We start from the raw sequence: 72,089 nt of genomic DNA, 5'->3' as shown, positions 1-72,089 counted from the left end.
TCTGCAGATTTTAACAAGTTAAATTTAAGTTTTTAAAAATAAAATTATTATATATATATATATATATATTCCAATCCATTACAGTTTTATGACCTGTCAAAAACATGCATTTTCTTATCTGTCACATTTTTATATATTTGTTAGACATTTTTTGAAAAGATTCCTTGGTGTGTAAGTTTGAGAAATAAGAACAGCAATATTATAGTATTATTACAAATATTTCTACTTGCCTGTATGAGAATGTTGCCTTGTCAGACCAGATAGATATCGCACGCAGTCCTGTAACGTACTGTTCTTTTACCTGTTGAGAGAAACTAATTGTGTCATTGAGATCTCATTTACATTTTGTTTTAATTGCTTTTAATACAGCAATGAACTTGTTACGAGTTTGTGCCTGAAAATGAATTGGCATGGCAACGAGCCGGAGACGCTTGCCGCCCATTGCGTTCAAAGATAACGGTTCTTGCTTCATCTCCAAGACGGAGATTCACATGGATGAAGCTACTGATGCTAACCTCCCTCACTTAAGCCGTGAAAGGCTGTGGTCTAACGTTAGGATTTGATGACCGTACCTTCATACCGCTAGCTTATTAAAATAAAATGACTGAATTCATACAAGCACTTGCTGCTACACATCAATGTTTAACGTAATTAGTAGCGAAGTTCACCTGCCATCTGGTAACGTTAACGTTACTGCATTTTTCCAAACGTTCCTTCTTTGATGCAGACTTTGATAAGCTACTTGCTGCGAAATTTTCAGTGGATTTAAAACGACTAACGTTAACGTTAGACACTTTTAAATAAGGCTAACATTAGATAGGACACACACAGGCAGTCAGCACGTTAATGTTACGTTACATCGATTTCCTTACATAACGCATGACAGTTTGAATTTAATCACGGCCAGCTAACATTAAATTACTCTGAAGTTAACCAGACTTGGTGACTTTTTCTACAAGAACGCGGCCAACTACATTTAGTTTTGACTAACCATCAGTCTCAACTTTATAGAAGTGGATAATGGCGGCGCTTAGCTAATGTTAACCTTATTGTGATTAAAACTTACGTTCAGATAATTTTGAACCGTAACGTCTATGCAATAATCAAACCATGAAAATGAACACATAGTTGTTATCACAAATCTAAAGTAGAAAAGTCCAAACTTACCGAAGATAAGTCAGCCAAAAGTGACCGCCCAAACCAACCGTCTCTGCCACTGCCAGAAGGATCTTGTTTAAAAAAAAAAAAAAAGCGCGCGGATTCAAACGCACTTAGCTTTTCAGATTAACATTTACTTAGTATTTTTAGGTGAATGTGCTGTGATCATAAAACATTAAATAGTACTTGTAAATATATAATACAATTTACTCTTTCTTCTCAGTTATGTTATTACATGAATAAATAGTGTAATTGTTACTTAAGATATTATAGTTCCAACTTAATCTTGATTTTACAATGTATAAATTACATTAATTAATGTAATAGATTTTACCACACCACAAAGTCATTATTTTCAGTGTAGTTAGGTTTAACGAATGAATGCAAAATACGCAGCAGAATATAAATTATAAAAAAAATGATGTTTTCCCTTACGAAAATAAGTTTATTCAAGTGTGCTATTAGTATACTTCTTTTAAAGTAAAAATAGTAACTTATGCTTTTAGTTTACTTTCCTATTATGTAATTATCAGAAATTAGCTTTATATGTAGTCCTCAGAAATATACTAAAAATTACATTTAAGTAAACTTGACTTATACTTACAAAATGTCTAAATATATGTGAGCTATACTCCTAGAATCCGTGTTTTCATTGTTATATTTTAGAGGGCGCTAGTACACATCTCCTGCACAAAAAAAAAAAAAAAACACAATTGAAGAAGAAAAAAAGAAACACTAGATAATAACACATGTAATACGATCATCTGACATGAAACAGCATCAAAAATGTAATGTTATGGAATAAAAATTTTATCGATGAAGAGATAATAATTACAGTCAAGCTTTGGGGTGTTGATCGACTCCATCTACATTTTGATTGTCATTCTGAATCCAATTCATAGACTTTTTTCAGCTTTTTGTTCAAAATGTTATTTCTTTATTTTTTATTAAACTTACCCACATTAAAGTAAAAAAAAAGGAAAAAAAAGAATGCATGAAGATAAATAAATAAATAAAATGTTTTCGTTTACAAGCAGATACTCTGTTCTTTCTTTGGATGTTTTGTACGTTCAGATATTCATATAACAAAATAAACAAATTCAAACCTAAGGGACAGGCACATAGTAGTATACTTAAAGTATGATGTAAAGTTCACTTAAAGATAACTTATGAGTATACTTGCAGTATAAAACTATTAAACTAATAGTTTACTGAGAATTTACTTCAAAGTGAACAAAATATTTAATTAGTAAACTATCAGTAAAGCTAGAAGTTCACTTTTAGTATAATTGCAGTTCAAACTACAAACATAGAGATAAAACTAGTTGTGTACTCAAAGTTACTGTTATACTTGAAGCATACTTAAAAGTTTACTTTTATATACTAGAAAGTGGCCAATTTATTCCCAAGGAGTATTGAAGTACACTTGCAGTATACTACTAGAACACTGATATTTGTATACTTGCTACATGAAGTATACTTAAAAATATAATTGAACTTTGCATAAATATACTTAGTAAAATAAACTTAAAGTATACAATTTTTTGGTAAGAGTTGCACAGTAATCTCATGTTGAAACTATGATTGTGTGACAATGAAACTCATATTACTGAAAGCTCAATTGAAAGTTTGAAGTGGATTTTGAATTTTAATAACGTTTCTTTCTTTTTAACATTAAAAAGGTAATTTTTCAAAACTTACTTTACTGCCATGCTCCCAATCTGAGTAAAGCCAAAAAGGTATTTCTAAAATTTAAGTTAAAAAGTAATCAAACCAACATTGAAATTAATTTGTACTTCAATAAGAGCTTAATTGTAAGACTGAGAAACTTTCTATGTTTTTTAGTGTTTGGTGTTGATGCAGTGAAGACGGTGTCAGTGATGGAGGGAGATTCAGTCACTCTACAGACTGATACTGAACTACAGACGGATGATGTTTTAACCTGGCAGTTTGGAGATGAAAAGACTCCCATCGCTACAATCAACAGTGGGACAGGAAGCTTCTCTACATCTGGTGGTCCTAATGGGAGATTCCGAGACAGACTGAAGCTGGATCATCAAACTGGATCTCTGACCATTACAAACATCACAACTCAACATGCTGGACGTTATCAAGTCAGGACAAAGATAATATATAGATTCAGTGTTACTGTATATGGTGAGTAAACAACTACAGTGTAAACTACATTACTACAACTACAAAATTGGTACAATAAAAAAAAATTGTGGACAACTATTCAGCCTCAAAAATTATCCATTTCTATTCTATCATAAAACACAACAGGAGATGTTTTGCACAATGTTCAAGCTGTTCTTTTTCATATAACAAAAAATGACCAGGTGCTGTCAATCCAAACATAAAAAATAAAAATTACTAGGGGTGCTCCGATCACGATCGGCCGATCGTTAATGCGCATCTCCTCAGTAAAGCCGGTTCTCTAATCAGCGGTTAATTCCATCAGGTGCGTGATTTCACATAGAGCCGCTGTTACTACACAGAGCCGTTGTTAATAGAGAAGATGCTCCAAAAAACCCTGAAAATGAAGTGGATTTGCGCATCTTCTCTATTAACAACGGCTCTGTGTAGTAACAGCTGCTCTATGTGAAATCTAGGGATGTTCCGGTACTAGTCTGGACAAATTCCAAATGGAAGTGATCATCCCTATCCCCTTAAAGTGAGGACTTTGGAGTGAGTGGGGCATGTGCGTGCCATTAAGTAGTCGTTAGGAAAGCACTTTGCTAAGGGAGCGACAAAATGTCCTCATTATCTTCAGCTGAGATGTTCCTGTGACAGCGCAGCATGTGTCCGTCAGCAGATGTCGCTGTTTTACTGTTATAAATGTTTATTTTTTTATTTTATTTTTATTGTTGTTAGCATAACCGTTGCAAATAAGCATACATTTAATATTTAAATACGTTTTAAAAATATGCTACACTGTAAAACCCGACCAGTAAACTTAACTCAAACCGTTGGAGTAAACAGATTGCCTTGATTTAAACCATGTAAGTTTTAAAACTTTGCATTCAAGTAATTAAGTGATTAACTAAGTGCTGATTGAGAATTAGTGAAGAACAGCTGCTGTTAACAAACAGAATCACTGAAGAAAAGAGAAACACAAGAACTACTACAACTGACTTCAGACACAGACTTAGATGAAATCAACTGAAATAAAATACATGAAATCTCTCAAGATCTGATTAAACAGCCCACAAACAGCATCACCAGCTCCACTTATTAATAACCAGACTGACTTTATTTCTGTCAGACGTCTACAGAAGATCTTATTGAGAATGAACTAAGGTTTAGATGTTGATTTATTGTTTCATTTGAAGTAACCATGTTAGAGATCAGTGTTTGCTTTAGTTGGGCTCTTGACCCTTGACTTCTGTCTTTGTGTTTTCTCTGGCTGTTATAACCACATGTTTCTGAAACCTGTTTGTTGTATCTCAAAAACCCAGAAGAAATGACATTAGCATTTTTACTTACCCCATTGAAAAATAATCATCAATTATTGAAATTAGCAATTATTAAAATGATCTGAGTGTAAATTCTGTTGAAATGTGTGTTTAATTAGTTAGATAATATAGTAAAAGTGATGCTATGTAATTCTGTGACAATTCTTTAATATAAAAGACTTTCTAAACAGTGTGGTCTTCTACAGTGTCAAGCAGTCACACACAGACATCAATAATCAGAATATGAACCTCAACAATGGTGACCATAATTACAATAAAATGCAGCAGAGCATGCTGAGAGCCATATATTAGTTTTGTACTATAATAATGCCCAGCATGCATTGCTATATTTTTTTTTGTGTGTGTGTTGTGTGTCACCATTGTTGAGGTTCATATTCTGATTATTGATGTCTGTGTGTGACTAATTACTGCCATAGAAAAAAGATGAATGTGCATAAAGTGTTCAGTAATTTTTGTAAACTGATTTCGATGAAACCACGGGCTCTTTAAACATATTCCATTGTAATGAAGTAAACTAATCATGCATCGGGTACCTTGTCAGTTTTTGGGCTCTAAACAGCTCCATAATTGACAGTTGTCATCACCAGAAAGCTGCATAACAACCAATATCTGTTAATATCTTCTCTGGGCTTTTGAGTTATAACAAACATGTTTTAGAAACACAGGGTAATAACAGCCAGAGAAAAGACTAAGACGGAAGTCAAGGGTCAAGAGCCCAACTAAAGCAAACACTGATCTCTAACATGGTTACTTCAAATGAAACAATAAATCAACATCTAAACCTTAGTTCATTCTCAATAAGATCTTCTGTAGACGTCTGACAGAAATAAAGTCAGTCTGGTTATTAATAAGTGGAGCTGGTGATGCTGTTTGTGAGGTTGTTTAATCAGATCTTGAGAGATTTCATGTATTTTATTTCAGTTGATTTCATCTAAGTCTGTGTCTGAAGTCAGTTGTAGTAGTTCTTGTGTTTCTCTTTTCTTCAGTGATTCTGTTTGTTAACAGCAGCTGTTCATCACTAATTCTCAATCATCACTTAGTTAATCAATTATTTACTTAAATGCAAAGTTTTAAAACTTACATGGTTTAAATCAAGGCAATCTGTTTACTCAAACGGTTTGAGTTAAGTTATATGTCGAGTTTTACAGTGTATATAATATATAAAAACGAATATATTTAAAACTTTTTAAAACATTAAATGTATATTGTTTTTATGTCGATGTCCATCAGTGAATCTGCTGTCACGGGAACATCTCAGCTGAAGATAATGAGGAAATTATGTCGCTCCTTTTGCAAAGTGCATTCCTAACGACTACTTAATGGCACGCACATGCCCTACTCACTCCAAAGTCCCCGCTCCAAGGGGATAAGGATGATCACTTCCAAATTTCATTAGCCCGGGTACCGTTTGGTGCCTAGTGAAATCCCTAGTGAAATCACGCACCTGATGGAATTAACAGCTGATTAGAGAACCGGCTTTACTGACGAGATGCGCATAACGATCGGCCGATCGTGATCGGAGCACCCCTAAAAATTACAATAACAACATAAAATATGTTTTTACTTTACATCCTGTAATGTGATTAGTGGAATGAGGAAATTGCAAGTCTCATGTCACATCTCTTAAAATTTGAACTTACGTTAACTTGAGTGCTGCATTTTTAGAATGTCACAAGACACAATTGCAAAGGTCCACCACATGAAAACAATTGAACATAATTCATTCTGTCATGTTTTCCAGCTCGTCTGCCAGTTCCTGTCATCAGCAGAGACTGTTCTTCATCCTCACAGCAGAATTGTTCATTGTTGTGTTCAGTGGTGAATGTGGGTCATGTGAATCTCTCCTGGTACAAAGGAAACAGTTTATTGTCCAGCATCAGTGTGTCTGATCTCAGCATCAGTCTCTCTCTACCTCTGGAGGTGGAATATCAGGAGAAAAACAGCTACAGCTGTGTGATCAACAATCACATCACAAACCAGACCACACATCTGGACATCAGCAAACTCTGTCACACATGTTCAGGTACAGCAGCGTTGATATATGTGTTTTTTACTATAATCTCTCTCTCTCTCTCTCTGTATATGTATATATATATATATATATATATATATATATATATATATATATATATATATATTAAAGATTGACATTAGTGTCTCTCTTTTTTTAGACTTTACAACACAGCCTTCTTCTCATCTTCCAGTCTCTCTGATCGTGGTGATCTCTGTTGTTGGATCTCTGTTGATTGTTACTGCAGTCGTCTGCATCTCCAAAAAACACAGAAACACTGGTCAAGAAGGCAAGAGTAACCTACTGCTTTTAACTGTGTTTGTGTGTGTGTGTGTGTGTGTGTGTGTGTGTGTGTGTGTAAGAGAGAGAGATAAACTCACCTTTAGGTTACAAGTTCAAATTTCTTACCATCAGGCCACGGAATTTACTCAGCCCTTATGACACATAGTTGAAATAATCTAATAATGATACTCTGGTTAGAACTGAGTTCTCTTTTAATGCCTCTGTTTAAATTGAAACAGTTCAGGCTCGTGAAGATGAGATCATTTACGCCGATACAACATTCTACAAAAGAAAAGCACAGAAATCGGTAAAAATCATTTAATCCTATTTAATGTTTTTATGTCACTGCAGACTTATGTGAATCCACTGTGCTTGTATGTGTCAGATCACGAAACAAACAACCTCTGCTGTAGGTCATTTCTACTGGAGTATGTTTTTAAAGCAACTGAAAAAGAGTCCAGGATCAGTAAACATTACCATTAACACTATACAGACTTTTACATTTTTAAAAAAGTGAGTAAACACATATATTTTCAAGAAATTCCTGTTAAACTATGTTTTCACAAGAAAACCAACATCTACAGGAACCGAAAGTGACAAATGCACATACTGCATGAGTACATGTTTAAGAGTGAGAGAGATACAGAAAAATATTATTATTATATATTATTAAGTCTGCAACACTGTCCAACTATTTATTTTATTTGGCTGAGATTGAATCTTATGTGTCATTTCTGTTATTTTAGCTGTATGAAAACGGTCAATCACAAACTGGTATCAAACATTTTAATTCAGACGATTTTATGAAATCTTTGTTTTTTACAGAATGTTAAAGAGGAGGAGGATGTGGTGTATGCAGGTGTTGTCACTAGAAGATGACCAATCTTCACACAATTGTACCAGATTGAGCTGAAGTATTTGAGTTTTGAGATTGGTGAGATTAAATTAGCACTCTATTAGCAACAAATTCAAATCAGAATTTGGAAAAATGTTGAAAACCACAGGGAGATCTTAAACTGATCTCTTGTTGACAAGCAAGGTTGTTCCCCCAGGGTGCATTTTGTCAAGTGACCAGATATCCAGTGCTCAGTCAATAAGCAGCAGTAAACATCTGTCTGCTCAGTTCATGGCAGAGCTTGGGATGCCAGACCAGGATTAAGAACCACTGGCTAAAATGATTAGCAAACCACATGTTTTCACATTGTTTTAACCAGTTTCTCAATATATGGTAGTGATCAGAAGTTCAACATCTTTAGAGGCCCCCTGGTATTTTGTGAGCCAAAATGAAACCTGGTGGTGGTCTGAATAAATTATTTTTGTACAAAGGTCTGCAGGAGCTTGTGTCTATCACTGGACAGCTGTGGTTGATGTCAGTTTGTGCATGTTTGTCTAAATGTGTCAATAGCTTGTGGTTTAATTTAAGTATGTGTGGGTTTTTTCCATTCCCATCTGTATGATGTTCACAGTTTGACTTCTGCTTTAAACAAAATCAGTTTGATCAAATACTGAGTTAATACATTTTTATGTTTGACCAAAAAAAAAAGATCTTCACTCAAACATTGATATTGTGAAATATGAAAAGATCACATACGTTATGCAATATGAACTAACGTTTCCACCGAAATTACCCGGAACATTTGTACCAGGAACTATTTCCCCCCCAGACCTGCTGCTCTCTGTGTTTCCACCGAGGTGTAAAGTACCGGGAAGATTAGGCAAATAGACACGTGACATAGGTCTGCGTGCGTTTCTCAATACAAAAGTACGCAGATTTTGGACTTGCATCCTTGGTAGTCCTTACTTTGCGCATTCGACTCGGGAGTGTGATGTCCGCAACGACGCGAATCAGGCCAAAGTTCCTAGTTCCTGGTTAAAGTTCCTGTGGTGGAAACGCGGCTTAAAATACTTTGACCCCAGTGCTAGATCCATTGGTTATTTCTCTATGTTTATCTCTAAAACGACAGTATATGACTTCATGTTGTGGTTATTGATCATTTATTTTATTTTCATCTGTTTTCATGAGTAAATAAGAAGAAATATCATAACACGCAAACTATACTTTTTAGTAGAATAACAGTGCTACAGTACAAAAGGCACAACAACTTTTCTCAAAATAGTTTAAGACTGTTATCTGTTCTGTGAGAGATGAGTTTGGCCTAAAGTGTAAAAAATAAAATCAAGCAAAATTCAATTAAAAAGTGCAAATGTAAACACTATTTTTCTTGGATGTTACTGCATTTTGAAACTCGATTCATAATGCAATGTGATTACTCACTGTGCTCCTTCAGACCCAGGTCCAACACAAATAACCAAATATTTTATGATTTTACAAAAACAAAAAAAAAGTGATTTTCACTTTTAGAGATTTCCACAACACTGTCGTCAAGTGGAGTAAAAATAAGAGCTAAAGTTGCAAGCAATATCTTAGGGCTCTGTCAGGGGAGGATTTAGTGATTTGGGGGCCTCAGGGAAAATACAGGAATGGGACCCTATAAAATTTAACAAATCTACGACCTTAAGGTTCCTTTCATTGTTGTGATGCCCCCTGCTGCACAACCGTGTCCCATAGTTGTGTCCAATGTTTTAGATTTTACATAAACGAAATCCTTTATTAATAACATATTAATAAAGGATTTCTTTAATGTGGTAGATCCCTTGTTCATGTTTAAACTGGTTATTATAGTATTAAGAGATTTATAGACTTGAGCTATGGTTGATTGACCTGTAGGGGCAACCTATTGCTGTTTGACTTGGCTTAAATACAGCAAAGAAGATGTTAGTTGTAGATTTAATCCACCTGTGATCCTCTGACATGTGTGTGTATTGTTTGCTGCTGGTTCCTCCTGAGTAAATTTTCCTCATCTTGACCAGATCTGTTTCTCTCAAGTTATTACAGAGAAGTTTTGACACTGGGTGATGTTTTAGGGCAATATTCACTTTGCAATTGTTTACACAACACAAGGGTGTCCAATTCTAAACTGTCAAATATACATTTATTTGTTTTAATTACACATTTCAGTTAAATTGAAGGAAATTCTACATTTACATGCCTAAGAATTATTTCAAACAAACATGAAGTGTACCTGTGTGGAAAGTGACTGTGCATGGTCCTTCTTGGTTCCTCACAAAATAAATAAATAAATAAATAAATATATAGGGCCCAATTAAATTGTTATTTAAAAAAAAAAAAAAAAAAAAAAAAAGACCTTTCTTCAACTTTTTTCTTCTTTTTTATATTGGTGGTCGGCATACATGAATTTAGGTGCACTACCGCCACCAACTGAACTGGAGTGTGAAACAGCAACACAGAAGGACTAAAATAATAATAATGCTAATTATATATTCTAGATACATGAATACAAACAATTATAGCTTAACACATAAATAAAACTCCATCCATCCATCCATCATCTTCCGCTTATCCGGGGCCGGGTCGCGGGGGCAACAGTCTAAGCAGAGACGCCCAGACTTCCCTCTCCCTAGCCACTTCTTCCAGCTCTTCCGGGGGGACCCCGAGACATTCCCAGGCCAGCCGGGAGACATAGTCCCTCCAGCGTGTTCTAGGTCTTCCCCGGGGCCTCCTCCCGGTGAGACGTGCCTGGAACACCTCCCTGGGAAGGCGTCCAGGAGGCATCCGAAATAGATGCCCGAGCCAACTCAGCTGGCTCCTCTCGATGTGGAGGAGCAACGGCTCTACTCTGAGCTCCTCCCGAGTGACCGAGCTTCTCACCCTATCTCTAAGGGAGCGCCCAGCCACCCGACGGAGAAAGCTCATTTCGGCCGCCTGTATCCGGGATCTTGTCCTTTCGGTCATGACCCACAGCTCATGACCGAATAAATAATAAATTATAAAATTATAAATCATAAATAAAACTCATTTACTTAATTATATTCTAAAATATAATGGTGTTGCTTTTCTACAGTGCAACACTTCATCTTTAATACTGTTTTCTTGCCAACAGATTTTTTTATTTTTTTTATGACATGTCTTTGATTCCTTATTCCTTTAATTTTAATACTCTGAACAATATAATTCCATGCATACCCACCACATAGTTTTTTTTTTTTTTCAATGTTTTGTGCTGGAACGTCAAGAAATCAGATGTGAAGTCTCTCAGAAATTAAACCAGTAGTGGCCAACACAATTTGACCTCTAGAAGAAAGAATCATATTCCACAAATTACTTGAGAAGCTATTAATCATATTGAAATGTTGGGAAAGTTTACAAAATTTGCGGAAAAATAAAGGAAGGGGAAAAATTAATTGCCTGATATATATATATACTCTCAGTCACTGGGGCGGTACCTTTTAGGTACTAATTAGTACACTTTAGGTACTAATATATGTACCAATATGGCCTCTTTAGGTGCAAAAGTATGACTTTTGAAAAGGTACCCCCCTAATGACCACTTCTGTACCTTTATTTCTGAATGTGGAAGCAGCACAAATGTGGCTCTAGAGCGCCATCTGATGTGTGGAACACAACCTCAAGCGAGATTCGCTTTTCTTTTCGACATAAATTACAGTTGATTTGACACCGTGTTCAGGATTGAGTTGATTAAAAGAAAAGTGAAAGTTTAGTGTTTCAGAGTTTTAACAGAGTTTTGAACTCGAATGAACAGAAACGATTATTATAATAAATGGAATTTATTAGCCTAGGGTTTATGACACACTCTAAAATCATTTAATGACAAACACACAAATACCAGACATCATGAGTGAGTCAGATCTATATAAATGACATTTATTACATGATATATAAAATATATTTTAAGTTTGTTGTTTCAGAAAATAAAATATTGTTTCAAAAATTATATTGTTATTGTTTCAAAGTAAAAAAAAAACAAACAAACAAAAAAACAAGCAAGTTAGCGAAAAAGTCTAAAGATATTCTGAACAAACAAACAGACAGCAACATTATGCATATTTCAGTAATATAATGCCCATGGTAAAATCTGTGATAGGCTATACTTATATATATATATATTAGGGGTGCTCCGATCACGATGGGCCGATCGTTAATGCGCATCTCGTCAGTAAAGCCGGTTCTCTAATCAGCGGTTAATTCCATCAGGTGCGTGATTTCACATAGAGCCGCTGTTACTACACCGAGCCGTTGTTAATAGAGAAGATGCGCCAAAAAACCCTGAAAATGAAGTGGATTTGCGCATCTTCTCTATTAACAACGGCTCTGTGTAGTAACAGCTGCTCTATGTGAAATCTAGGGATGTTCCGGTACTAGTCTGGACAAATTCCAAATGGAAGTGATCATCCCTATCCCCTTGAAGTGAGGACTTTGGAGTGAGTGGGGCATGTGCGTGCCATTAAGTAGTCGTTAGGAAAGCACTTTGCTAAGGGAGCGACAAAATGTCCTCATTATCTTCAGCTGAGATGTTCCCGTGACAGCGCAGCATGTGTCCGTCAGCAGATGTCGCTGTTTTACTGTTATAAATGTTTATTTTTTTATTTTATTTTTATTGTTGTTAGCATAACCGTTGCAAATAAGCATACATTTAATATTTAAATACGTTTTAAAAATATGCTACACTGTAAAACCCGACCAGTAAACTTAACTCAAACCGTTGGAGTAAACAGATTGCCTTGATTTAAACCATGTAAGTTTTAAAACTTTGCATTCAAGTAATTAAGTGATTAACTAAGTGCTGATTGAGAATTAGTGAAGAACAGCTGCTGTTAACAAACAGAATCACTGAAGAAAAGAGAAACACAAGAACTACTACAACTGACTTCAGACACAGACTTAGATGAAATCAACTGAAATAAAATACATGAAATCTCTCAAGATCTGATTAAACAGCCCACAAACAGCATCACCAGCTGCACTTATTAATAACCAGACTGACTTTATTTCTGTCAGACGTCTACAGAAGATCTTATTGAGAATGAACTAAGGTTTAGATGTTGATTTATTGTTTCATTTGAAGTAACCATGTTAGAGATCAGTGTTTGCTCTAGTTGGGCTCTTGACCCTTGACTTCTGTCTTTGTGTTTTCTCTGGCTGTTATAACCGAGTGTTTCTGAAACCTGTTTGTTGTATCTCAAAAACCCAGAAGAAATGACATTAGCATTTTTACTTACCCCATTGATAAAACTCATCAATTATTGAAATTAGCAATTATTAAAATGATCTGAGTGTAAAATCTGTTGAAATGTGTGTTTAATTAGTTAGATAATATAGTAAAAGTGATGCTATGTAATTCTGTGACAATTCTTTAATATAAAAGACTTTCTAAACAGTGTGGTCTTCTACAGTGTCAAGCAGTCACACACAGACATCAATAATCAGAATATGAACCTCAACAATGGTGACCATAATTACAATAAAATGCAGCAGAGCATGCTGAGAGCCATATATTAGTTTTGTACTATAATAATGCCCAGCATGCATTGCTATATTTTTTTTTTGTGTGTGTGTTGTGTGTCACCATTGTTGAGGTTCATATTCTGATTATTGATGTCTGTATGTGACTAATTACTGCCATAGAAAAAAGATGAATGTGCATAAAGTGTTCAGTAATTTTTTGTAAACTGATTTCGATGAAACCACGGGCTCTTTAAACATATTCCATTATAATGAAGTAAACTAATCATGCATCGGGTACCTTGTCAGTTTTTGGACTCTAAACAGCTCCATAATTGACAGTTGTCATCACCAGAAAGCTGCATAACAACCAATATCTGTTAATATCTTCTCTGGGCTTTTGAGTTATAACAAACATGTTTTAGAAACACAGGGTAATAACAGCCAGAGAAAAGACTAAGACGGAAGTCAAGGGTCAAGAGCCCAACTAAAGCAAACACTGATCTCTTACATGGTTACTTCAAATGAAACAATAAATCAACATCTATATGTCGGGTTTTACAGTGTATATAATATATAAAAACGAATATATTTAAAACTTTTTAAAACATTAAATGTATATTGTTTTTATGTCGATGTCCATCAGTGAATCTGCTGTCACGGGAACATCTCAGCTGAAGATAATGAGGAAATTATGTCGCTCCTTTTGCAAAGTGCATTCCTAACGACTACTTAATGGCACGCACATGCCCTACTCACTCCAAAGTCCTCACTTCAAGGGGATAAGGATGATCACTTCCAAATTTCATTAGCCCGGGTACCGTTTGGTCCCTAGTGAAATCACGCACCTGATGGAATTAACCGCTGATTAGAGAACCGGCTTTACTGACGAGATGCGCATAACGATCGGCCGATCGTGATCGGAGCACCCCTAATATATATATATATATATATATATATATATATATATATATATATATATATATATATATATATATATATATATATATATATATATATATATATATATATAATTTGATATATAACTGCATTTTAGCTTTGATATTAAAATAACTTTTATGAAAACATTTGCAACAATAACTGACCGGTCACATTAATACAATGTGATGTGAATCACTTGGATTAGGAGACTTCTGCACCACTACACCATTCTCTTGGAAGACAACACAAATTCACAGAATATAATACAATTGGACACTGATATTATTTGAGGACCAGTAACTAAAGGCATTATAGCATTGTGAGAATCCTAGAATCATCCACAGAATCCTATTGATGCTTGTTTCTTCTAGATCACAAAACAGTACACAACAGGCATATATCATACTGGCTTGTAGTAAAATATCTCGCACACTAAATCTGTCGCCGTCCAACATCTGGGGCAAACTTTTATAAAGCTATCAAGTTAACACAAGTCTCCAGATGATACAGCTGGAAGTGCTGTATAAATGGTAAGCATTGCTACTCACGCACCGGTTGAAACAAATGCATTTGCTCTGGCACTCTGAATTCAGCAGATTCTGAAAGAAAATGTGATTTGTGTGACATTAAAGACTTTATTTATTTTTTAAAGATGTGATTGAGTTATGCAATGAGTGTCAAACAGATATATTTAATATAAAATTTAATAAAAAACACATTTAATATAAAATATAACAAAGTCAGTGGTGCTTTCTGTTAGGAAACTAATTTTAAATTCAAAGATCCATGAACAGGAATGAGCACTCCTTCACAGTGTTGATATAAAATAAGTTCATTATTAAACTTACAAAAAAAGATTTGATCTACTCACCAAGGACAATAACCATAAATCTCTTGAATGAGGTTTTTCCACTTCCACTGATCTTTAGTTTATAAAGTCCAGCGTGTTGAGTTGTGATATTTGAGATGGTCAGAGACCCAGTTTGTTGATCCACATCCAGTCTGTCTCTGAAACTCACATCAGGAACATCATACATAGCGATGTCGGTCTCTCCTTTACATTTCACTATAGGAGACTTTTCCTTTCCAAACTTCCATACGATTGAATCATTTGTCTGTATTTTAGTTTCAGAGTTTAGAGTGACAGAACCCCCCTCGGACACTACCACTGACTTCACTTCATCTGTATCAGCAGCACAGAGAAATACAGAAATTAGAACAAGAAAAGCAACAGTAACAGAAATGAACAAAATCAGGTAATTTGCTCCAAATCTGTGTAAGCGACTTCTAAGTTCAGAATTTGTGTAAATACGTTCTGTATATGTTCTTTCATCTAATCAGGATGCCGTTTTGTTTTTTAAGCTCTGCCTGTGCAATCACATCTTAATTTTTTTGGTTTACCCTCCTCTACACTTTAAAAAATAAAGGCTCCAAAAGGGTGTTTTTGCAGTGATTCCATGGAAGTGCCATTTCTGGTTCCCCAAAGAACCTCTAAGTGAAGCATTTTGAAGAACATAAAAAAAAAATCTAAAGAACCTTTTTCAACAATAAAGAACATTTTCTGCATTTAAAGGTTCCATGGATGTCCAAGGTTCTGTATAGAATAGGGGTGTAACGGTACGTGTATTCATACCGGACCGTTTCGGTACAGGGCTTTCAGTACGCTGCACGTGTGTACCGAATGACTGAATGCAATATTTTGTGCACGGAACATAGGTACAATTTCGTGTTTCCAAACGAACATATTAAGTGGCGGAAGTCTCCGCGTTCAGCGCAAATCCCGCCCTGCAGCTGATTCTAAGGCCGGCGACACACTGGATGTGTGGCGTGAGCGTGGCGTTTCTGCTGCATGTCAGTTGTGTGACGGCTGCCTCGCGTTTTCTGTGTATTTACACACCAGAATCGAGCCTGACGTGGTGCTGGCACGCTGCTGCTACTGTAGGTGACATAGAGGGAGACCACCGACAGACCAGGATCTTGTCTTCACGACAACAATATCTATACTTCATGTTGAGCATAAATATAAAGCCTACCGATAAAGGACACAGTCAACAGTATTGATGACAAAATAGACTATGTTTGACAGGTGCAATATGCCAGTGTGTCAACGGCCTAAGGTTTTCAAAAGCATCACACGAGTGTGAGCATCACTACAACTAGGAAAAACGATTGTAATTCAAACGCAGCTCCCGTCTGCATTTAAACAGACCTTTGCTCTTAATTCTGATCGGTCCAATGCAATAACAAAATCTGAGCAGGTCTAAAAACTGAAAATGTTGATGCCTACAAGCTGGAATTGGTCATGCTGCACTGTAATCATAGTTATTTATTTATATTTTTCATTATATTTTTTATATGATATTGGTTTGAAACTGAGAGTATTTTATTTAGTGGAGAACCTTGCAACAGTATTTTATTTGTTATTCTTTTTTAATTTTATATATACTTTATTAAAAAGTATTTTAAAAAAGTGTAAACAAATTGTTAAAAAAAGTTTATAGTAATAAAGAACCTGCAGTTTAATGTTTGCATTTCTTTCCCTTACTGTACCGAAAATGAAACGAACACTGACTTTAAAACCGAGGAACCATAATTTTTGCGTACCGTTACATCCCTAGTATAAAAACATTGCTGACAGTAAACAACCTTTATTTTTAAGATCACATGGGATCAGCTTGGCAAATCAATAATTGTTTTCCATCAGAAGTTTTTGTATTCATAATGTCTCTTTTATAGTTGTTGTAAGTCAACTTCAAGTCAGTCTGTAGCAGCGGCTGCTTAGCTTGTTGAAGCTGGTCTTCTAGCCTGACCAGCCCAAAAGTGGTCAAAACCAGACAAAAGACAACCTGACCAGACTGGAAGACTAGCTAAGACCAGGTTCAACAGGTCAGGAAAACTGTTGTGCTTTCAGAAGACCACCATCACAGTCATAAAGTACACGTATGCATACACAGAGTTTTTACACATTTAAACCTTTAAACTGTTTTTTTTTCCATTGCTTGTATTAATTGTAATATTTACATTTTAGTTTAGAGATCTTCCAGCGATAGTAAATCACAATAGCAACTGTAGTCGCAAACACCAGCAGAGCACCAACAATCCCTGCTATTTCACCTGAAGACGGACGTCGTTCTGTAATGATAAACACTAGTGTTAAAAAATTTAATCAATACATAAAATATCAGTATGAACATAAGCGAAGTCTACTTTATGTTCAACTTAACTTTTTTTTAATGTTCACATTCATTAAATAAACAATTTTAATAAAAGTGATTGTGTTAAGTATCAAATCATTATGTTAATGACAATCTTAAATTATGTAGTTATAACAATGTAAATGATAACAATACTAGCTCTGAATACAATATTACCAGATTTGATCGACTCACCATTGACAGTAACAATGAATCTCTGGTGTACAGTATGTCTGTTGCTGTCGATATTCACTTCATAAAGTCCAGAGTTTGAGGTTTTGCATTTTGTTATAGTGAGAGATCCAGTCTGGTTATTAAGCTTCAGTTTGTCTCTGAATCTTTCATCATCACCATCATATATATAGAATATTTGGGCTGTTTTATTGATTTCAGCTATGACAGTGTCTCTAAACATCCACAGTATCAGATCATTGTTCTGTACTTCAGTGTCATCAGTACGTAGAGTGACAGATTCACCTTCAATCAAGGACACAGTCTTCATTTCACCTATGATGAACACAAACACATGAAGAACAGATTAGACGTCACTCAAATGCATAGAGAAAGATTAAACAAATGTTGCAGTTTAAAACTTGTACTAATAAAGAGAAGGAAGATAAATAAAATAAATCAAAAGTAAATCAATTGGGCAGGGAATCGTGTACTTCATTCCCCAAGAACATATTAAGATAAAATAAAAAAAATAATAACTTGGTGTATGCACTCATTATCCAGAAATGAACTATAATTCAATACTTACATTTTCATTAAATAAAAAAATAAAAAGAATATTCAGACCAGATATCCAGGCTTAATGGCTTTACATTAATATATCAAATTGACAGCAAAATTTTCTTCCTTTAAAAATACCATGAAATGGATGTTTAATGCTGGAAAGCTTGTACCTCATCACACATTCAAGTTGGAAAAATAACATCCAAGTAACATAAAAACAATAATTCTCATTATATTGTGAATAAACTCAAAACTTAAAATAATTAAAATTAGGTTTATACTTATTAAAACACTCATATAAGAAATTACAAATCTCTCACCCTAAGATACAAAAACTACAAGTTAAGTACATCTTTGTGCCTTATTTACCACTAAGTGGTACAATAGATAGGTGATAAAGAGGTAAAAGCTTTCCAGCATTAAACATCAATTTCATGGTATTTTTAAACGAAGAAAATTTTTGTCCATTTTATATTCCTACTAGTACTAATTTTATATATTAATGTAAAGCCACTAAGTGTACTGCCCCAGACAGCTTTATACCTTTCATCAGAGTCAAATCAAGTCACCTTTATTTAAATAGTGCTTTAAACAAAATACATTGCGTCAAAGCAACTGAACAACATTCAGTAGGAAAGCAGTGTGTCTATAATGCAAAATGATAAAGGCAGTTCATCACTGAATTCAGTTATGTCATCTCTGTTCAGTTTAAATAGTGTCTGTGCATTTATTTGCAATCAAGTCAATGATATCGCTGTAGATGAAGTGACCCCAACTAAGCAAGCCAGAGGCGACAGCGGCAAGGAACCAAAACTCCATCGGTGACAGAATGGAGAAAAAAACCTTGGGAGAAACCAGGCTCAGTTGGGGGGGTCAGTTCTCCTCTGACCAGACGAAACCAGTAGTTCAATTCCAGGCTGCAGCAAAGTCAGATTGTGCAGAAGAATCATCTGTTTCCTGTGATCTTGTCCTGGTGGTCCTCTAAGACAAGGTCTTTACAGGGGATCTGTATCTGGGGCTCTAGTTGTCCTGGTCTCCGCTGTCTTTCAGGGCTGTAGAGGTCCTTTCTAGGTGCTGATCCACCATCTGGTTTGGATATGTACTGGATCCGGGTGACTGCAGTGACCCTCTGATCTGGATACAGACTGGATCTGGTGGCCATGGGGACCTCGGAACAAGAGAGAAACAGAGAAATATTAGTGTAGATGCCATTCTTCTAATGATGTAGCGAATACGTAGGGTGTTATGGGAAGTGTTCCCTGTTCAGGTTTGCCTAATTAATGCAGCCTAAAAATCCTTTAACGGATTTGGATATTAAAAGCATATTAGTATGTTATGTGTATGCCAGGTTAAAGAGATGGGTCTTTAATCTAGATTTAAACTGCAAGAGTGTGTCTGCCTCCCGAAAAATGTAAGGTAGGTTATTCCAGAGTTTAGGCGCCAAATAGGAAAAAGATCTGCCGCCCGCAGTTGATTTTGATATTCTAGGTATTATCAAATTGCCTGAGTTTTGAGAACGTAGCGGACGTAGAGGAGTATAATGTAAAAGGAGCTCATTCAAAAACCATTCAGGGCTTTATAAGTAATAAGCAATATTTACAAATCTATACGATGTTTGATAGGGAGCCAGTGCAGTGTTGACAGGACCAGGTTAATATGGTCATACTTCGTGGTTCTAGTAAGAACTCTTGCTGCTGCATTTTGGACTAGCTGTAGTTTGTTTACTAAGCGTGCAGAACAACCACCCAATAAAGCATTACAATAATCTAACCTTGAGGTCATAAATGCATGGATTAACATTTCTGCATTTGACATTGAGAGCATAGGCCATAATTTAGATATATTTTTGAGATGGAAAAATGCAGTTTTGCAAATGCTAGAAACGTGGCTTTCTAAGGAAAGATTGCGATCAAATAGCACACCCAGGTTCCTAACTGATGACGAAGAATTGACAGAGCAACCATCAAGTCTTCAACAGTGTTCTAGGTTATTACAAGCAGAGTTTTTAGGTCCTATAATTAACACCTCTGTTTTTTCAGAATTTAGCAGTAAGAAATTACTCGTCATCCAGTTTTTTTTATATCGACTATGCATTCCATTAGTTTTTCAAATTGGTGTGTTTCACCGGGTTGCGAGGAAATATAGAGCTGAGTATCATCAGCATAACAGTGAAAGCTAACACCATGTTTCCTGATGATATCTCCCAAGGGTAACATATAAAGCTACATATAACATTATCCAGAGAAACAAATGTTAATGATAAATCCCCTGTAATGTTCGTACTGGCTACTATATACAGGCCACGAGGCCATCATACAGACTTTATTAAAGAGTTTGGTGATTTTACATTCGAGTTAGTTCTGGCTGCAAATAAAGTTTCAATAGTTGGTGATTTTAATATCCAAGTCGATAATGAAAAAGATGCATTGGGATCAGCATTTATAGACATTCTGAACTCTATTGGTGTTAGACAACATGTTTCAGGACCTACTCATTGTCTAAATCATACTCTAGATTTAATACTGTCACATGGAATTGATGTTGATAGTGTTGAAATTATCCAAAATTGTAAATTCTACTTCTTGTTACAAGTATCGAAGAACCATCTCTTCTACCACAAAAGACTGCTTTTTAAGTTATCTTCCTGATGTATCCAAATTCCTTAGCATATCCAAAACCTCAGAACAACTTGATGATGTAACAGAAACTATGGACTCTCTCTTTTCTAGCACTTTAAATACAGTTGCTCCTTTTCGCTTAAGATTAACGAAAACAGTTTGACACCATGGTATAATGAGCATACTCGCACCCTAAAAAGAGCAGCCCGAAAAATGGAGCGCAGCTGGAGGAAAACAAAACTAGAGGTATTTCCTATTGCTTGGCGGGAAAGTAATATATCCTACCGAAAAGCATTAAAAACTGCTAGATCTGATTACTTTTCTTCTCTTTTAGAAGAAAACAAACAAAACCCCAGGTATTTATTCAATACAGTGGCTAAATGAATGAAAAATAAAGCCTCAACAAGTGTTGACATTTCCCAACAAGACAGCAGAAATGACTTATGAACTACTTTACTTCTAAAATCGATACTATTAGAGATAAAATTGCAACCATTCAGCCGTCAACTACAGTATCACATCAGACAGTGCACTATAGACCCCCTGAGGAACAGTTCCACTCATTCTCTACTATAAGGAGAGGACGAATTGTATAAACTTGTTAAATCATCTAAACCAACAACATGTATGTTAGACCCTATACCATCTAAGCTCCTAAAAGAAGTGCTTCCAGAAGTCATAGGTCCTCTTTTGACTATTATTAATTCCTCATTGCCATTAGGATATGTCCCCAAAACCTTCAAACTGCCTGTTATTAAGCCTATCATAAAAAAAACACAACTTGACCCCAAAGAACTAGTTAATTATAGACCAATCTCGAATCTCCCTTTTCTGTCCAAGATACTAGAAAAGGTGGTATCCTCACAATTATATTCCTTCTTAGAGAAAAATGGTATATGTGAGGATTTCGAGTCAGGATTTAGACCGTATCATAGAACTGAGACTGCTCTCCTTAGAGTTACAAATGATCTGCTCTTATCATCTGATTGTGGTTGTATCTCTCTATTAGTTTTATTGGATCTTAGTGCTGCGTTTGACACAATTGACCACAACATTCTTTTGCATAGACTCGAACACTTTGTTGGCATCAGTGGAAGTGCATTAGCATGGTTTAAATCATACTTATATAACCGCCATCAGTTCGTAGAAGTGAATGAAGATGTATCATATCGATCACAAGTGCTGTATGGAGTACCTCAAGGCTCAGTAATGGTATGCATAGTCGATATAAAAAATTGGATGACGAGTAATTTCTTACTGCTAAATTCAGAAAAAACAGAAGTGTTAATTATAGGACCTAAAAACTCTGCATTTAATAACCTAGAACACTGTCTAAGACTTGATGGCTGCTCTGTCAATTCTTCGTCATCAGTTAGGAACCTAGGTGTGCTACTTGATCCCAATCATTCCTTACAAAGCCACGTTTCTAGCATTTGTAAAACTGCATTTTTCCATCTCAAAAATATATCTAAATTACGGCCTATGCTCTCAATGTCAAATGCAGAAATGTTAATCCATGCATTTATGACTTCAAGGTTAGATTATTGTAATGCTTTATTGCAGTGATCCTCAAATCTGGCTTGCGAGATCCACTTTCCTGCGAAGTTTAGCTCTAACCCTAATCAAACGCGCATGAGTTTGCCAATCAGTGTCTTCAGGATCCTTAGAAAATCACAGGCAGGTGTGTTTAATTAGAGTCGGAGCTAAACTCTGCAGGAAACTGGATCTCACGAGCCAGATTTGAGGATCACTGCTTTATTGGGTGGTTGTTCTGCACGCTTAGTAAACAAACTACAGCTAGTCCAAAATGCAGCAGCAAGAGTTCTTACTAGAACCAGGAACTATGACCATATTAGCCCGGTCCTGTCCACACTGCACTGGCTCCCTATCAAACATCGTATAGATTTTAAAATATTGCTTAACACTTATAAAGCCCTGAATGGTTTAGCACCTCAGTATTTGAATGAGCTCCTTTTACATTATACTCCTCTACGTCCGCTACGTTCTCAAAACTCAGGCAATTTGATAATACCTAGAATATCAAAATCAACTGCGGGCGGCAGGTCCTTTTCCTATTTGGCGCCTAAACTCTGGAATAACCTACCTAACATTGTTCGGGAGGCAGACACACTCTTGCAGTTTAAATCTAGATTAAAGACCCATCTCTTTAACCTTGGATATTATATATCCTTTTAATATCCAAATCCGTCAAAGGATTTGTGCTTTTTTCAGTTTCTTATAAATATCTAAATGGGTAAAGTCTAATATCACTGTAATCAGCACAAACTGGGCTATAATAATATGTGAAATGCAGGCATGTACATGATTGTATTTTTGAGAAAAAAAATGTATGCATGGTTAGTGAAAAACTAAAAATGTTAAATCACTTGAATAAGGCAATAAAACACATACATAAAATTGGTTGCCGGAAAAGTTGAGAACTGGAGCTTGTAGCCTAGAATTTTTCTTTCTGAATGATGTGAAAATCATCTTGTTTACTCACTCACAGAAAACAATATATTGATTTAAATTTTCTAAAACACTTTTTGTTGGTAAAAGTCATATGCGAGTAGGCGTCAACTATCATGAATATCATTGTGATTTACACCTGAGAAGACAAAGGCCTGCATAATGAGCTGCATAATGAGCCTCTCATTCAACTGTGCCACTGTGAGGGAGGACTTACAAGAAAGAATGTGAGAACAAAATAAAAGTATATAATTTTATGTTTGTGGTTTATTAAGAATATATTTAATTATCCCACAACATAATTTAATATCCACTTGGGGGAGCAGTTAAACAGTTTATTAGGAACAATCAAAGCTTACTTTCAAACAATTTTTTTGGCATCCTTACTTCAGTCACACAATCCTTCAGAAATCCTTTTAACAATCTTATTTTCTACCAAATAAACCCCACTTATTTTCATCATCATTATTATTATTATTATTATTAATGTTGAAAAGAGCTGATAATATTTTTCAGTTTTTTTTTAGGGGGAATAAATTGAAAGAACTGCATTGTTTTTACATTTGTTAGAGTTATCTCTATTTGTCACATTTATATTATTTACATCAAGCTTTTTAATGGTATAGTATTGTATATTGTTATTGAAACTTCATAATGTTTCACTTGATTATACATTTAGTCAGGAATTATAGTTTGGAAAAAGTATTTGGAAAAATGTCTAACTAGTAAAATGTTTACACTTTATGTGAAAACTAGTACAAATAAATAAAAAGAGACTCACTCATGTTTATGATCTCTGCTGAATAAAGTGCTTCATTCTTTTTTCTGAGGAAATCCATTTCTCAAATCCTCAACCACATCACATCTTTTTGGGGTGAATTATGTCTTAGTCCTCTCATCGCGAAGCAAACAGTAAAATAAAATAAAAACTTGAAGAACAGTCTCGCTGCCTTTTCTTCTGTGTGGGCGTATTCAAGCCGCGCGCTTCAGTTTGAATCTGAATAGCGCGTTCAGCGCGGGGGCGTGGTCACATTAAATATAATGAAGGACGATATGAAAAACAGACATTGCGTTGTTTTCATATGGATTACTTTATCTCAGAATATTTGTTTTCGGCAGCACTTGTTTAGTTTAAAAGTAGACATTCCAGGCTTTTTATAGATATCTCTCATGTCTCTTCGTTGAGTATTCACAGAGTTACAGTTCATTTTAATGAAATGTTTGTACATGACGATCAGCGGAGACAAAGACTGTAGACAGCGCACCTTGTTTGTTATCTTTATTTTATAAGTGCACAAAGGTTTTTTGTTATTATGTCTGTATCCAAAAAAAAACTAGACCCTTTACAGATTCGATTGATGTATTGCTCTTATCTGTACGATTAAAACTGAGAGTGTAATTTAAGTTCTTTTCGGGTTATCAGGAGAAAATGACTCAAAACGCATATATGCGTTAATCGACTCGAAAGGGTTAAAGTATGGGAAACACTGAAACTTACCTGTTTGAACTCTTTAATTTGATCTGGGTATGTGTCTAAAGTGTTTTGTAAGTTTGGTGCGTTTCCTCCTTTTAAGCCTGCCTCATCTCAGTGCTATTATGAAGAGAGTGCATCTGCACACCTTTCAGATAGCGCATCAAGAACCGGGTTGACCAGGTACTTTGTACCACTGATACTTAAAAAACCAGATGCCATAACATTTTCAGACACCCGATAGCAAGTTACAAAACAACATTAAACTTTGTCAAGAAGATAAAGTTTTTTTTGCAAAATCACAAAAAGACACTGCAGCGGCAGTAGGGAAAGACAGAAAAGGCCCCTGTGGGAGCAGAGACTGCATCAGCAGTTGAGAGATATAGATAGAGGCTCCTGCGGAAGCGAGAACTAATGCGGCAGTAGGGAAAGACAAGGGTTTCTGCGGGAGTGGCTACAGCTGTGGCAGCAGGGAAAGACAGAAAAGGATCCTGCGGGAGCAAAGACTGCAGCGGCAGTTGAGGGATATAGATCGAGGCTACTGCGGGAGCGAGAACTGCTGCGGCAGTAGATAAATACTGAAAAGGCTCCTGCGGGAGTGGTGACTGCTGTGTTAGTGTGGGAATTAGTTAAAGCTCCTGTGGGATACTGCTGGGATGGCTGGAAAGGGGATGGGGCGATATAGATGGATTGATATAGATGATGTCAGAGGGGGTTAGCTATGGTGGGTCAGGAGTTAGGGGCCTGCGCCATTAATGGAGGCATGCTCACACTTAGGATGGCTCTTGGAGTGGAAGAAAGAGGTGGAAAGAGAGGAGAGTGGGGGGCCTGCAACATTAGCAGAGGCGTTCTCACACTAGGGTTGGACTGTGGGGCTGTAGTCCATGGGTAGGGGAGGTTGTTGGTAAGAGGGGTGTGGATGGGTCTGTGCCAATAGCGTAGGTGTGCTCATGCTAGCATCTGCTACAGGAGCTGGAGGCCACTAAAAAGGGAAAAAAGGGATAAGAAGTAAGAGGAAAGTCTGAGATGTGAGGGTGCGCTGCTAGCAGAGGCAGCCTCACACTTGCGTTTGTATGGGAGCTGGAGGCCACTGAACAGAAAAATGGTAATTTGTAGCATGAGGGAGTGGAAGAGATGTGGGCATGTTTACAAATGGAGGCAGCCTCACGTTTGCTTCAGCTGCCGTAACTGTAGGCTGTGGGAAGGGGGTGGGGTGTGTGATGTCCTGAAGAGCTTGTGTAGCCAGCACTGCTAGCAGAGGCAACCATATCCTAATGTCTGCTATGGGAGCTGGAGTACACCGAAAAAAAAAAAATAGGGGGTTACAAGTAACAGGATAGAAACACTGAGATGTGCGGGCCGGTGTTGCAAGTAGAAGCCGCTTCATGCTTGCTTCGGCTGCTGGACTTGTAGGCTGTAGATGTTCCGATACCCTTTTTCTCTTCCCTATACAGATTCCGATACCTGGGCTCAGGGTATCGGCCGATACAGAGTACTGATCCGATACCCCTGGGTGTGTATCTGTATATACAGCTGTATATACTACTAGCCCTGTATACATTGCTAGAATTATTTTATGGTGTCCTTCAGACTGATCCCTTAATAAAACATGAACAAATACATGGTGAACTACTGTATTCATTACAGTATTTTTATTATCTGACATGAATTTGACAGTATTATTTATTTTAAAAAAAAAACTTCAAATGCAGCCAAAAATCTAACACCGCAAACTAAAAAAAGGTATTTTAGGTTTACAATATAACTGTATAAAATACTGCAACAAATAAGTCTAGGAATACAAAAAAGGATATATTAATCAGATAATCTCTTTACAACAAAACAAGTAAAAAACAAGCAACCGTCTAGGCATAATTATTATTATTAAATGGAGACGTATTATTATTACTACATAGAGATATAACTAAATCTACTGTAGGCTACAACAGTAGCTTAAAGGGGGGGTGAAATGCTATTTCATGCATACTGAGTTTTTTACACTGTTAAAGAGTTGGATTCCCATGCTAAACATGGACAAAGTTTCAAAAATTAAGTTGTACATTTGAAGGAGTATTTCTGTTCCAAAAATACTCCTTCCGGTTTGTCACAAGTTTTGGAAAGTTTTTTTTCGAGCTCTGTGTGATGTTAGATGGAGCGGAATTTCCTTATATGGGTCCTAAGGGCACTTCTGCCGGAAGAGTGTGCGCTCCCGTATAGCAGCGCACTGAGAGCACAGACATTCACTGATCAGAGCGAGAGCGTCGCAAAATGTCACAAAAGGAGTGTGTTTTTGGTTGCCAGGGCAAAACAACCCTGCACAGATTACCAAAAGAGAAACAGCATTAAGGGACCAGTGGATGGAGTTTTTTTTTTACAGAGCATCAACGGAGTTGTGCAAGTGTTTGTGTTTGTTCCCCTGCATTTCGAAGATGCTTGTTTTACAAACAAGGCCCAGTTTGACGCCGGATTTGCACATCGTTTATTTCTAAAGGATAATGCAGTCCCAACGAAAAAGGGTCACGATCGTGTGTTGGAACCGCAGGCGGTGAGTAAAACTGCTTCAAATATCTCTGTTGTTAACTTAGCTATCGGCGTGTAAGCACATCAAGTAAACAACATGCGATGTTGTCATCAAACTGCACTTTCCACATGTACAGCTTAAAAAAAAAAAAAAAAAAGACGACAAAGTGGAACTTAGTCATTTTCCAAAACCGCTAAGCAAATATATACAGTTTCAGTAAATACCACATAGAGACGTCGTTGCTGATGCTGCTCTTGTTAAATTTCAGCCTCTGGATCTGACTCTGGATCATAAATATACGCTGAATCTGACTGTTAGCCAAGGTTTGTTTTGGTTGGTTTTGTCCTCATGGTAATGTCACAGCTTCCAAGGGCTCTCAACGCAAAAGCCTACTCGCGCTCGTGATTCTTTAGCTCCGCCCACACGTCACGTCTCCAGCCGGTCGTGTTTTTCTGGGAAAAATCGGTACAGACTATCTTTCTCTTATGAATATAATAAAACTAAACACTTTTTGGAGTTATGAAGGATGCAGGACTACTCTATAGGTACTCAAGATTAACAGGATATTGAGTGAAACCGAGCATTTCACCCCCCCCCCCCTTTAATATATTGTCAATTTACTCACGTTAATCTACCTAAGGTTTTATTTTCAATTATTCAATCTGATACCAATCCTTCTGTTAACACCTTGCCTGTTGCCTCTGATGCTCTCTGTGAAAGCTTCTTGAGATATTTTAGTGACAAAATTACTAGCTTAAGACTTGGTGTCTGCCCCACTTTAACTTTAACCATCTATCCTATCATGTTATCTTCATCTTCACCTAACCCATCAGTCTCCAGGAATTGAAGGAGGTGATTGACAATCTTAAGCCCTCATTCTGTTCTAGCGATATCATTCACCCTAAATTTTTAAAATTAATTATTGATTCGATTCGGCCAGGTCTGCTGTCTCTTATTAATAAGTGTCTCCAAACTGGCTCCGTTCCTGCCGACTTTAAAGTTGTTACAGTCACTCCTCTTCTCAAGAAGCCTTCACTGGACCACACTGTTCTAAAAAATTTTCGTCCAATTTCTGTTTTGCCTTTTATTTCAAAAGTTTTAGAGAAAATTGTGCTGAATCAACTTCAACACTTTTTGACCAGTAATTCTATTTAAGAGGTTTTTCAATCTGGTTTTAAGTCTGCTCACAGCACTGAGTCCGCCCTTTTGAGGGTGTTAAATGATATTTACCTCTCCACTGATTCCGGGGACTCTGTGGTTCTTATTCTTTTAGATTTATCAGCTGCTTTTGATACCATAGACCACTCCATACTATTATCTAGATTAGAGTCTTGGGTAGGTCTAAAAGCAAACGCCCTGAAATGGTTTCAGTCATACCTATCTGACAGAAGGTTTTTAGTGAAACTGGGAAATTTTTTCTCTTCCCCTGCTCCTCTGACCTGTGGCCTTCCACAAGGCTCTATTTTAGCTCCCTCTCTATTTTCTCTGTACATGCTGCCTCTGGGTTCTATCCTAAGAAAACATGGTGTGTCTTTTCATTTCTACGCAGATGACACTCAAATCTATCTTCCAGTTAAGAAAAACAACTCCACTGCGATCACTTCTCTTCTCCAATGTTTAGAGGAGGTGAAATTATGGCTAGCCCAAAATTTCCTCTTCTTAAACGAGGACAAGACAGAGGTAATTGTTTTCGGTCCTAATGACAACTCTCAGTGTATAAGCCCTGAGCTTGATAGTTTATCCGTTTTTAGATCCTCACGGGTGAAGAACCTAGGCATTACTATTGACCAACACTTAAAATTTGTTAGACATATCTCTTCTGTTATTGGATCCAGTTTCTATCAGCTTCGTTTACTGTCTAAAATTAAAAAGTTTCTCACTCCAAAAACTCTAGAAATGGCTGTTCATGCATTTGTTACATCGCGTCTAGATTACTGCAATTCTTTATATTGCGGTATATCTAAATCTCAAATTGCATGACTTCAGCTTGTCCAAAATGCTGCAGCCAGACTTCTTTTAAACTGTCGTAAACATGAACACATAACCCCAATTCTCAGATCCCTTCACTGGTTGCCAATTTCTCAGAGAATAGACTTTAAAATTCTCCTCTTCATTTATAAATCCCTTCATAACAAAGCTCCTGTCTATTTATCTGAACTTCTTCATCCTTATACTCCATCAAGAAACCTACGTTCCTGTGACCAGTCTCTGTTGGTGGTCCCTCGCGTTAGGCTAAAGCGTAGAGGGGAGCGTGCATTTGCGGTGGCTGGGCCACGACTCTGGAATACCCTGCCTTTAGAGATCAGACTGGCCCCTTCCTTGACTATTTTTAAATCCTTGCTAAAAACTTTTTTATTTTACTTAGTGTACAGACTACTGTGTTATGCTACATTTTGAAATTGGTGGTTTTAAAATTTTGTCTGGTCTATTTTTTTTTTTTTTATGTATGTGTAATATTCTTGCTCTTATGTAAAGCACTTTGGTCAGCCAGGAGGCTGTTGTAAATGCGCTATACAAATAAATTGAACTTGAACTCACGTTAAACCAAACATTTATTTTAATGGGCTGCCATGAAGATCTTTGAGTGTCTGTGTTTATGATATGATATGATACTCTAGATTTAATACTGTCACATGGAATTGATGTTGATAGTGTTGAAATTATTCAGCCAAGTGATTATATCTCAGATCATTATTTAGTTCTGTGTAAACTTCATATAGCCAAAATTGTAAATTCTACTTCTTGTTACAAGTATCGAAGAATCATCACTTCTACCACAAAAGACTGCTTTTTAAGTTATCTTCCTGATGTAACCAAATTCCTTAGCATATCCAAAACCTCAGAACAACTTGATGATGTAACAGAAACTATGGACTCTCTCTTTTCTAGCACTTTAAATACAGTTGCTCCTTTACGCTTAAGGAAGGTTAAGGAAAACAGTTTACAGCATACTCGCACCCTAAAGAGAGCAGCCCGAAAAATGGAGCGCAGCTGGAGGAAAACAAAACTAGAGGTATTTCGTATTGCTTGGCGGGAAAGTAGCATATCCTATAGAAAAGCATTAAAAACTGCTAGATCTGATTACTTTTCTTCTCTTTTAGAAGAAAACAAACATAACCCCAGGTATTTATTCAATACAGTGGCTAAATTAACGAAAAATAAAGCCTCAACAAGTGTTGACATTTCCCAACACCACAACAGTAATGACTTTATGAACTACTTTACTTCTAAAATCGATACTATTAGAGATAAAATTGCTAAAGTATCACATCAGACAGTGCACTATAGACCCCCTGAGGAACAGTTCCACTCATTGAAGAATTGTATAAACTTGTTAAATCATCTAAACCAACAACATGTATGTCAGACCCTATACCATCTAAGCTCCTAAAAGAGGTGCTTCCAGAAGTCATAGGTCCTCTTCTTACTATTATTAATTCCTCATTGTCATTAGGATATGTCCCCAAAACCTTCAAACTGGCTTTTATTAAGCCTCTCATAAAAAAACCACAACTTGACCCCAGGGAACTTGTTAATTATAGACCAATCTCGAATCTCCCTTTTCTGTCCAAGATATTAGAAAAGGTGGTATCCTCACAATTATATTCCTTCTTAGAGAAAAATGGTATATGTGAGGATTTCCAGTCAGGATTTAGACCGTATCATAGTACTGAGACTGCTCTCCTTAGAGTTACAAATGATCTGCTCTTATCATCTGATCGTGGGTGTATCTCTCTATTAGTTTTATTGGATCTTAGTGCTGCGTTTGACACAATTGACCACAACATTCTTTTGCGCATAGACTTGAACACTTTGTTGGCATCAGTGGAAGTGCTTAGCATGGTTTAAATCATACTTATATGACCGCCATCAGTTCGTAGCAGTGAATGAAGATATATCATATCGATCACAAGTGCAGTATGGAGTACCTCAAGGCTCAGTACTAGGGCCGCTACTCTTCACGCTTTATATGTTACCCTTGGGAGATATCATCAGGAAACATGGTGTTAGCTTTCACTGTTATGCTGATGATACTCAGCTCTATATTTCCTCGCAGCCCGGTGAAACACACCAATTTGAAAAACTAATGGAATGCATAGTCGATATAAAAAATAGGATGACGAGTAATTTCTAACTGCTAAATTCAGAAAAAACAGAGGTGTTAATAATAGGGCCTAAAAACTCTGCTTGTATTAGCCTAGAACACTGTCTAAGACTTGATGGTTGCTCTGTCAATTCTTCGTCATCAGTTAGGAACCTGGGTGTGCTACTTGATCGCAATCTTTCCTTAGAAAGCCACGTTTCTAGCATTTGTAAAACTGCATTTTTCCATCTCAAAAATATATCTAAATTACGGCCTATGCTCTCAATGTCAAATGCAGAAATGTTAATCCATGCATTTATGACTTCAAGGTTAGACTATTGTAATGCTTTATTGAGTGGTTGTTCTGCACGCTTGGTCAACAAACTACAGCTAGTCCAAAATGCAGCAGCAAGAGTTCTTACTAGAACCAGGAAGTAAGACCATATTAGCCCGGTCCTGTCCACACTGCACTGGCTCCCTATCAAACATCGTATAGATTTTAAAATATTGCTTATTACTTCTAAAGCCCTGAATGGTTTAGCACCTCAGTATTTGAATGAGCTCCTTTTACATTATACTCCTCTACGTCCGCTACGTTCTCAAAACTCAGGCAATTTGATAATACCTAGAATATCAAAATCAACTGCGGGCGGCAGATCTTTTTCCTATTTGGCGCCTAAACTCTGGAATAACCTACCTTACATTTTTCGGGAGGCAGACACACTCTTGCAGTTTAAATCTAGATTAAAGACCCATCTCTTTAACCTGGCATACACATAACATACTAATATGCTTTTAATATCCAAATCCGTTAAAGGATTTTTAGGCTGCATTAATTAGGTAAACCGGAACCGGAAACACTTCACATAACACCGTACTTTCTACATCATTAGAAGAATGGCATCTACACTAATATTTCTCTGTTTCTCTCTTGTTCCGAGGTCACCGTGGCCACCAGATCCAGTCTGTATCCAGATCAGAGGGTCACTACAGTCACCCGGATCCAGTACGTATCCAGACCAGATGGTGGATCAGCACCTAGAAAGGACCTCTACAGCCCTGAAAGACAGCGGAGACCAGGACAACTAGAGCCCCAGATACAGATACCCTGTAAAGACCTTGTCTTAGAGGACCACCAGGACAAGACCACAGGAAACAGATGATTCTTCTGCACAATCTGACTTTGCTGCAGCCTGGAATTGAACTACTGGTTTCGTCTGGTCAGAGGAGAACTGGCCCCCCAACTGAGCCTGGTTTCTCCCAAGGTTTTTTTCTCCATTCTGTCACCGATGGAGTTTCGGTTCCTTGCCGCTGTCGCCTCTGGCTTGCTTAGTTGGGGTCACTTCATCTACAGCGATATCATTGACTTGATTGCAAATAAATGCACAGACACTATTTAAACTGAACAGAGATGACATAACTGAATTAAATGATGAACTGCCTTTAACTATCATTTTGCATTATTGACACACTGTTTTCCAAATGAATGTTGTTCAGTGCTTTGACGCAATGTATTTTGTTTAAAGCACTATATAAATAAAGGTGATTGATTGATATGATATGACAGTTTTCTCAAATGAAACCGTAAATTCTCCTGAAGTGACGGTTTATGCGTTCGTGTCCTCATATAGTGACACACGGCAGAGACTACAAAACAGCGAGCTCCCGCGCATCTGCGCCCGTCACCCACAGAGGTGTAGAATTTGCAGGAGTAATATTTAAATAGTATTTTGCCGTTTAATATTCACAGACACTAGTATATATTCGACTACTATCTGGAGCCCTACGCTTTGACTAACACGGAAGCGACTGAACGCAGCTGCGGGTACTGAACATACTCGGGAGTCGGGAACTACCGGTACTACAGAGACATACTGGTAACCACTGATCTATAATATAGAAGTGGCTTCACTGTCTGTTGGCAGTTTAGAACGCGATGAGCGATCCAGTCATATATAGATCAGTGCTGCTAACGCGTCTTCATTTCTTCTTCGCTGCTCTAAACGGGTTGCTTGTGGCAACACAGCACAACTTCCAATGTTTGCAATGCATTCTGAGCAGCGAAGAAGAACCATGCAGCGGTTAGGCAAAGCTAGCGGTCATAACTAGGTCTTCTATAAGAAAATGTTATCAGATCGGTATATGGGTTCATGTACTCGCCGATGCCGATGCCAGAATTTGTTGTGGTATTGGAGATATTTCCGATACTAGTATCAGAATCGGAACAACTCTAGTAGGCTGTGCGAAAGTAGAAGGGTTAGTAACATTTGACAAATTCCTGGGTAGCCAACGATGTTCCCAGCTTAGAAATTTGTCGCTAGATTTTACAATTCCTCAAGCCTTGTCCACATTAATAAGTTCCTGTTGAAAAAGCATCTTTTCCTCTTGTTTTCCCCGGTACAGATCTTTTCGTTGGACGGAAAATTGGGTCTGTGATAAGATGGCAAACAGAGCAAACTGAATGCAGAAAGACTAGAATAACAAAGTTAGGACTGCTTTGATAATTTATAGGGGTTCTTGCTTGCCCTGATTGGATAAATGGATGTGATGATGAATTAATTATCTGTGCTTGCTCCTCACAAAACTTGTTTATAAAACATTGCATAATAATGGGAACACAGAATGATCTGGGAGAGAACCAACCATAACCGAACGCGACCAGGGTTTAAAGGCTGAATGAATGACTGACAGCCACAGCAGAGTAAAGAGTTTGTGTGATCTTTAATGTAAGGACTAAAATATTCATATGTAGGGCACATTAAAGGGATAAACTACATTTGTATTTATGCTTTGATTTGAATGAAAACAATGCATCCGTGCAGCACGGCTGAGACAGAAGAGCGTATACTGCTTGCGTTCAGAGGACATTTATCAAAACGGCCCTACGATGATGAGGAGACACAGAGGTGACAAATTGTTTAAGTCATTATTTTAGTTTTCTTCATTTACAAAAAAAGTATTCTTGTCACTTCATAACGTTACGGTTCAACCAATGATGGCAGAAGGACTATTCTGACAGTGTCTTTCATACCTTTCCTGGACCTTGACACTGTTATTTATTTGGCAGTCTATGGGACAGTCTCAAGCCTCCTGGTTTTCATCCAAAATATCTTAAATTGTGTTCTGAAGACAAACAAAGCTTTTACGGGTTTGGAATGACATGGGGCTGAGTGTTTAATGACACAATTTTAAATTTTGGGGGTGGGGTAACCTTTTAAGCCATCATATGGCTCCAGAAGTAACACAGAATAATACTCACAATCTCGGATTTGGATTAGCCTTCTCTGACCGATACATGATCTGACAAAAACGGCAGTATCGAAATCGATACCCGATATGAACATTGGATCGGCACATCCCAAAGTGGTCATTTCACCTTATCACTGTAGTAATTTTTAAATGTAGGCAAAGACACAGTTTTCCAATAAGGCTATAATAATATAATGGGAATTATTAAAATACCTCCACTTTCAGTGTGTTCGCAGTACATGCAAAGCTGTTTGGGAAGAAGCAGCAAAGAGAACAGTTTTTTTTCAAAGAGAGAGACGCGCCATGATTGTTGTGTGAGAATTTGATGGTTTTTCAGCTGAAAAGACTCTGAATACAGAGTTGGTGCAAAAGTTTAGCTCATTGCGTCATTGAACAGAGAACAGTATGAGAGACTGGCTGAGAGCACGAGTCTCTCATACTGTTAGTTCCACTCAGTTGCTGCAGCAAGTCACGCGAGAATGCATTCAATGCAAACATGATAATTTTAATTAAATTGTTCAGTGGTGATCCAGTTCATTATTACATTGAAAGACATGAGCTACTTACCGCTGACCGTGACATTAAATGTCTTGTGTATGGTGTGTTTGCGGCTGCTGGTACTGATGTCCACTTCATAAAGTCCAGAGTGACTGGTTCCAATGTTTCTGATGGTCAGAGACCCAGTCAAATAGTCCAGCTTTAGTCGGTGTCTGAATCTCTCATCAGTGTCATCATATTTGAAGACTTTTCTAGTCTGTCTATTATTTTCAGCTATAGGAGAGTTTTGATGCTCAAACCTCCATCGTATCACATCATCTCTTTGTAGTTCAGTAAGACCAGTCTGTAGAGTGACTAAATCTCCCACCAGCACTGACACTGACTTCACTGCATCTACAGCCACACCTGGAGAACAAACAAGAATAGTTACTAAGAATGCAACTATTCAGATATATACTGGTCCAAAACCAGCTTTTCAACTTTTTAATATTTCCTGTAGAAAGTAACGACACTCGAGACCCTACAGAAGATGAGAGATTTGGAGGAAGGATGGATGGATGGAAATCTAGCAGAGAATGTTGCCAAAATAATTATTTGCAACGGTTCCATCAAACATAAATCAAACTCATAAAAAAATAGAAAAAAAGGTCTCTTTTGAATCCCCATGTGCAAGAATGTGAAAATGACAATAGCAGCAGCAAATAAAACAAATTACATAATTTGCCAAATGCTTTAATTCAATTTAAATTTCATTTTTATGCCCAATTAAATCTGATCCATTTTAATTTGTACCAAAATAACACCTACTGTATCTTTACAAATTCATTTATTTGAGGATTAAATTGCTTAAAAAATATACTCACAACTGACATTGAATATCTTCCTGATAGTCTGTTTGGTGTTGGTAATTTCATAAAGTCCAGACTGTTCAGTTCTTATGTTTCTGACAGTAAGATCTCCAGTTTGATTGTCCAGTTTCAACCGGCTTCTGAATCTCTGGTTAAGAACATCATCATATATAGAGCTCTTATTGGCTGCTCTGTTGATTTGAGCTATAAGGACACCATCAGCTCCAAATCTCCATTGTAACACATCATCTGTCTGTATTTCAAGAACAGCAGTGTGTAAAGTGACCGAATCACCTTCTGTCACTGATATTGACTCACCAAACGCACCTGCAAATAAATATTAATAATCAAAATACAAAATAAACAAATAAATAGAATAAAATGAAATAAAATTGTCACTTTACAGATTTGATGTTATTAACGCATGCCTAAAATATCTAATTTCATAATCTACATTACATTTCTAAATAAAGTAAATGTTTAATTAAATGATAGGCAACTAAAAAAAAAACAGGTTAACAATAATCTGAATTTTGTAAATATCTGTGATTCTCACTCTACGCTCTTATGAATTGTATAAAACATAACTCATAAATAACAATTGTTCAATTGGATAATGTACATTAGTGCATTTGTTGTAACAAAGGTAATCTGAATATATATATATATATATATATATATATATATATATATTTCAGCGCGTCTTTAAAATGGTAGCATCCAAGACTGGACATCGCCCTTTACCATGAACTAAAATTTATGTCGCACTTAGAAACAAAGAGCGGAAGTTTATAAAGTGAAACAAAGTTTCTAAACCATGCACTAGGCTTACCGTTCATGAAAAAAAATAATACAAAGAACAGTAAAACGTCCTTCATATTGCCGTAGTCCGTAGATGTAAGTAAATTATGAGTTGAGTTTTAGAAGATTATCAGTGGATATTGTAATCCGTTGTGTTTCGGGTGTGTCAGCCACAAATGTAGCCTTCCAATTGACAGAGAAAAGAAAAAAAAATGACTGAACATCGACAGACAAGCTCCACGACAACTGGTTATGTTAAGCCTGCATTAATCCGAATATATCCCTGTTACTGAAAATTAGTGACGGTGAAATGAAACTTTTCGAAGTAGGTCTACGGCATTCACTAAATTCCAGGGTTTCATTACCACGACGTAAAATGGCGTCTCTGCAGATCTTGGTAAAACCAGGGGGCAAGGAACTCGACCGGAAGTTGAAGTCGGGTGGGGGCTGCCATCTTTTAGCAGAACTTCACTTGCGTTAGCATTCCCATTGACTCCCATTCATTTTGGCGTCACTTTGACAGCGAATAACTTTACATCAGAGGCGTTTAAAGACTCCGTTTGTCAATTATTTATTTCTAAAGATACACGACAATGTATAAAGGGCTCCATTACCTTCTATGTTACATTATGGCCCCGTATAAACAGTTTTTGTAAAAAATAGGCTAACGATGGCGTCATAACCACTTGTCTCTCTGTCGCATTACCGTACAGACAGGAGGAGAAGCTCGCAGGCAATTTAATATGGCGTACTGGCGTTACATTTTAAAAATACTATACAAAATAATTAATCAGAATACTTACTCCTGCTCACTCACGCCAAAGAACTCCCCGCTCAAGCTCGCCGTCTCTGCAAGATTAACGGTGGCAGTTTGCACGCACAGCTACTAGAAGATTTACATCTGTCAGACAGGTTGCTGACGTCGTCAAGCTTCGTTTGAGTCTGCGCGTCAGAAACGGAAGTGCTAAAAAACGCTAAAAATGGGCTTCACTTGTCACAATTGAGTTCCAATGGGGTCGCTGTGTCCCTTTCTTTTACTGTCTACTGGATTTCTCACCACACCGGCTCTTCAATCTTCCCCCGCCCATCGAGTGCTTGAAGTGCGTCAGAAACAGAGCGCGCGCACGACCAGTTGTTGGTAATTTGTTGTGTAGCGTGCCCGACGCCGCATCCAATGTAGACAACATAGCTCGTAGAAACGGGCCTGGCAGCTCGCGCCAGTTCTACCCACGGTGAAAGTTTCCTGATTGTGAAGGAAGGCCGAATTTACATGACACATTATAAATGAGCATAGTCTGCGATAGTGACAAAAAGAAGAGAAGAGGATAAAGACAGAGGTAAGAGATGTAGTGAAAGAACAATTTATTGCATAGGAGTAAGATACTATAATTTCATGGCAGTTATTTTTACCTTAAACTTAATGTTGTTCTGAGTTCTGAGTCCCCAGACTGTGATTTGGTACAATCATGTCAGTTTTAAGACGCATTTTTTATTATCACTTTTTTATTAATGTTTTACTGTACAGTTGTGCAGCTTTGGGGGGATAAAGTACAGGCCAAAAGTTTGGAAACATTACTATTTTTAATGTTTTTGAAAGAAGTTTCTTCTGCTCATCAAGCCTGCATTTATTTGGTCAAAAGTACAGAAAAAATGTAATATTGTCATAAATTATTACAATTTAAAATAATTTGTTTTCAATTTATTATACTTTAAATTATCATTTATTTCTGTGATGCAAAGCTGAATTTTCAGCATCATTACTCCATTCTTCAGTGTCACATGTAACATCCAGTCTATCACATGATCCTTTAGAAATCATTCTAATATGATGATTTATTATGAGTGTTGGAAACAGTTCTGCTGTAATGTGTGTGTGTGTGTGTGTGTGTGTGTGTGTGTGTATATATATATATATATATATATATATATATATATATATATATATATAATATATGCTAAATCATGAACACAATGACAGGGTGAAATGGGCTGTGATGCATGGGGCGTCAGGTAAAATCTTGCCTAGGGCAGCAAATTGGTCAGGGTCGGCCCTGGGTGGATGGGCTGGGCTGGGCTGGTCTGGACTGGACGAGAGATGGCAGAAGGAAGTGACGGTTCAGGAAGTGATTTAGGAGAGATGGATGTAGGTGGCGGGAGTTATGGAAATTGGGGGGTGGGGCGCTCAAGATGGCGATGTAAACGGTTGTGTTTTTATGAGCTGAGACAGAAATATAGGGTCCACGTAATTCAAGAAGATTTAAATTGTATGGTTGCTTAGAATCGCTAGGTATTCATTTGTGAAGGAACTTTAGGAGGTCTTTAACAATCTGTTTTGTTCACCTGACTGAATTGACGGACAGCGTGAAGTATGGAGGACTCAGTTAAGATGGAGACGGAATCTACATCGGCAAAAGACAAAAGGTGTATTAATGATCTGCATTCTTATGCTTGCAAAGTGGTTGATGGAGGTATTTGTAATACCAATCCCAATACTCCAATTAAACGTCCACCGAAGAAAGCTAAGAATGATGGAGGGAGTGAGCTGTTTTTGACTGAGATGCAAGAGAACGTCATTCGTATTCTGATGAAAAAAATCGATCAAAGAGCTGACCAAATCGACATGGCAGTCAAATAGAACACTCTACAAATTGAGGGACTTAAAAAGTCTCTGGATAACTGTTATCAAGACATTGCCAATTTAAAAAAGGAGAATGCATGTCGAAAACACAGTGCGCTGATTCTCAGAAGAAACTTCAAGAAATGGAGCAAAGGTTGAATGACGTGGATCGGTACAGCAGGCGATGGAATTTGCGTCTTTACGGAGTTCCGGAGAGATCTGAAGAAGATGTCAAAGCGGTTGTGAAAGAAATATGTAAAGAGATCCTCCCAGATTCTGAGCGTGCTTCAGTGACAGACATCGATGTTGTCCACAGGATATGCAAACTTTCAGAGCTGAAGAAGAATGTAACTCCGCGACCAGTGATCATCAGATTTCTTTCTCGGACGACAAGAGACTTGGTGTGGAGAAATGCAAAAGCAAATTAATATCTCGAAAAGAAACGTCTACGCTTCAAAGAGGATCTGACCACTGCTGATAAGGAAGCACGCACCAAGTTATGGCCTCTTGTTGAAAAGGCACGCAAAGAGGGAAAGCGAGCATATTTTGTGGGTAACAAGGCATACATAGATAAGAAAGAGGTTTGAGTTACCTAATGTTATATTAATTGAAAGATAGTCTGCTTGAGTAAAAAGCTTTCGAGTAAACAGGAAAAAAAGTAAAACTGTGTTTACAGGTTGTTATATTTAGTTTATACACAGCAGAACTTTAAATGTAAGATATGCAACTAATAATATTCAACATGACCCTTGTCTAATAATTTAGTTTAAAAAAAGAGGACGAGGGATAAATGTCTATTTCAGTTTTCTCAATTAATGTCAGAGGTTTACGTAATGTTTTGAAAAGGAAATCTTTATTTTTATTTTGTAAAGGAAAGGGTGTTGATTTTTATTTTGTGCAAGAAACGCATGCCTGTGAAGAGGATGAAAAATTTTGGAGAAGCCAATGGGGAAATGACATGTGGTTTTCACATTGCACCACTAAATCTGCAGGGGTTGCTTTTACCGGTGTGCGATCGAGAGCATCCTGACAAGTTGCATCACAGTCTGGTATGGGAACTGCTCAGTGGCTGACCGCAAGGCACTGCAGAGGGTGGTAAAAACTGCCCAACGAATCACAGGGACACCACTTCCTGCTCTTGAGGACATCCAGAGGAAACGCTGTCTACGTCGAGCTCGCAGCATTCTCAAGGACTCCTCTCACCCTGACCACGGACTGTTTAACCTCCTCCCCTCCGGAAGGCGTTTCAGGAGCCTCCGGACAAGGACCACAAGATTCAGGAACAGCTTTTTCCCTAAAGCTGTCTCCTTGCTGAACTCTGCCCTCTGACACCCCTCAACACCCCCCACACCACACACATAGACTCCTCCCCCTCTTCAACACTGTGATTTATTTATATTACTCACAACAAGCAAAAAGTAACCTGTTATTACACTGTAAAACCAAACAAGTTAACTTAACTCAAACCGTTTGAGTAAACAGATTGCCTTGATTTAAACCCTGTAAGTTTTAAAAACTTTGCATTCAAGTAATTAAGTGATTAACTAAGTGCTGATTGAGAATTAGTGATGAACAGCTGCTGCTAACAAACAGAATCACTGAAGAAAAGAGAAACACAAGAACTACTACAACTGACTTCAGACACAGACTTAGATTAAATCAACTGAAATAAAATACATGAAATCTCTCAAGATCTGATTAAACAACCCCACAAACAGCATCAGCAGCTCCACTTGTTAATAACCAGACTGACTTTATTTCTGTCAGACGTCTACAGAAGATCTTATTGAGAATGAACTAAGGTTTAGATGTTGATTTATTGTTTCATTTGAAGTAACCATGTTAGAGATCAGTGTTTGCTTTAGTTGAGCTCTTGACCCTTGATTTCTGTCTTAGTCTTTTCTCTGGCTGTTATAACCGTGTGTTTCTAAAACACTTTCGTTGTAACTCAAAAGCCCAGAAGAAATAAGTGTTAACCTGTACCTAGGTGTAGGTTGTTATGCTTTATATTGGTGATGATAATAATCAATTATTGAACTGCTAGAAGTCTTATCTCTGATGAAATAAGTGTTGTGTAATTTAATTGATTATAGTAAAAGTGATTCTAAGAGGAAGTGGTTCTGTGATAATCAGTTAATACAAAGACTTTCCAAATAGATTGGTCTTCTACAGTGTCAAACAGTCACACACAGACATCAATAATCAGCATATGAACCTCAACAATGGTGACCATAAAAAAAAAAAAAATCCTGCAGAGCATGCTGGGAGCCATGGATGAGTTTTGTACTACAATAGTACCCAGCATGCATTGCAGCATGTTTTTTTCGTCACCATTGTAGAGGTTCATATTCTGATTATTGATGTCTGTGTTTGACCAGTTACTGGCATAGAAGACAAATGTATGTGTACAAAATGTTTATGAAGTTATGTTTATATTAACTGATTATCACAGAATCACTGGCTCTTAGCGTCATTTTTATTAGGTCCACTTCGACTAATTAGACATTTGTTTCATCAGAGATTAGACTCCGTACAGATCAATATTTGTGAATAATAATGAATAATTATCATCATCTATATAAAGTATAACAACCTATACCTAGGTACAGATTAACACCTGATGGCATTTCTTCTGGGCTTTTGAGTTACAACGAAAGTGTTTTAGAAACACTACGACAGTAATCAAGGGTCAAGAGCCCAACTAAAGCAAACACTGATCTCTAACATGGTTACTTCAAATGAAACAATAAATCAACATCTAAACCTTAGTTCATTCTCAATAAGATCTTCTGTAGACGTCTGACAGAAATAAAGTCAGTCTGGTTATTAATAAGTGGAGCTGGTGATGCTGTTTGTGGGTTGTTTAATCAGATCTTGAGAGATTTCATGTATTTTATTTCAGTTGATTTCATCTAAGGCTGTGTCTGAAGTCAGTTGTAGTAGTTCTTGTGTTTCTCTTTTCTTCTGTGATTCTGTTTGTTAACAGCAGCTGTTCATCACTAATTCTCAATCAGCACTTAATTAATCGCTTAATTACTTTATTGCAATGTATATCTTCTTTCAATTAACTCAACTGAGTTAAGTTCAGAGTACTCATAACTGTTAGTTTTTTCAACTTAAATGGTTTAAGGCAATCAGTTTCCTCAAACGGTTTGAGTTAACATAACTTGTCAGGTTTGAGTGAGGCTGTGTCTGAAGTCAGCTGTTGTTCCTTTCTCTCTTTTCTTCAGTAATTCTGTTTGTTAACAGCAGGTGTTCATCACTAAAGCTCAATTAATCACTTAATCACTTAATTGCAATGTATATCTTCTTTCAGTGAACTCAACTGAATTAAGTTCAGAGTACTCATAACTGTTAGTTTTTTCAACTTAAATGGTTTAAGGCAATCGGTTTCCTCAAACGGTTTGAGTTAACATAACTTAATGATATCTGTTTACTCAAACCGTTTGAGTTAAGTTTACTTGTCGGGTATTACAGTCAAGGCAATCGGTTTACTCAAACGATTTGAGTTAAGTTAACTTGTCGGGTTTTACAGTGCTTGCACTACTGCCTGTTCATCCAGGAACACTGTATAATCCATTTGCACATTGAAATATTTTTTTCTATGCACTTTACTGTCCATTTCAATACTGTAAATTATGTTCATAATCCTGCCTATAGTGTACATACACTTTTACATAGCCCATCTGTATAGTATGTTCATAGTACACTTATCTGTATATCGTGCTTATAGTATTTAATATTTTTAAATTATGTCCATAATACTTACCTGTATAGTTATTGTACATATTATAGACCTTTATTCTGTACTTACTGCTTATTGCACTTCTGGTTAGATGCTAACTGCATTTCGTTGCCTTGTACCTACGTACCTATGTGCAGTGACAATAAAGTTGAATCTAATCTAATCTAATCTATATTAAAAGGAAACTTCAAAGGTCAGGTCCTAAACCATGAAATTGATAATTTAGGTAGAATGGTAATATTACGTTAACGTTGATCAAACTCATTACACTCTTGTGAATTCATATGCCACCAATAATAGACAATTTAACAATGTTTTTTTTTTTTTTTCAAATATTGAAACTAAATTGAAGCAAATTAAGAATAAATTTCCCCTGGCGAATATTATATGGGGAGGTGATTTTAATAGTGTATTTGATGAAGATTTAGATCGATGGCCATCAAGAAGCAATGAAACTCATTGTGAAATTAAGAATGTGTGTGCCCGTTTTTAGTTTACATCTGGCGTCTCAAAAATCCAGACACAAGGATGTATACATGGAATAACAAAGATTATTCTAAACAATCACGTATTGATTTTTTCGTAATATCACATGAACTGGAACAGTGTGTCCAGTCTGTGTGTATAGAGCCGTCAGTTTTAACAGACCATAGGGGTATATCAATCTTTATTAATGTGCATGGCCCAGTTGACTCAAAATTCAAAAGAGGTTATTGGAAATTGAATAAAAAGTTATTAGATGATCATAATTTTAGAATAATGGCTTCAAAAATAATTGACAAACACTGGACTCAGGCTAAAATAATGAATGTTTATGGACAACAGTGGGAAATATCAAAATATGAAATTAGGAACTTAGCTATTTCAGTGGGGAAATCCATAGCTTCAAATAAAAGACAAAATGAACATAAGGTTATTAAAGAAATAATGCGATTGTCCAGTAAAGGTGATTTAAATATACAGGAATTGAGAGATTTATCATCATTACAAGAACAATTGGATAAAATGTATGAAGAAAAAGCTGAGGGTGCATTTATCAGATCAAGATCTAAATGGTTGGAACAGGGGGAAAAAACACTAAATATTTTTTTTTTAATTTGGAAAAACGGAATGGTGAATTGACTTCTTTAAGTAAATTGTCAATTAATAATACAGTTATAGAAGATCAAAAAAAGATTTCACAGTTTGTTGCTCAGTTTTATAAAGATTTATATACTTCTAAATTAGTATCTTCTGATTTGAATAACTTTCTAAATAGTGTCAAAGATAAAGCCAAAGTTATTGATAGGGCTGGGCGATATATCATAAGATCATCTGTTACTGCAAGGTTTGACTCAGCAATGCATACATGTTTGTTTGCGAAAACAATATTGCAATTGTTTTGAATCAAATTGGTTTGAATCAGTAAAAGTGTCAAGACACTACTTAAAGCAAACCTTGACCACAATTATGGTGGCATGGTGTTTTTTTTTTTTTCAGTTGAAGGCTGTGGCTAAATTCAGTTGTAGTTCTTGAGTTTCTCTTTACTTCAGTGAGGTTGATTGTTAACAGCAGATGTTCATCACTAATGCACAATCACCATTTAATTAGTCACTTAATTATCTCTTTAGCTTTAACCCTTTGAGGACTTGAATATGGCTTGAAGACTTGCTTGTGACTTGAAAGTCCCACCTCTGATAGACAGAGCCGTAGATCGCTGACAAGCCACGCCATATCGCGTTTATTATCGAAGGCGATTCATCTGCGATAATGAGAGCGATATGGCGTGGCTTGTCAGCGATCTACGGCTCTGTCTATTAAATTCCACTCCAATTATTAGCAGGTGATGGAGATTTTAGCGGGGATCACGGAAGCAGCTTTACTGATTAGATGCGCATGATCATATCACTCGATATATCGCCCAGCCCTAGTTATTGATGATGATTTCAAGTTGTGTTGTGATGATGATCTAAAATTGGAGGAAGTTATGGAATGTATTGGTAACCTTAAAGATAATCGTTCTCCGGGTAATGATGGGCTTGTTAGTGAGTTTTATAAAATCTTTCGAGACAATTTAGCTCCCTTTTTACTAGCAGTGTTCATAGAATCCATTGAAAAAGGGGAATTACCCGCCTTGTTAAGACAAGGTGTTATTACATTAATCCCAAAGCCAAACAAAAATATTCTTTATTTAGAAAATTGGAGACCCATTAGTCTATTAAATAATGATGCCAAATTATTTGCTCTAATATTTGCCAAAAGACTGAAAAAAGGATTAAAAAGTATTATAGATGAGGAACAGACAGGATTTATTCAAGGAAGACACATTAGTAATAATATTAGATTGATTCTAGATATGGTAGACTACAATGAATATATTTTAGATGATAGTTTTATTTTGTTTATTGATTTTCACAAGAACAAAATTTTTTATTCAGAGCAATTGAATTTTTTGGCTTTGGTAGCTACTTTCAAAATGCTATCAAAACCTTATACAAAGGATGTACCAGTTCTGTAAAATTAGCAAGGGGGACTTCTGGCAGATTTAATATTGGTAGGGGAATTAGGCAAGGGTGTCCGATCTCCCCTTTTTTGTTTTTGTTAGCAACGCAAATAATGGCCCTTCACATAAAAAAATGTGATTTTCAAGGAATTGCTGCATTAGGGAGAAAATTTAAGTTGTGTCAGTTTGCCGATGACACTACCTTATTTGTGAAAGATTTGAATGAAATCATTAAAGCTGTATAAAAGAATTTTCTGAGGTATCAGGGTTAAGAATGAAGTCAGTTCTGTTTCCTCTCAACAAATGTTTTTTAAATAATTTCCATAATGTTCCAATTAAAAACCAAGTAACATATCTGGGAGTTGTTATATGTAAAGATTAATGTTTGCGTAATAATTTAAACTTCAATCCAATTATTACTAAAACAAGTAAGAGGTTTAATATTTGGTTGCAAAGGGATTTGTCTATTCAGGGGTGGGTACTTCTGTCAAAAGGTATTTCCAGATCAGTCTATACATCCTTATCATTGGATATTCCTCCTAAAGTTATCAAGCAATTGGATAAAATGCTTATTAATTTTGTCTGGAAAAACAAGCCTCATTACCTGAGAAAAGACATTTTATGCAACTCCAAAGATCATGGTGGTCTAGAGGTGTTGAGTTATGATACGTTAAACAATGTATTTAAAATAAATTGGCTTATTCAATATTTAAAAAATAAAGACAGTATTTGGAACTCCTTTCCCAACTATTTGTTCAAGCAATTGGGTGATCTCAAATTTTTGTTGAAGTGCAATTATTCAATTGAAAAAATACCGGTGAAGCTTGCAAAATTTCATAAACAAGCTCTTATGGCATGGCCTATAAACATAATTTCTCACCAAGGAGGTACTATATTTGGAACAACAAAGACATCTTATACAAAAATAAAACTTTATATTTTTATTACTGGTTTGAAAACAATATTATAGTTAGCCAGCTCCTAAACAATGATGGAGTTTTATTAACATATAAAGAATTTTTGAATACATTTAAAATACAAACCTAAGGAATTTGCAGTTGTAATGGATGCAATCCCTCAAAATGTTTTTTTTCTTCTTAGAAATGCATTACATGAGAAAGATTTGAATTTTGAAGAGATCAAGAGTAAAATATTTATTGGTAATACAAATATTAAATAGAGTCTCAAATAATTATATTAGGAATATACTTAATAACATTGTTTATCCTCCAGCTCGCTTTTTCTGGTCTTCTGTATTTGGAGATGTTAATTGGCGTAAAGCTTGGCGAACAGTAGACAAATTTGATATTAATAATAAAGTAAAAGAGGTTTCTTTTAAAATAATGCATAGAATATATCCAGTTAAACATGTGTTGGAACGCTTTAAATTAGAAATTGATTACTCTTATGATTTTTGTAAAGGTGAAAAGGAAACTATTTTTCGCTTATTTTTTTATTGTATACATACAAAAATATTTTGGATTGATATGGGGTTTTTTATTAAGGAAATATTGGACATTTCTTTGCAGTTGAGTGGATATGATGTAATAATATACTTCAGTGATCATGAAGTTGGCAAAGATGAAGCATATCTCATACAATTGTTAATTTTAATGGGGAAGTTTCATATCCATAAAATGAAGTGAAAAAAGTAAAAAAAGCTATTCGAACCTATAATATTGTAAACAGGTATGCTATTGTATAAAGTGACACCCCCAAAATATTGATTTATTTATTTTTATATGGTTGTTATTGTCCTCTGGCATGGTTTTCATATTGTTGTTCATATTTTCCTTCTCATTGTAATGTTTCTCGTTGTATTGTTTTGATGTTTGGCATAATAATAATAAAAAAAAAAAGAGTTATGGAAATTGGAATACAGGTAGGACAAATAAGCGTAAAAAGAGCGTAAAATCAGATGGGTGTGATAGTGACGGGAGAGGAAATGTAACAGAAAGGAAGAGAGAGGATTTCAACATAATAATAAAACTTGCGCAAGAGGGGGCTTCATTCGGCGACTGGAATCCAATACAGCTAAAGAAATCGGGGAGGTACACACTAAAAAAATAATGGTTCTTCAGTGGTTCTTCAGCGGTTCTTTGCAGTGGATATGGTGCTATATGGCACCACTGCATGCAAATAACCTGTTAAGCCCCTAATTATTAGTGATATTAGTTCTCTAATATCCTAGTGCCTTAGCTTTAGATGGTGATAGGATTAGAAAAATGACATTAAAATATTGTGATTTTCCTGAACACAAGGCACATATTCAAGGCCTCCACACAAGACTTTTTGACCACAGGTGTGGATGTGAAGTCAGATATATACCGAAATTATGTCACAAACTTCAATAAAAACGTATATTCATATTCATCAATTGCTTTTTTGTTATTTGTGTAGGTATAGGCCTCAAATAATTAGCCTAAAATGAGTGAGGAGAGAAGTTATGTTTAAAAACGTGTTTCAATACTTACAAAATGTGTAAAGAAATGTTTTAAGTTCAATAAAAGAAAAAATATTATTATTATTATTATTATTATTATTATTTCACATTTATACACATATATATATAAACGTATGCGAGTATGCGCCGAATAGTGTGCACTGTGCAGTTCAGGAGCACGTGAGCGAGGGCGAGGGCGAGGGCGAGCGCCGGTGTAGCAGTCGATACTGTTCCCTTCGGAATGTCTGTTTCCCCTCGGGTTGCCAGGTCCGTGTAATAAACCCAACCAAATAGTTAATCAAACATTTTCCCAAAGTAGCCTAAATTCCTCGGATTTGGCAACACTGCCGCATGCAAATACACCAAACACACCTGGATGTAAGGAAAGCAAGGGACAAATTTCTTGCTGCAGCGTAGTAAAATGATTCTCACACTCCCGTTCTATTTTTTTTTATTCATCTTTCAGTTGTTCCTTTATTTTTGTCTTATGTCTGAGTTTTTGTAGTTTAATTTTTCCATTGCAAATTAGTGTAATCTGTCCATGCTGACGTCCAAACTCAGGGTATTATATTACTGTTTCCATATAGAGCAACAGTACATTTGGACTAATATTCTATTTGATTAATCTGTTTGCCTTCTTACTGATAACAATGGAATATAGTCAAACCGATATGAGGAAATTCTAAATTACAAAATTCAAGGTGTTTATCCATTTGTCTTTAAAAAAAAAAAAAAAGCAGAAATATTTCACCTGCAGATGTTCCTCCAGTTTCCAAGTTGATGGTAAGCAAAGTGCTTTAAGTGATAACTTCTCTTCACTGACATGTTTAAAGTGAGGTATAGTGATAAACCAAGTCTTGATAATAACAAAAAGTCAGTTCTTGTCAAGACACTATACTTAACTGACTTAAAGCAACTAGCACATTGACATTAAGACAATAACTTCAGTTTAAATTGGGTGTATTCTTTCAATTAGGCCTTTAGAACCTCATTGCAGGTTATTTGTATAGATTTTAAAAATAAAGCCATTTCAATAGATGGCAAACTTGATCACATCTCATCAGAAAACAATGTTAAGTTTAGAAGAAAACTGGCTTTAGGACAAAAGGAGACCTGCCAATTTTTATTTTAGAATGAGAAAAAAGCAAGCTTGCCATTTCAACGAGATTCTACTGTCCTGGAATGGGGGTGGACGCTCATAAATGGTTAAAAAGGCTACTTATTATTTTCCTTTTCAACATTGCTGTGAGACATAAACTGATTATGTTAACACCTAGGATGAATTTAGAGGGGAGAGACACAAGGACCAACAATGTAAATGGGTACATTTATTGACCATTACACAAAATGCTATCTTACTAAATATGAAGCAGTTGTGTACTGCATTACTTTATTCCACAGGGTTGGGGCAACAAAGATCATTCTTTCAGGCCAAAGCACAGAGTCTGTTAACCAGGTTTATATAGTTTATTGAATTAAAATTTTCATCTGTGCATAGGGTTCTGATTTATGGTTCATTGTATACTTATTCTAATGTATGTTTTGCACACACCACACAGAAATATTTTTTAAGCTTTCAGTGCATACATAAATACAACAACAGCATATGATAAAAAAGTAAACATAAATTAGCATAAATTAATAAGTATACGACAGTATATAACAGAATAGCCAAAGCATCAAGCATCACATTGAAATCGGTAAAAAAAAAAAAAAAAAAGGAAATACATTTCAAGTTGAAAAACCTCTCGTCTTAAAACTATTTTCAATTTTAGGATTAGGGACGGTATTTTGAACTATTTGACTTGCCGTACATCCAGTCGCGCTTCTTGCGCACGCTAGTTCTGATCGTACGTATAGTAACTCGGCAACTACGCCAGAATTGTAGTATGTTTGCGTAAAGGGGAACAGACATTCCGAGGGGAACAGAATCGACTGCTACACCGGCCACTGTTTGCTGGGGCTTGACTGTCGATGTTCAGTCAAGGTTTTTTTTTTTTTTCTTTTCTCTGTCAATCGGTAGGCTACGTGTGGCTGACACACCCGAAACACAACGGATTACAACATCCACTGACAATCTTATAAAACTCAACTCATTATTAACTGACATCTACGGCAATATGAAGGATGTTTTACTGTTCTTTGTTTTACATTTTTTCATGGACGGTAAGCCTAGTGCATGTTTTAGGACTTTATGTTTCACTTTATAAACTTGCGCTCTTTGTTTTCCAACTGCGACATAAATTTTAGTTCATGGTAACAGTTACAGGGCGGTGTCCAGTCTTGGATGCTACCATTTTAAAGACGCGCTGAAATATATATATATTATATTTTGCAGATTACCTTTATTGCAACAAATTTACATTATCCAATTGAACAATTGTTATTTATGAGTTATGTTTTATACAATTCATAAAAGCGCAGAGTGAGAATAACAGATATTTACAAAATTCAGATTATTGTTAACCTGTTTTTTTAGTTGCCTATCATTTAATTAAACATGTACTTTATTTAGAAATGTAATGTAGATTATGAAATTAGATATATTAGGCATGCGTTAATAACATCAAATCTGTAAAGTGACAATTTTATTTCATTTTATTCTATTTATTTGTTTATTTTGACTTTTGATTATTATTATTTATTGCAGGTGCGTTTGGTGAGTCAATATCAGTGACATTTGTGTCACAGTGATTCGGTCACTTTACACACTGCTGTTCTTGAAATACAGACAGATGATGTGTTACAATGGAGATTTGGAGCTGATGGTGTCCTTATAGCTCAAATCAACAGAGCAGACAATAAGAGCTCTAAATATGATGATGTTCTTAACCAGAGATTCAGAAGCCGGTTGAAACTGGACAATCAAACTGGAGATCTTACTGTCAGAAACATAAGAACTGAACAGTCTGGACTATATGAAATTACCAACACCTAACATACTATCAGGAAGATATTCAATATCAGTTGTGAGTATATTTTTTAAGCAATTTAATGCTCAAATAAATTAATTTGTAAAGATACAGTAGGTGTTATTTTGGTACAAATTAAAATGGATCAGATTTAATTGGGCATAAAAATGAAATTTAAATTGAATTAAAGCATTTGGCAAATTATGTAATTTGTTTTATTTGCTGCTGCTATTGTCATTTTCACATTCTTGCACATGGGGATTCAAAAGAGACCTTTTTTTCTATTTTATTATGAGTTTGATTTATGTTTGATGGAACCGTTACAAATAATTATTTTGGCAACATTCTCTGCTAGATTTCCATTCATTCATCCTTCCTCCAAATCTCTCATCTTCTGTAGGGTCTCGAGTGTTGTTACTTTCTACAGGAAATATTAAAAAGTTGAAAAGCTGGTTTTGGACCAGTATATATCTGAATAGTTGCATTCTTAGTAACTATTCTTGTTTGTTCTCCAGGTGTGGCTGTAGATGCAGTGAAGTCAGTGTCAGTGCTGGTGGGAGATTTAGTCACTCTACAGACTGGTCTTACTGAACTACAAAGAGATGATGTGATACGATGGAGGTTTGAGCATCAAAACTCTCCTATAGCTGAAAATAATAGACAGACTAGAAAAGTCTTCAAATATGATGACACTGATGAGAGATTCAGACACCGACTAAAGCTGGACTATTTGACTGGGTCTCTGACCATCAGAAACATTGGAACCAGTCACTCTGGACTTTATGAAGTGGACATCAGTACCAGCAGCCGCAAACACACCATACACAAGACATTTAATGTCACGGTCAGCGGTAAGTAGCTCATGTCTTTCAATGTAATAATGAACTGGATCACCACTGAACAATTTAATTAAAATTATCATGTTTGCATTGAATGCATTCTCGCGTGACTTGCTGCAGCAACTGAGTGGAACTAACAGTATGAGAGACTCGTGCTCTCAGCCAGTCTCTCATACTGTTCTCTGTTCAATGACGCAATGAGCTAAACTTTTGCACCAACTCTGTATTCAGAGTCTTTTCAGCTGAAAAACCATCAAATTCTCACACAGCAATCATGGCGCGTCTCTCTCTTTGAAAAAAACTGTTCTCTTTTGCTTCTTCTTCCCATACAGCTTTGCATCTACTGCGAACACACTGAAAGTGGAGGTATTTTAATAATTCCCATTATATTATTATAGCCTTATTGGAAAACTGTGTCTTTGCCTACATTTAAAAATTACTACAGTGATAAGGTGAAATGACCACTTTGGGATGTGCCGATCCAATGTTCATATCGGGTATCGATTTCGATACTGCCGTTTTTGTCAGATCATGTATCGGTCAGAGAAGGCTAATCCAAATCCGAGATTGTGAGTATTATTCTGTGTTACTTCTGGAGCCATATGATGGCTTAAAGGGTTACCCCACCCCCAAAATTTAAAATTGTGTCATTAAACACTCAGCCCCATGTCATTCCAAACCCGTAAAAGCTTTGTTTGTCTTCAGAACACAATTTAAGATATTTTGGATGAAAACCAGGAGGCTTGAGACTGTCCCATAGACTGCCAAATAAATAACAGTGTCAAGGTCCAGGAAAGGTATGAAAGACACTGTCAGAATAGTCCTTCTGCCATCATTGGTTGAACCGTAACGTTATGAAGTGACAAGAATACTTTTTTTGTAAATGAAGAAAACTAAAATAATGACTTTAACAATTTGTCACCTCTGTGTCTCCTCATCATCGTAGGGCCGTTTTGATAAATGTCCTCTGAACGCAAGCAGTATACGCTCTTCTGTCTCAGCCGTGCTGCACGGATGCATTGTTTTCATTCAAATCAAAGCATAAATACAAATGTAGTTTATCCCTTTAATGTGCCCTACATATGAATATTTTAGTCCTTACATTAAAGATCACACAAACTCTTTACTCTGCTGTGGCTGTCAGTCATTCATTCAGCCTTTAAACCCTGGTCGTGTTCGGTTATGGTTGGTTCTCTCCCAGATCATTCTGTGTTCCCATTATTATGCAGTGTTTTATAAACAAGTTTTGTGAGGAGCAAGCACAGATAATTAATTCATCATCACATCCATTTATCCAGTCAGGGCAAGCAAGAACCCCTATAAATTATCAAAGCAGTCCTAACTTTGTTATTCTAGTCTTTCTGCATTCAGTTTGCTCTGTTTGCCATCTTATCACAGACCCAATTTTCCGTCCAACGAAAAGATCTGTACCGGGGAAAACAAGAGGAAAAGATGCTTTTTCAACAGGAACGTATTAATGTGGACAAGGCTTGAGGAATTGTAAAATCTAGCGACAAATTTCTAAGCTGGGAACATCGTTGGCTACCCAGGAATTTGTCAAATGTTACTAACCCTTCTACTTTCGCACAGCCTACTAGAGTTGTTCCGATTCTGATACTAGTATCGGAAATATCTCCAATACCACAACAAATTCTGGCATCGGCGAGTACATGAACCCATATACCGATCCGATAAAAAAATTTTATACAAGACCTAGTTATGACCGCTAGCTTTGCCTAACCGCTGCATGGTTCTTCTTCGCTGCTCAGAATGCATTGCAAACATTGGAAGTTGTGCTGTGTTGCCACAAGCAACCCGTTTAGAGCAGCGAAGAAGAAATGAAGACGCGTTAGCAGCACTGATCTATATATGACTGGATCGCTCATCGCGTTCTAAACTGCCAACAGACAGTGAAGCCACTTCTATATTATAGATCAGTGGTTACCAGTATGTCTCTGTAGTACCGGTAGTTCCCGACTCCCGAGTATGTTCAGTACCCGCAGCTGCGTTCAGTCGCTTCCGTGTTAGTCAAAGCGTAGGGCTCCAGATAGTAGCCGAATATATACTAGTGTCTGTGAATATTAAACTGCAAAATACTATTTAAATATTACTCCTGCAAATTCTACACCTCTGTGGGTGACGGGCGCAGATGCGCGGGAGCTCGCTGTTTTGTAGTCTCTGCCGTGTGTCACTATATGAGGACACGAACGCATAAACCGTCACTTCAGGAGAATTTACGGTTTCATTTGAGAAAACTGTCATATCATATCAATCAATCACCTTTATTTATATAGTGCTTTAAACAAAATACATTGCGTCAAAGCACTGAACAACATTCATTTGGAAAACAGTGTGTCAATAATGCAAAATGATAGTTAAAGGCAGTTCATCATTTAATTCAGTTATGTCATCTCTGTTCAGTTTAAATAGTGTCTGTGCATTTATTTGCAATCAAGTCAATGATATCGCTGTAGATGAAGTGACCCCAACTAAGCAAGCCAGAGGCGACAGCTGCAAGGAACCGAAACTCCATCGGTGACAGAATGGAGAAAAAAACCTTGGGAGAAACCAGGCTCAGTTGGGGGGCCAGTTCTCCTCTGACCAGACGAAACCAGTAGTTCAATTCCAGGCTGCAGCAAAGTCAGATTGTGCAGAAGAATCTTCTGTTTCCTGTGGTCTTGTCCTGGTGGTCCTCTAAGACAAGGTCTTTACAGGGGATCTGTATCTGGGGCTCTAGTTGTCCTGGTCTCCGCTGTCTTTCAGGGCTGTAGAGGTCCTTTCTAGGTGCTGATCCACCATCTGGTCTGGATACGTACTGGATCCGGGTGACTGTAGTGACCCTCTGATCTGGATACAGACTGGATCTGGTGGCCACGGAGACCTCGGAACAAGAGAGAAACAGAGAAATATTAGCGTAGATGCCATTCTTCTAATGATGTAGAAAGTACGGTGTTATGTGAAGTGTTTCCGGTTCCTGTTTACCTAATTAATGCAGCCTAAAAATCTTTTTAACGGATTTGGATATTAAAAGCATATTAGTATGTCATGTGTATGCCAGGTTAAAGAGATGGGTCTTTAATCTAGATTTAAACTGCAAGAGTGTGTCTGCCTCCCGGACAATGTTAGGTAGGTTATTCCAGAGTTTAGGCGCCAAATAGGAAAAGGATCTGCCGCCCGCAGTTGATTTTGATATTCTAGGTATTATCAAATTGCCTGAGTTTTGAGAACGTAGCGGACGTAGAGGAGTATAATGTAAAAGGAGCTCATTCAAATACTGAGGTGCTAAACCATTCAGGGCTTTATAAGTAATAAGCAATATTTTAAAATCTATACGATGTTTGATAGGGAGCCAGTGCAGTGTGGACAGGACCGGGCTAATATGGTCTTACTTCCTGGTTCTAGTAAGAACTCTTGCTGCTGCATTTTGGACTAGCTGTAGTTTGTTGACCAAGCGTGCAGAACAACCACCCAATAAAGCATTACAATAGTCTAACCTTGAAGTCATAAATGCATGGATTAACATTTCTGCATTTGACATGGAGAGCATAGGCCGTAATTTAGATATATTTTTGAGATGGAAAAATGCAGTTTTACAAATGCTAGAAACGTGGCTTTCTAAGGAAAGATTGCGATCAAGTAGCACACCCAGGTTCCTAACTGATGACGAAGAATTGACAGAGTAACCATCAAGTCTTAGACAGTGTTCTAGGTTAATACAAGCAGAGTTTTTAGGCCCTATTATTAACACCTCTGTTTTTTCTGAATTTAGCAGTTAGAAATTACTCGTCACCCAATTTTTTATATCGACTATGCATTCCATTAGTTTTTCAAATTGGTGTGTTTCACCGGGTTGCGAGGAAATATAGAGCTGAGTATCATCAGCATAACAGTGAAAGCTAACACCATGTTTCCTGATGATATCTCCCAAGGGTAACATATAAAGCGTGAAGAGTAGCGGCCCTAGTACTGAGCCTTGAGGTACTCCATACTGCACTTGTGATCGATATGATATATCTTCATTCACTGCTACGAACTGATGGTGGTCATATAAGTATGATTTAAACCATGCTAATGCACTTCCACTGATGCCAACAAAGTGTTCAAGTCTATGCAAAATAATGTTGTGGTCAATTGTGTCAAACGCAGCACTAAGATCCAATAAAACTAATAGAGAGATACACCCAAGATCAGATGATAAGAGCAGATCATTTGTAACTCTAAGGAGAGCAGTCTCAGTTCTATGATACGGTCTAAATCCTGACTGGAAATCCTCACATATACCATTTTTCTCTAAGAAGGAATATAATTGTGAGGATACCATCTTTTCTAATATCTTGGACAGAAAAGGGAGATTCGAGATTGGTCTATAATTAACAAGTTCTCTGGGGTCAAGTTGTGGTTTTTTTATGAGAGGCTTAATAACAGCCAGTTTGAAGGTTTTGGGGACATATCCTAATGACAATGAGGAATTAATAATCGTAAGAAGAGGACCTATGACTTCTGGAAGCACCTCTTTTAGGAGCTTAGATGGTATAGGGTCTGACATACATGTTGTTGGTTTAGATGATTTAACAAGTTTATACAATTCTTCAATGAGTGGAACTGTTCCTCAGGGGGTCTATAGTGCACTGTCTGATGTGATACTGTAGCTGACGGCTGAAAGGTTGCAATTTTATCTCTAATAGTATCGATTTTAGAAGTAAAGTAGTTCATAAAGTCATTACTGTTGTGGTGTTGGGAAATGTCAACACTTGTTGAGGCTTTATTTTTCGTTAATTTAGCCACTGTATTGAATAAATACCTGGGGTTATGTTTGTTTTCTTCTAAAAGAGAAGAAAAGTAATCAGATCTAGCAGTTTTTAATGCTTTTCTATAGGATATGCTACTTTCCCGCCAAGCAATACGAAATACCTCTAGTTTTGTTTTCCTCCAGCTGCACTCCATTTTTCGGGCTGCTCTCTTTAGGGTGCGAGTATGCTCATTATACCATGGTGTCAAACTGTTTTCCTTAACCTTCCTTAAGCGTAAAGGAGCAACTGTATTTAAAGTGCTAGAAAAGAGAGAGTCCATAGTTTCTGTTACATCATCAAGTTGTTCTGAGGTTTTGGATATGCTAAGGAATTTGGATACATCAGGAAGATAACTTAAAAAGCAGTCTTTTGTGGTAGAAGTGATGGTTCTTCGATACTTGTAACAAGAAGTAGAATTTACAATTTTGGCTATATGAAGTTTGCACAGAACTAAATAATGATCTGAGATATAATCACTTGGCTGAATAATTTCAACACTATCAACATCAATTCCATGTGACAGTATTAAATCTAGAGTATCATATCATATCATAAACACAGACACTCAAAGATCTTCATGGCAGCCCATTAAAATAAATGTTTTGTTTAACGTGAGTCCAAGTTCAATTTATTTGTATGGCGCATTTACAACAGCCTCCTGGCTGACCAAAGTGCTTTACATAAGAGCAAGAATATTACACATACATAAAAAAAAAAAAATAGACCAGACAAAATTTTAAAACCACCCATTTCAAAATGTAGCATAACACAGTAGTCAGTACACTAAGGAAAATAAATAAGTTTTTAGCAAGGATTTAAAAATAGACAAGGAAGGGGCCAGTCTGATCTCTAAAGGCAGGGTATTCCAGAGTCTTGGCCCAGCCACCGCAAATGCACGCTCCCCTCTACGCTTTAGCCTAACGCGAGGGACCACCAACAGAGACTGGTCACAGGAACGTAGGTTTCTTGATGGAGTATAAGGATGAAGAAGTTCAGATAAATAGACAGGAGCTTTGTTATGAAGGGATTTGTAAATGAAGAGGAGAAATTTAAAGTCTATTCTCTGAGAAATTGGCAACCAGTGAAGGGATCTGAGAATTATGTGTTCATGTTTACGACAGTTTAAAAGAAGTCTGGCTGCAGCATTTTGGACAAGCTGAAGTCGTGCAATTTGAGATTTAGATATTAGGGATGTAACGATATCAAAATCTCACGGTACGATACAATTTCGATATTGACCTCACGGTACGATATTTATTGCGATATTGTGGAAAAGCTCACGGTATTGTTAAATAGCTCACGATAGTGTTTGTGATGATAATAGTGAAAAAACACTGACATTTATTCTGCTTTTGCCAGTCAACAGGCAATTTATTGTTGTATTTATGGATCCATGACAACATAAAACGCTGATCACATAGTGCTTTTAAAGTGCAAGTTGTAGTCAGGAACATCAATATTCTGTATAGTAATATTTTGTTGCATAACTGATTATTCTGTGCAATGTTCAAGTTAAGAAGCAACTAGAACAATTGTAAACAATAGGGAATTCCCTTTAAGTGCAAACAAAGATCAAGTTAAGTCAGGTTTAAATGTGCAAGGCAAATAAAAGCAGCCTTTTAAAGCTGGTATTGACGAACATAAATTAAACTTAAATAAAATAGTCAAAAAGCCTTTAAAAAAAACCTCTGACTTATCATTTAGCTTATGTTCACGTTTTTCATCAGAAAGATGAAAAAAAAAATCCTTAAACAGCCTGGCAAAAAGCCTTCTGAAAAACACTGAACTCTCCTTTAGCTAATGTTCAAGTTTTGTTTTAGAAAGATCAAAAGATCAACATTGCAAGGGAGAAGAAGAGATCTCTGGGCATTTACAATATCCCCTGCTGTTGAAAATACCCTTTCACTTGGCACCGAGGTAGCGGGTATACACAGGTAGGTCTTTGCTAATGAAGACAGAATAGGATACCGCCCTGCATTGTCTCTCCACCACTTCAGAGGGCAAGCAGACAGAGAAACTAATGCTTCTTTGCAGTAAGAGTCAATTTCTGCCTGAATTCCACCTGTGACTTGATTACTTCTAAAAGAAGAGCCAAGGAGGTCCTCAAGGGCATGCTTCTTAAGAGGAGGCACAAAGCTCGCGCTGCTGTCGTCCAGATCTGCTGGATGTGGGCTCCTGGGCAGCACATCTTGGTCCTGGTTTATAAATGATAAAAAGACATTATATCAGCATTTTGTTACATTTTATTGTATTTCTCTCAATTTTCTCTATGGCACAGCGTTAACATTTTTTACCTGTTGTTGCATCTGTGATGCTTTGAACTTTATTCTTTCAAAGACATCCTCTCTCTCACCACTGCGCCCCACATAGCAAAGGTCTTCTGGCCCAGATCCGGGCCACACATGACTTCTCCCTTGGCCCAAGTACCACAAAGAATGACGGCCCGGAACTGGCCCAGAACTGGATTAAAGACTCGGGCCACACATGGGCCATAACCGGCCCGAATCTCAGCCAGTTAATCAGCCTTAGCTGGCCCTTAAGTAAACCAGAATCCCCGAATCTGAGCCACACCTGAGCCCTATATAGCCCAGACCCAAGCCAGACAGCAAGCAGTGTCAGCTCAGATCTGGCCCGAAAGGATTCACACAGGCCAGATGTGGGCCGGATACAAACACTATATTGAAAAAACACTATATTGCTGTCTGGGAATTTTAATATTTCATATTATTACCTTGTATATTACTATGATCGCAATTATACATTTTGTGACATGCTTTAATGTACACACAATCTACACTGAAAAAAAAAAAAACAATAAGGAAATTGACTATAATTTGGAAATTATAAATCTACATATCTAAGTTAAGTAAAAAAAAAAAAAAAAAATTAAAAATAAAACAATAAGTACATGTAACTTGACCTGTTAAATTGTATTGAGTAAATTTAAATTAAATTAGACAAAAGAAATTGCACTGTAAAACCTGAAAAGTAACTTAGAGTAAACAGATTGCCTCGTTTTAAACAAAGTAAGTTTTAAAACTTTGCATACAAGTAATTAATTGATTAACTAAGTGCTGACTGAGAATTAGTGATGAACAGCTGCTGTTAACAAACAGAATCACTGAAGAAAAGAGAAACACAAGAACTACTACAACTGACTTCAGACACAGACTTAGATGAAATCAACTGAAATAAAATACATGAAATCTCTCAAGATCTGATTAAACAACCCCACAAACAGCATCACCAGCTCCACTTATTAATAACCAGACTGACTTTATTTCTGTCCGACGGCTACAGAAGATCTTATTGAGAATGAACTAAGGTTTAGATGTTGATTTATTGTTTCATTTGAAGTAACCATGTTAGAGATCAATGTTTGCTTTAGTTGGGCTCTTGACCCTTGATTTCTGTCTTAGTCTTTTCTCTGGCTGTTATAACCGTGTGTTTCTAAAACACATTTGTTGTAACTCAAAAGCCCTAAAGAAATATCATCAGGTGTTAACCTGTACCTAGGTGTCGGTTGTTATATTTTATAGCTGTGATGATATTTATCAGTTATTGAGCTGTATGGAGTCTAATCTCTGATGAAACAGGTGTTGTGTAATTAGTTGAAGTGATTATAGTGAAAATGATTCGAAGAGCCAGTGGTTCGGTGATCTTTAGGTAATATAAAAATGACTTTCCAAACACTTTTACACATACATTTTTCTTCTATGGCATGAATTGGTCAAACACGGACATAAATAATCAGAATATTAACCTCTACAATGGTGACAAAAAAACACACACTGCAGTGCATGCTGGGTACTATTGTAGTACAAAACTCATCCATGGCTCCCAGCATGCTCTGCAGCATTTTTTTTTTTACAGTCACCCTTGTTGAGGTTCATATGCTGATTATTTATGTCTGTGTGTGACTTCTTAACAACATAGAAGATCAAACTGTTTGGAAAGTCCTTTATAATATCTGTTTATCACAGAACTACTGTCTCTGAAGCACTTTTACTATAATCAATCCATTTAAAGAACACCTGTTTCATCAGAAATTAGACACCGTACACCTCAATAATTGATGATCATCATCACCAATACAAAGTATAAGGTACAGGTTAACACCTGATTATATTCCTTCTAGGCTTTTGAGTTACAAAAAATATGTTTTAGAAACACATGGTAATAACAGCCAGAGAAAAGACTAAGACAGAAATCAAGGGTCAAGAGCACAACTAAAGCAAACACTGATCTCTAACATGGTTACTTCAAATGAAATAATAAATCAACATCTAAACCTTAGTTCATTCTCAATAAGATCTTCTGTAGACGTCTGACAGAAATAAAGTCAGTCTGGTTATTAATAAGTGGAGCTGCTGATGCTGTTTGTGGGGTTGTTTAATCAGATCTTGAGAGATTTCATGTATTTTATTTCAGTTGATTTCATCTAAGTCTGTGTCTGAAGTCAGTTGTAGTAGTTCTTGTGTTTCTCTTTTCTTCAGTGATTCTGTTTGTTAACAGCAGCTGTTCATCACTAATTCTCAATCAGCACTTAGTTAATCACTTAATTACTTAAATGCAATGTTTTAAAACTTACTTTGTTTAAAACGAGGCAATCTGTTTACTCTAAGTTACTTTTCAGGTTTTACAGTGCAATTTCTTTTGTCTAATTTAATTTAAATTTACTCAATACAGTTTAACAGGTCAAGTTACATGTACTTATTGTTTTATTTATTTATTTATTTATTTTTTACTTAACTTAGATACGTATATTTATAATTTCCAAATTATAGTCAATTTCCTTATTGTTTTTTTTTTTTCAGTGTAGATTGTGTGTACATTAAAGCATGTCACAAAATGTATAATTGCGATCATAGTAATATACAAGGTAATAATATGAAATATTAAAATTCCCAGACAGCAATATAGTGTTTTTTCAATATAGTGTTTGTATCCGGCCCACATCTGGCCTGTGTGAAATCCTTTCGGGCCAGATCTGAGCTGACACTGCTTGCTGTCTGGCTTGGGTCTGGGCTATATAGGGCTCAGGTGTGGCTCAGATTCGGGGATTCTGGTTTACTTAAGGGCCAGCTAAGGCTGATTAACTGGCTGAGATTCGGGCCGGTTATGGCCCATGTGTGGCCCGAGTCTTTAATCCAGTTCTGGGCCAGTTCCGGGCCGTCATTCTTTGTGGTACTTGGGCCAAGGGAGAAGTCATGTGTGGCCCGGATCTGGGCCAGAAGACCTTTGCTATGTGGGCGCCTAGATGTTGCAAGGTCCGAAAGCGTGGATCCAAAGCACTGCTCTCCTGCATGAACTTTTCATCCTCTCCTTGGTATCGGTCAGTAAGATCCTTCAGAATGGCTACCTTCATCTGAGCAATGGCATTTGAGTCATGATTATCTGTGGCCATGCTGTCTTGAATCATTTGTTTTAGTGGTGAAATGAGAGATATTGTTGGTTGAGACTCATCACAGAGAACAGTTGTGGCCTTTTTTATTGGTAAAAGAATCTTCACAAGATCCTCTGCATTTGCAATGTCAGATGTGTCCAAAGTGTCAATTTCACGTGACTTGTGTCTCAGTTCATCACTCAGTAGGGCTGCAGCAACAGCTTGTTGCTGTTCAAGGTAGCGCTCCACCATGTGCAGAGAGCTATTCCATCTTCTCACTACATCAATAATGAGTTTATGTACAGGGAGATTGAGTAGTTTTTGTTTGGTGGTCAGCACGGCTGTGGCTGTAGAACTGCGGTGAAAAAAACTTGCTACACGTCTGACTCTACCGAGGAGGCGACTCACTGCGTTGACCTTTAAACCTGCTTGGGAGGCCAGGTTTAGTGTGTGCGCAAAGCGCCGTATGTGAGGGGACAGTTCGGCTTCCTTTACTGCTACTCGCATGTTGCTTGCGTTGTCTGTAACGACAGCGATCCTTGTTCCAATCTTGTCCAGCCCCCACTCTTTGACTGCAGATTTAAGGACTTCGGCTATGTTTACGCCAGTGTCAGGGTCCCCGCGGGTCCTTAAAAAGTCTTGAAATGTCTTAAATACAATTTTCGATTTTTAAGGTCTGAAAATGTCTTGAATCCTGGAATTTTCCATATGAATGTCTTAAATTTCATGTGGGATCTTAAATTTCATGTCCGACTCGTCATTTTTATTAATTTTTTCAACCGCAATTTGACCAGCGTAACATTTGGGGGCAGCACTTCGTGGGTGCAACCTGCATCATTCCATAGGTGACATACGAGTAAGTGATTGATGAACGCGTTGCGTTGATGGTTCGCCACCACAGCAGTTTGCGAAATCGCAAGCATGGGCAAAGACGATAAAGCTGTGGACAAGACCACGATTGTCAGGTCTCGCTATCTTGGTTCTCAGTTTTTGAGCCCCTCAACGGCAGAAGACTTGCTGTAGCACTTTAGGGTAAGACTCTAAAAGTAACATTTAAAATTATTTGAATATGTTAAAATGCTTCGAGTGTTTTTGTTATTTCCTAATGAATATTTGGGACAATATATCGATGCGTCACAATTCTTGGATTGATTTAAATTTTTCTGAATGCATTGTGAATTGATTCTGAGCTTAGTTTTTGCACATTGCGCTCTAGGCTAGTTTTTAACCGAACACTCAAATGCTCACGTCGAAGAGCGCTCGTGCGTTCTGCTGAGTCTGATTATGTAATTGATATATTGCTTTTATGACGCGAGATTAATGTAAATGCCCCTCTGCAAGCACCCTTGTACTTCGCTTCAACCTTTTCGAACGTTATTAATTATTATTTTATAGTAGGTTCAAGTGGTGTGTGTAAGGCATATAAATCACGCAGTGGCATCTGCTGTTAAAAACTAAACTAAGAATTGATTCGAGAGAGAATCGTGATGCATTCAGAAAAATTGGAATCGATCCAGAATAATTTCTCGATTCAAAATGCATCGATATATTGTCCCAGCCAATCAGTTAAAAAAATGTTGTGGGTGGGTGACATCTAGGCATAGGACTACTGCATTATGGATGGAAGGCAGTGCTGTAAATAACTTTATTATATAAAGCATTCAATATGCATTATGCTTCTTGCATTTTTTTTATGTGAAAAGTAAAATTTAATTTAATTAAATAATGTAGCCCAGTTCATAGTTAGACTCCAAATATCTGTTTTGTGCTTCTCAATTTTAGGATAACAACGTTGACACTGAACCCTATCACATAGGCCCAATTTGTGAGCATTCACTATTATGGCTTAACTTGTTTCTCAAACATTTTTTCTTTCAAATCAAGGACCACTTAGCCAATAAAAAAAAAAAAAAAAAAAAAACTTGACATATTTGGCTTAATGATCATCCCTAATGCATGTAAAAATGTAGGCCATTTTAGTCTTCTGAAACCATGGCTAACTTCACCTGCTAATAATGTGCATGATTAGAAAACAAGTCATGAGAAGTGAATTGGAAATGTTCAACGGTGTCACAGTCCATGTCAGTCATTTTGGTTGATGACTTTTGCTCACAGACCCTCCTTGGTAATCTGGCATACGTCCAGTAGTCCCCAGACCACAGTTTGAGAATCACTACTTTAGACAAACCATCTAATCTAGTGTTCCTATAGCTCAACTGGTAGAGCACTGATCTAGCAAGCAAGCAAGTTTGGGGGTTCGATTCCCCGGGAACACATGATATGTAAAAATTGATAGCCTGAATGCACTGTAAGTCGCTTTGGATAAAAGCGTCTGCTTAATGCATAAATTTAATTTGAGTGAACATGAATGAAAATGTTATCATTCTTGAGGTGGACTTTGTTTTGATTTTATTTTTTTTATAATTTCAGGAGGGCACCAAGGAACTTAATTTAAGGAACATGCTTTCTGTGTCAATGGATGTATCCACAGTAAATTGGAAAGTCATGGATCTCCTACAACTGGAACATGCAATAAATTTCTGATCCTGATCTTTCCTACAATTGTCTGTCATTCATTAGGTCTATGCATAGATTATTGAATGTGCTTGCATTTATCTGTGTCTGAAATGACATAGAAAACACTAATCAGACCCTGAACAACATTTTCTTGGGGGAGAACCCCCAAACCCAGCTCAAGGCTATTAGGCAGCAACATTTAACCATAATTTAGATCAAGTATGATGAAATGGGCTTTTGTAATGTCCTGGGGCTGTCTTCCATGTCTTTTTCAAACTGCTATGAGGGGCCAGAATTTAGAAATTACCTGAAGTACCTTAAAGGCTGATAGTTTATACATAGTCAACCATGTCAGGGTTGTAAGGTCAATCAGCACTTGGTATAAAAGTTTTCGCGCCCCTTTGACCTGTCTTGAGCGTGGTTGTGATGAGTTGTGCCACACTAATGCTTCGCCATATCAATCTGTGTTGTCGGACTGAACATTTCCCTTTTTTTTTTTGTTTAGATAAAGTCTTAAATTTTCCTTTTAGAGGACTTAAAAAGGTCTTAAAAGTCATTAAATTTGCTGTTAAAAAATGTGAGATACCCTGAGTGTGTGATTCGCTAAGCTGTCTAGTTTGTAAAACGTAACTCTGCATTTCCCATTCACTCGTCAAAACATGTGCCGTAATAGTGATGTAACTGTGAGTCGCTCTAGAAGTCCACCCATCAGTGGTAATAGCAATGCACTCAGACTGTTTAAGGTTCAACATGACACGTTCTTTAGTCTCACGGTAAAGAGCAGGGAACACAGTTTGACTAAAATGAGCCCGCGACGGCATTTGATACTTCGGCTCAAGCTTGGTCACTAACCTTTTAAATCCTTTGCCATCTACTGCAGAAAAGGGACGTAAATCACACGCTATGTATTCCGCGATGTACCTCGTGATTTCTTGAGCCCTTGCGCTGTTGTGTGGCATAGTTGTTGAAAATGCCTCCTTCAGGGTTTTTTGACCGGACAGTACTTTCTTTGTGAGTGAATCTGCAAACTTTTCGGGATGATGGGTCGTCAGATGACTTCGCATGTTGCTTGTGTTTCCTGTGTTGTATCGCAGTTTACTGTGGCAGTGCTTGCACACAGTCCATTGTCTGTCCACCCCCTTCTCTCCTTTTGCGTTTTTTGACACGGCGAAACCAAAATGTTTCCAGACATCTGATTTAAAAGCTGCAGGGGCTGGCACAATATCAACTTCGGTATTGTTGTTTTCATCCTTACAACTATCGCTTTCGGCCATGCTGGCTTGCTGTGAGCTTGTGTGGACAGCGTGCAGCGTGCAATCCTATTGGCTTAACAACGGTTGTTGTGACGACGCAGCGCAAAGGATCATGGTCTATGTAGTTAACAATGATTTGTTCCGCGGGATTGTGTTTATTCCTCTTGCTTTTTAACGGACACCTGTCCTTTTAATATTGTAACCCAACCACGAAGATATCGAGACACGTTTACCACCGCGATAGCGCGATATCGTCAATATCGTTACATCCCTATTAGATATACCGCAATATAAAGAATTGCAGTAATCTAGACGTGATGTAACAAATGCATGAACAGCCATTTCTAGAGTTTTTGGAGTGAGAAAGTTTTTAATTTTAGACAGTAAACGAAGCTGATAGAAACTGGATCCAATAACAGAAGAGATATGTCTAACAATAGTAATGCCTAGGTTCTTCACCCGTGAGGATCTAAAAACGGATAAACTATCAAGCTCAGGGCTTATACACTGAGAGTTGTCATTAGGACCGAAAACAATTACCTCTGTCTTGTCCTCGTTTAAGGAGAGGAAATTTTGGGCTAGCCATAATTTCACCTCCTCTAAACATTGGAGAAGAGAAGTGATCGCAGTGGAGTTGTTTTTCTTAACTGGAAGATAGATTTGAGTGTCATCTGCGTAGAAATGAAAAGACACACCATGTTTTCTTAGGATAGAACCCAGAGGCAGCATGTACAGAGAAAATAGAGAGGGAGCTAAAATAGAACCTTGTGGAATGCCACAGGTCAGAGGAGCAGGGGAAGAGAAAAAATTTCCCAGTTTCACTAAAAACCTTCTGTCAGATAGGTATGACTGAAACCATTTCAGGGCGTTTGCTTTTAGACCTACCCAAGACTCTAATCTAGATAATAGTATGGAGTGGTCTATGGTATCAAAAGCAGCTGATAAATCTAAAAGAATAAGAACCACAGAGTCCCCGGAATCAGTGGAGAGGTAAATATCATTTAACACCCTCAAAAGGGCGGACTCAGTGCTGTGAGCAGACTTAAAACCAGATTGAAAAACCTCATAAATAGAATTACTGGTCAAAAAGTGTTGAAGTTGATTCAGCACAATTTTCTCTAAAACTTTTGAAATAAAAGGCAAAACAGAAATTGGACGAAAATTAAAGTCGGCAGGAACGGAGCCAGTTTGGAGACACTTATTAATAAGAGACAGCAGACCTGGCCGAATCGAATCAATAATTAATTTTAAAAATTTGGGGTGAATGATATCGCTAGAACAGAATGAGGGCTTAAGATTGTCAATCACCTCCTTCAATTCCTGGAGACTGATGGGTTCAAAAGCATCCAAAAATGCAGATGAAGATAACATGATAGGATAGATGGTTAAAGTTAAAGTGGGGCAGACACCAAGTCTTAAGCTAGTAATTTTGTCACTAAAATATCTCAAGAAACTTTCACAGAGAGCATCAGAGGCAACAGGCAAGGTGTTAACAGAAGGATTGGTAACAGATTGAATAATTGAAAATAAAACCTTAGGTAGATTAACGTGAGTAAATTGACAATATATTAAAGGGGGGGGGGTGAAATGCTCGGTTTCACTCAATATCCTGTTAATCTTGAATACCTATAGAGTAGTCCTGCATCCTTCATAACTCCAAAAAGTGTTTAGTTTTATTATATTCATAAGAGAAAGATAGTCTGTACCGATTTTTCCTGGAAAAACACGACCGGCTGGAGACGTGACGTGTGGGCAGAGCTAAAGAATCACGAGCGCGAGTAGGCTTTTGCGTTGAGAGCCCTTGGAAGCTGTGACATTACCATGAGGACAAAACCAACCAAAACAAACCATGGCTAGCAGTCAGATTCAGCGTATATTTATGATCCAGAATCAGATCCAGAGGCAGAAATTTAACAAGAGCAGCATCAGCAATGACGTCTCTATGTGGTATTTACTGAAACTGTATATATTTGCTTAGCGGTTTTGGAAAATGACTAAGTTCCACTTTGTCGTCTTTTTTTTTTTTTTTTTTTTAAGCTGTACATGTGGAAAGTGCAGTTTGATGACAACATCGCATGTTGTTTACTTGATGTGCTTACGCGCCGATAGCTAAGTTAACAACAGAGATATTTGAAGCAGTTTTACTCACCGCCTGCGGTTCCAACACACGATCGTGACCCTTTTTCGTTGGGACTGCATTATACTTAAGAAATAAACGATGTGCAAATCCGGTGTCAAACTGGGCCTTGTTTGTAAAACAAGCATCTTCGAAATGCAGGGGAACAAACACAAACACTTGCACAACTCCGTTGATGCTCTGTAAAAAAAAAACTCCATCCACTGGTCCCTTAATGCTGTTTCTCTTTTGGTAATCTGTGCAGGGTTGTTTTGCCCTGGCAACCAAAAACACACTCCTTTTGTGACATTTCGCGACGCTCTCGCTCTGATCAGTGAATGTCTGTGCTCTCAGTGCGCTGCTATACGGGAGCGCGTGCTCTTCCGGCAGAAGTGCCCTTAGGACCCATATAAGGAAATTCTGCTCCATCTAACATCACACAGATCCATACTCGGAAAAAAAACTTTCCGAAACTTGTGACAAACCGGAAGGAGTATTTTTGGAACAGAAATACTCCTTCAAACGTACAACTTAATTTTTGAAACTTTGTCCATGTTTAGCATGGGAATCCAACTCTTTAACATTGTAAAAAACTCAGTATGCATGAAATAGCATTTCACCCCCCCCCCCCCCCCCCCCCTTTAAGCTACTGTTGTAGCCTACAGTAGATTTAGCTATATCTCTACGTAGTAATAATAATACGTCTCCATTTAATAATAATAATTATGCCTAGACGGTTGCTTGTTTTTTACTTGTTTTGTTGTAAAGAGATTATCTGATTAATATATCATTTTTTATATTCCTAGACTTATTTGTTAACTGTATTTTATACAGTTATATTGTAAACCTAAAATACCTTTTTTAAGTTTGCGGTGTTAGATTTTTGGCTGCATTTGATGTTTTTTTTTTTTTTAAATAAATAATACTGTCAAATTCATGTCAGATAATAAAAATACAGTAATTAATACAGTAGTTCACCATGTATTTGTTCATGTTTTATTAAGGGATCAGTCTGAAGCACACCATAAAATAATTCTAGCAATTTATACAGGGCTAGTAGTATATACAGCTGTATATACAGATACACACCCAGGGGTATCGGATCAGTACTCTGTATCGGCCGATACCCTGAGCCCAGGTATCGGAATCTGTATCGGGAAGAGAAAAAGGGTATCGGAACATCTACAGCCTACAAGTCCAGCAGCCGAAGCAAGCATGAAGCGGCTTCTACTTGCAACACCGGCCCGCACATCTCAGTGTTTCCATCCTGTTACTTGTAACCCCCTATTTTTTTTTCCGGTGTACTCCAGCTCCCATAGCAGACATTAGGATATGGTTGCCTCTGCTAGCAGTGCTGGCTACACAAGCTCTTCAGGACATCACACACCCCACCCCCTTCCCACAGCCTACAGTTACGGCAGCTGAAGCAAACGTGAGGCTGCCTCCATTTGTAAACATGCCCACATCTCTTCCACTCCCTCATGCTACAAATTACCATTTTTCTGTTCAGTGGTCTCCAGCTCCCATAGCAAACGCAAGTGTGAGGCTGCCTCTGCTAGCAGCGCACCCTCACATCTCAGACTTTCCTCTTACTTCTTATCCCTTTTTTCCCTTTTTAGTGGCCTCCAGCTCCTGTAGCAGATGCTAGCATGAGCACACCTACGCTATTGGTACAGACCCATCCACACCCCTCTCTTACCAACAACCTCCCCTACCCATGGACTACAGCCCCACAGTCCAACCCTAGTGTGAGAACGCCTCTGCTAATGTTGCAGGCCCCCCATTCCCCTCTCTTTCCTCCTCTTTCTTCCACTCCAAGAGCCGTCCTAAGTGTGAGCATGCCTCCGTTAATGGCGCAGGCCCCTAACTCCTGACCCACCATAGCTAACCCCCTCTGACATCATCTATATCAATCCATCTATATTGCCCCATCCTCTTTCCAGCTATCCCAGCAGTATCCCACAGGAGCTTTAACTAATTCCCACACTAACACAGCAGTCACCACTCCCGCAGGAGCCTTTTCAGTATTTATCTACTGCCGCAGCAGTTCTCGCTCTCGTAGGAGCCTCTATCTATATAACTCTCCACTGCTGCAGCAGTGTCGCTACTGCAGGTGCTTTTCCCTATTTTCCCCACTGCTGCAATAGTAGCTGCTTATGCAGGAACCCTTTCTGTCTTTCCCTACTGCCATATTAGTTCTCGCTCCCACAGGAGCCTCTATCTATATCTCTCAACTGCCGCGGCAGTCTATGCTCCCGCAAGAGTCTTTTCTGTCTTTCCCTACTGCCACAGCAGAAGCCGCTCCCGCATGAACTGTTTCTGTCTTTCCCTACTGCCGCATTAGTTCTCGATCCCGCAGGAGCCTCTATCTATATCTCTTGTCTTCCGCTGCAGTTTCTGCTCCTGCAGGAACCTTTTCTGTTTTTCCCTTCTGCCGCTGCAGTAGCCACTCCCGCAGGAACCCTTTCTGTCTTTCCCTACTGCCGCATTAGTTCTCGCTCCCACAGGAAACTCCCTCTATCTATATCTCTTAACTTCCGCTGCAGTCTCTGCACATGCAGGTGCCTTTTGTTATAAAGTAAGCACCACTGACTTTGTTATATTTTATATTAAATGAGTTTTTTTATTTAATTTTATATTAAAAGCTTATGTTATATTAAATATATCTGTTTGACACTCATTGCATAACTCAATCACATCTTTAAAAAATAAATAAAGTCTTTAATGTCACACAAATCACATTTTCTTTCAGAATCTGCTGAATTCAGAGTGCCAGAGCAAATGCATTTGTTTCAACCGGTGCGTGAGTAGCAATGCTTACCATTTATACAGCACTTCCAGCTGTATCATCTGGAGACTTGTGTTAACTTGATAGCTTTATACAAGTTTCCCCCAGATGTTGGACGGCGACAGATTTAGTGTGCGAGATATTTTACTACAAGCCAGTATGATATATGCCTGTTGTGTACTGTTACGGTATCTATTAGAAATGAGCATCAATAGGATTCAGGGGATGATTCTAGAATTTTCACTGTGCAATAAAGCCTTTAGTTACTGGTCCTCAAATAATATCAGTGTCCAATTGTATTATATTCTGTGAATTTGTGTTGTCTTCCAAGAGAATGGTGTAGTGGTGCAGAAGTCTCCTAATCCAAGTGATTCACATCACATTGTATTAATGTGACCGGTCAGTTATTGTTGCAAATGTTTTCATAAAAGTTATTTTAATATCAAAGATAAAATGCAGTTATATATCAAATTCTTAAAAAAAAAAAAAAAAAAAAAGTATAGCCTATCACAGATTTTACCATGGGCATTATTTTACAGAATTGTGCATAATGTTGCTGTCTGTTTGTTTGTTTTCAGAATATCTTTAGACTGTTTCGCTTGCTTGTGATGTTTGTGTGTTTGTTTGTCATTAAATGATTTTAGAGTTTGTCATAAACACTAGGCTAATAAATTCCATTTAAAATAATAATTGTTTCTGTTCATTCGAGTTCAAAACTCTGTTAAAACTCTGAAACACTAAACTTTCACTTTTCCTTTAATCAACTCAATCCTGAACACAGTGTCAAATCAACTAATTTATTTCGAAAAGTTGAGCTATCTCGCTTGAGGTTGTGTTCCACACACCAGATGGCGCTCTAGAGTGACATGTGTGCTGCTTCCACATTCAGAAATACAGGTAGAAGCTGTCACTGGGGCGGTGTACCTTTTCAAAAGTCATATGCTGAGTCCCAATTCGCATACTATCCGTCCTAAATAGTATGCGAAACTAGAATTAGTACGTCCCAAATCGTAGTATGTTGAAAAGAGTATTCCAAAGATACCCGGATGGTCTACTATTTCCGGTTAGAATTGGAAGTGCAGATCAATGCACACTCTTAAGTGCTAATATTGCCCACAACCCATTGCGTACGGGAGGGAGGAGCTTTGCGATGGCTTTGCGGTGATGTAAACATGGCAGCCGGGTGCAGCAGCGGCGATGCGCCCTCAGCTTTTAAGTAGGGATGCACGATATTGGATTTTGGCCGATATTCGATATGCCGATATTTTCAAAATAATTTTGGCCGATGCCGATACCGATATCGATATATATACAAATATATACTGATATATTTAAACTTTAATTTTACTGAAGAGAAATCCATGTATCTCTTCTGTACTGATTCTACCATAAATTTATTATTTTACAAATGTAGACAGCATTCTCATCTGAAAAACAGGTCAATTATTTCACTTGGAGAATATCGGTTTGGCTCATCGGCAGAAATATTCATATCGGCCGATACTGATAATGGTCATTTTAA

The 72,089-nt window shown here is 37.1% G+C and overlaps 1 protein-coding gene and 1 long non-coding RNA gene across 2 annotated transcripts; one reads left to right on the top strand and one right to left on the bottom strand.

The window, feature by feature from the left end:
* Window positions 1-14,281: 14,281 nt before the first annotated feature.
* LOC113040307 (uncharacterized) lies at window positions 14,282-37,071 on the bottom strand. Its single transcript, XM_026198647.1, has 7 exons — window positions 36,711-37,071; window positions 35,894-36,205; window positions 35,100-35,435; window positions 17,581-17,892; window positions 17,213-17,323; window positions 15,063-15,374; window positions 14,282-14,790 (listed from the first exon to the last, which is right to left on the bottom strand). The coding sequence occupies exons 1-7, from the start codon at window positions 36,754-36,756 to the stop codon at window positions 14,732-14,734; spliced, it is 1,488 nt and encodes a 495-aa protein (XP_026054432.1). The 5' UTR covers window positions 36,757-37,071; the 3' UTR covers window positions 14,282-14,731.
* Window positions 37,072-37,957: 886 nt separating this feature from the next.
* LOC113040305 (uncharacterized) lies at window positions 37,958-52,004 on the top strand. Its single transcript, XR_003275180.1, has 3 exons — window positions 37,958-38,016; window positions 50,617-50,935; window positions 51,394-52,004. It is a non-coding gene; the product is annotated as an uncharacterized LOC113040305 (long non-coding RNA).
* Window positions 52,005-72,089: the final 20,085 nt, after the last annotated feature.

Source organism: Carassius auratus, chromosome 22 (genome assembly GCF_003368295.1).
Source record: "Carassius auratus strain Wakin chromosome 22, ASM336829v1, whole genome shotgun sequence".
Lineage (NCBI taxonomy): Eukaryota > Metazoa > Chordata > Actinopteri > Cypriniformes > Cyprinidae > Carassius > Carassius auratus.
This window is presented reverse-complemented; position numbering and strand designations above follow the sequence as displayed.

Bases quoted from the DNA above. Each gene is read 5' to 3' on its own strand.
- LOC113040307 (XM_026198647.1), bottom strand. From the start codon at position 36,756: ATGAAGGACGTTTTACTGTTCTTTGTATTATTTTTTTTCATGAACG. The intron at 17,893-35,099 runs GTAAGTAGCTCA...TGTTCATCATAG, and splicing joins ATTTAATGTCACGGTCAGCG to GTGAAATGAAGACTGTGTCC. The intron at 14,791-15,062 runs GTGAGTAGATCA...ATTTTCTTTCAG, and splicing joins ATTTATGGTTATTGTCCTTG to AATCTGCTGAATTCAGAGTG.